General features: G+C 39.5%; 2 protein-coding genes across 12 annotated transcripts in view; one reads left to right on the top strand and one right to left on the bottom strand.

The window, feature by feature from the left end:
* Window positions 1-364, bottom strand: part of TECTB (tectorin beta) — a 10,543-nt gene extending 10,179 nt beyond the window's left edge. The window contains exon 1 of the mRNA XM_065672948.1: window positions 234-364. The gene's annotated coding sequence lies outside the window, so the exon portion shown is untranslated. The remainder of the gene's footprint in view (window positions 1-233) is intronic.
* Window positions 365-34,211: 33,847 nt separating this feature from the next.
* GPAM (glycerol-3-phosphate acyltransferase, mitochondrial) lies at window positions 34,212-66,865 on the top strand. 11 transcript variants are annotated; one of them, XM_065672254.1, is made up of 21 exons: window positions 34,212-34,311; window positions 36,208-36,314; window positions 38,308-38,430; window positions 41,338-41,411; window positions 44,316-44,429; window positions 45,976-46,125; window positions 47,019-47,115; window positions 48,054-48,190; window positions 49,553-49,652; window positions 50,357-50,569; window positions 50,967-51,080; window positions 53,056-53,141; window positions 53,805-53,920; window positions 54,590-54,660; window positions 55,746-56,010; window positions 56,435-56,577; window positions 58,199-58,276; window positions 60,349-60,489; window positions 61,212-61,401; window positions 61,507-61,565; window positions 63,528-66,865. In XM_065672254.1, exons 2-21 carry the CDS (start codon window positions 36,270-36,272, stop codon window positions 63,642-63,644), a joined length of 2,433 nt encoding a protein of 810 aa, XP_065528326.1. In that variant the 5' UTR covers window positions 34,212-34,311; window positions 36,208-36,269; the 3' UTR covers window positions 63,645-66,865. The 11 variants fall into 11 exon arrangements, with proteins under 11 accessions (XP_065528326.1, XP_065528323.1, XP_065528328.1 ...); XM_065672251.1 differs by having other exon boundaries at window positions 36,208-36,337; XM_065672256.1 differs by lacking the exon at window positions 34,212-34,311 and adding an exon at window positions 34,382-34,399.
* The last annotated feature ends 5,224 nt before the right edge of the window (window positions 66,866-72,089 follow it).

Here is a 72,089-nt window from a genome sequence, read left to right as displayed (position 1 = left end):
GTGTCTGTCCTTACATACACATCGCTAAGCAGACTGTCAGAAGTAACAAATGTCATTTAGGCAAAGAAAAAAACTCTTCCTGATTAAGTATTTCCAACAAAACAAAAATCAGTTTCAACATTTTCACTCAGCCTCTATTTAAAGAAATGTATTTAAGAAAAAGCTCATACAATACATTTGTATGATGAATGATAATCCTAGGCATTATATAAGAAATTAAATATTATACGTACGAGGCAAGAAGAGGCTAAGTATTTCAGATTTTCATCCCGGTCTTGTTCTAATAACTGCGCGCTCAGCTCTTCCCAAGATGTCCCCTTTCAAATGAACCCAGCTGGTGTTATCTTCTCTTTATATAAACAATCTTGTAAAAGGAGCCCATCTCTGGGTTAAATCTCAACCTGCCAGTATTGTCTGGTGTGGCAGGAAAAAAAAAAAAAGAGTTATAGAAAAGCAGTTCTTTTCCCCTAGATGGGACTGTCCTGCTCCTGCTTGATTTTTAGAAGTCTTTCTATGGTGACTTTTTTTAGGTCTTGAAAGCAGTTGAACAGAAACCTGCTGAAGGTTTATAACTTACACAACATCTTTGGTTTACAAGTTAATTAGGAAAATGTAGAATTTCTGTAGAGGTGAAGCCACAGCTGCCTTCTAGAATTCAGTGGAAAGGTATTCGTAGGAATTAGATGCTTGTCTTGAATGGCTTATTAACAATGTCAACCTCTTGTGCCATGCAAATGGACAACAGTAATTTCAACAGATTACATTTGGGGTTGTTTTGGGGTTTTTTACTTATTTTTTCTAAAAGTAAACAGGCATGTAATCTGAGTTCATGTAGGATATTCCATAAATCTGAGTATTATACTGTATAACTATAGTACCCAATACTAACTGCATACAAGACTATGTAACATACATTAAATATTGCAATACAGAATGTGTAAAATTCACCGTTGCACATAAAACTGAAACAAATTTGCTCTTCACATGACCATCAGTCATGTGGTTGCTGTATGACGGTCTTGGACAGCTGGTAAGATATTCTGGTGACCTACTACATCCTGCTTGTGTTAGCTTTTAGTGATAGGCCCAGAAAAAGGACTTGGTTACGCTGCTGCTATTTTACATGCCCACTTAAAAAACTTGAGTTGTAAACAGTCTTGACAGACAAACTGGCACAGGCTCAACTTTGGGCATGTGTGTATCCACCCAGATTCAGGTGGTGTTGAGCTACTTATGCTTTGATACCTGTTTGGAGTCACAAAACACAGAGGATCTCACTGACCTTGCCTGTGGGACCCCGTCCTGTGGGGCTCCTCAGAGATGGTTTTGGTGTCTCCTTCTGTGGAGAGACTCATTCTGCCTCGTCTGTGGCAGGGGTTTGGTGTGGGTCTGCCTTCTCTCAAGCATGTAGGGGTTATGCAGTGGTAAAGCAGTTCTCTGGAGTTTTTGAAGGAGGAATGCATGGGGTGGAAGAACACAGTGGCCTTGACCTTAACCTGAAATGCTAGACAGTGAGTTTTCAGCTCTCCTGTGGGTGAGATTTATGGATGTACTTTCAAGAAAGCATTCACTACAAAGAGTATCTCAAGCCAGGTGACATTAGCAAAGCATGGCTATGACTACACCATGCACTGGTAGTAGTAAGGGATGCTAGTGATCTCCCAGAGATGATGGTATGCAGATGAATCTACAATGAAAATGTTTATACGTAATTAGGGTGACTTCTGCTTCTTGCAAACTGATCAAAAGCCCTAAGGAAAGGTTGAAAAGCCTACAAATTTCTGTGTTTATTTTCAAATAATAAGCCTGATCCTAGACCTGAAGCTTCATAATTTGCAATACAGAGCACATAATAGGTTACTCTCACTACTCTTGTGAGCTAAGTCCTGCAAGCCATCACATTCTGATTTCAATGAGATTAGTTAAAGTTGTACCCACAGATAAAATCCTTTGGTCAGGGTTTGTTATTTTAATTAAATTAAAGAATAATCCACCAAACAGGAACCAAAGCTCATAACTGACTTGGTGTGACTGAATTAGGTATTAACCTCAATAGAAATCCTAAAATAAGGAAGATTTAACTCTAGATATCTCTGGTTTTAGCCTCAACCCTAAATCCTGAAAGCATGGAGGCCCGGATTTGATTTCCTAAAACCAACTCTGAATATATACTGTGTGTATTCACTGAATATACACTGTATGTATATTCACTTATTTTTGTCTTTTTGTGTGTGTGTATTTGGTCTGGAACTAGAACCCAGGGTCTTGTGAGACATTATAACCCTCCCTGTTATCAAGCGTATATATATGGCAGAAACAAGGAGGGGCTTGCAGGAGAAAGGTTGTGACTCTGGGCATGAGAAAGGCCTTATGACCCTGTACAAACTGATTTTTCAAGCTCAAGGGATCAGATTCAGCCCTGGGGTTGGACTTGGTCTCGCAGGTCTGCCCACACAGGGCTGATTTGGAGCATAAGATAGATGGCTAGTCTTGATCTGGCATAGTGTAGATGCCTTGCTAAAAATTATGTAAGTGCTCAAGCTCGCCGTAGCATTAACACAGCACTTGAAAGACAAATTAGTTTTGTTCTGATGATATTTAGCAAATACTGTAATTAAGTTATCATTGGTGTAATGCTACAGATTTCAGTGGAATTTACAACATGGAGCTAGTCCCATAATTTGTGAAAGAAAATAAATCTCTCACTATCTTCTCACAGGAAAGCAATCTCCATGTACATGATATCCCTTCTAAAAGGGGTGAAAGGTAGAAAACAAAATGAAATCCATGAAACAAATTTGGCAGAAGTACCAGCTGGTGTAAGTAGTTTCCATTTGCATAAGAAACAAGCACAAAATGTACCTAAGCCAACCAGTATTTGATACCTGCTCTGATTAAAGGTGTAGGCCTGGGGAAGGGTTAGGTTTCTTTCAGTAATTGCACACATAGAGAAAGGAAAGCCATTAAATTGCAAAGCAGACCATTGAGGATTGTTGTATTTTCCCAACTCTTTCCAAGCTCAGTGAATAATCTCAGCAATCTAAGTATCTGTAAAGATTTTGACAAAGAGCAAATGAAGGCCTTATTGTGAATTTCACCTACAAGGGCAGCCTGTCTCTCCAGCTTTGTTCCTCACATTGTGATGGAAAGCTGTGTGAGTATCTGCTGTCTGGTTCTTACATGACAAAACCGAGGTTCTGCTGTTTGAATCTGTAAGGGATATTGCGACATCTAATTTTCATTGTTTCAGATAAAACAATAAACCTGAAGAGCCCTTTAGCTATATGGAAGGCCTTTATGGGATAATGGGGATCAATGGAGCAGCTAGTTGATTCCAGGAGGAGTGAGATCTGGTGACACTCGCCTAGAGGCTGTAATGCACTGATGATCACATTTCCAACCACACACCGAAACCTGGCATGCTCAGTTTTGTCTGACATAAGGAGTGTCTTTATCCCTCAGGCATGGAGACATCCACGCCAGGTCTGGAAGTGTGGTGACTGCATTTGTATTGAGCCTTATCTGAGTTAATGGGTCTTGTTGGAAATGCAGAATTATGCTGGTACAGTTAAACTTGTCCTGGATCTGAAGTCTCCAGTGAGCTCTGCTGTGTAGACTAGTTGCCTCAAGTCATAAATACCTTACGGATTTCAGCATCATTTTGCCTCTTATAGAATAAATACCATTCCAATAGTTAGTTACACATGGCACGTGGTTGGTCACTCACTTCAGCACATGATTGAGTCACCAGCCCTGGAGGTATTGAAAAGGCACACGGATGTGGCACTTAAGGACATAGTTTACTGGTGAACATGTCAGTGTTAAGGTTTATGGTTTGACTCAATCTTGACGGTCTTTTCCAATCTAAATGACTTAGTGATTCTATTCTGTGATGTTTCAGCCTTGTGAGCAGGTGATAGAACTGTGCATGTGCATGAAAGAGCACCTGGGATCCACAGATACCCTGCACCATAAGTCCTCAGGTGGCTGACATTCTTAATAAGTGCACTAAACAAACCAAGAGCAGGAGAAATCAGAGAAAATTGCGTTTGTGGGAGAGGGAGTCACATAAAAATCAGAGGTGAGGGTTCAGGCCACCGGAAGAGATAATCTTCTGCTCTAAACTTGCTCATGCATCACCTGTCTGTCTGTGTAACTACATGGCACTGAATCATTTTTAGCAATCACCGGCAGCCATGTGCTTGGTGAGACAGTGCTGCTGTTGGTACATACTCTGCCTGGTGAAGAAGCACACTCTCAACTGAAGAAGCATTCTGCTTCTGATATTTCTGCTGTCCAACACATTCACACAGACATTTACAACAGCAAATCTTGCTGAGCACAGAATTGTGGCTGAAATAAACAACCATATTTCATGCTCATTTGACTGCCTGATCCTGTTGTTGTTTAGCTTTACCAGCGTACTCAGAGTAACATTTTTTGGAAGCTTTTCCAGCAAAGTTTTGTCTGGAGTTCAATACTACTTGAAGAAAACATCAACTTCCAGCTGAGTTTCCTTGAAGCTTTTGTGTGGGTAAGTGTTTTATTTGGCATTCTGTTTTATGGGCTGTATTGGAGCTAGCTAGTTATGCAGGATAAGGATTTGGGGCTTGATTTAATAAAGGCATGAAACATGTAAAACAGGTCATGCAAGACTGGAACTGATGACTCTACACAGGTCAGGTGAGACCGTAGTCTGCTGCCATTTGGAGATGCTTAAACTTGCCAGGCACTTGATTCACTTGCCTAGGCAAGGTATGTATTACATTAACAGGTGCTGTAAGGTGGCCAAGATATTTGCATCTGAGACACAGGACCTCTAGGAGACTCTAGGAGGCTTGGAGTGGGATCTGGCGGACAGATAGGATACTCAAGGACATCTTAAATGGCACTAGATGTCTGTGGGAGTCTGAATGAAGACCAGCCAGGCACACTGCTCTGGTTGGCTTGACATTTATTTTCTGTTTGCCTTGGAAGCCTAAGCACCCCTGAATGCTCTGCGGCACACATGCCAGAGCCTGCTCCAGTTGGCACAGCACCCTCAAATTATTCACTGAGTACCCAAGGCTAGCTTCTAGATAGAAGTTAGAGCACTTCTGGGGAAAGACAGCTTAGAACTCAACAGGCAAGGAGAATAAAATCTGGGTCTCCCAAAGCCCTGGGCAAGGGCTCTGACCACCAGGCCTGTCTCCTCCAGCTGTCCTTTGAAGAGAACATGGCTGCTGGGCTCAGCTGTAATCAACACTGCTGTCCCATGGGGTCTGTGCCATAGCAGAACTGCAGGTATTTTTTGTTGAGAATATGTGGATTAAGTGTTTTGTAGTGGAATTATGCTGCTGGAATCACCTGAATGTGGCCTAAATGGCTTCCAAGTCTGCTTAAGTGCTTTTTTGGATCTCAACCATGCTGCCCTGTATAACACCTTGTAAGCTTTTTAATTCTTATTATCTCAACAACAGGTCTTGACCTCTTGGCAGTGTAGGGTGGGAGGATGCAGTGGAGGATTTTAAGAGGAAGGTGAGAAAGAAGGTAGAATGGACTCTGTGTTATTCATTAGTTTAATCTTCTCAGGTTTGCAGCTGGCTCTGACCCAGTAACTATTGCTCTTCTTGCTTCAGCAATGCCCACTCTTCTGGATGCTATCCCACTAGTGCTGGGAAGGTTGAAGCAAACTGATGTTTCTCAGCGTAGGTTGCAGTATGTCACTACAACTTTGAAAGAGTGTGAAGTAGCTGCCTGATTCCTGGCCGTGATGTGCTGGCCATAAATAATGCTGCTCACCCAGCCTACATGCTTTGCTACAGAAAAGCTGATAAGGAAGAGGACTGCAGTGCAGTGATGCTTTAAAAATATATTAAAGGCAAATTTCACCTCAAGTGTCCCTCAGCAGCAGTTCCATTGAGCACTGAGGAACTGACCCTGAATGTATGTTGTGTATTTTAAAAATATGATTAAATAAGAAAAAAACAAAACAAAAAATAAAGAAAAATGCAGAGACAAAGTGATAAAGAAATTTCAGAAGCAGGAGGAATGTCAGAATTACAATAAAGAACTTGATTTCTGCCTATCTTGGAACCACCTCCACCTATTCACATTCCCAAGCCTAGAAACCTTTCCTCAGTTTTACAACCTGTATTGCACTGGGAGTCTGGAGTATTCCTGCTCCCTCTCTAACACCTCTGCCCTTAACTGAGCTGCAGAACCTGTCTCCAACTCCCTGGTTACCTGGTGGTCTGAGACAGCTGAATTATAAACATGCTTGGTGAATCTGGATAGGGTTGCATAAATGGAGGACTGGTAAAAATCAGGTTCTAGAAGTGCTCAGCATAATTTCCATCCTTTGAAGAGTTAAGATCCATTAATTTTCCCTATGAAATAATCTCTCAGTACCTGTAGTGCTGCCCTCTCAAATCAAACACAAACCTCTGCACTTCTGCTTTAATCAGCTGCTGATTAAAATCATGGTTCTGGTTTCCCAAGCTACATGATCCTGCTAGTTCATTCTTAGACCTACTTTTCCTAGCACACTGTATCCATTATACTAGTGTTGTCCCCGTTTTTAAAAGTTTGTGATTTTTCAGCAGTCTGATAGCATTCTGCTTGGAGACAGTGTCTCTTGCCATGAAAAGGATCTGTTTGTTATAAAGAATTACGTGGTTTTGAGAGCTACACGTATCAAACTTAACTGTATTAATTACCTTGTGCTGTGCTTGTAAAGTGATCATAATAATGCTTATCACAGTTTTAGTACTGCTATCTGTCGTGCAGATAGTGGAACTGAGACACAGAAAGGCAAAGCCCAGTGTAGGGTTCTTGAGCTGGCCATGCTGCTCTTATTTCCCCTGTGTCACTGTAACAATAAGTAGCTTGGAGGAAAAGCTGTTCAAGAAACTTTGGGTGGGTTTGTCCTCTGAGTAAGAAAAGCTTCTTGGGATGCTGCAGGACTATTGGCTGGACTGTCAGAGGCCTTCCATTTTATCACCCAAAATAGTAAGCTGCCCTGCTTGTCAGCTTGTCAGTTTACCACTCACACTGGCCTTATGGCTTGTTAACGATTTGATGACACACAATCCATCACCGGTTTTGTTTCTCAGTGGATTTTCCTTTTCTTATGCCATAAACAAAGTTTTTCTTCCCACTTTGTTAAGACATAGCCTTCAATTCATCCAACCTCCAAAAAGCTCACTAAGACTTACCATAGATAACAGGTGAAATTTCAGTTAAAGATCAGTTAAAGGATACAGTTTTCTTCAAACTGCACCAACACTCTAATGGTGATATACATTGAGATGATTCTTTCCATTCAGCATGTTTTATAGCAGCAGAGAGATGTTACAGGCTCCACGTAGTGGGACGAAGCAGAGCAATCAAGTCTAGAGGTCTCAGGCACTCAGGTATTCATTTACCGGTTTCTTTATGACTCAACCAACCACAAATAAAACCCAGATCTTCCTATTTTAATAGGCTGTTTGAAGACAGAATCAGTGAAACACCAAATGTAAGAGACAGCTGTGTTACTGCCCATATACAGCTCTTCAGAGATTTTTCACAGGCTTCCTCTGATAACCAAGTTTGAGAAAGTTGATGCTTTTTCTTCTGCTGGGCTGTAGCTGATGTTGCATTGATTTGCTCAAAATCAATCTGACCATCTTGTATGGTGATCATAAGTACTATTTGCTAGCTTTTAAAATGGCAGTTTCTGTCTCCTAGTGTGGCTCACTAATGTGATCAAGTATGCACTCTGCAGAAAGCGATCATTTCAAGTTAGCTGAACAGAACATTGTGGTCATCTGCAAAATGCGTGCAACTATAATATAGAGTGGCATTCACATAGTATGTCCTGTAAGCTATTCCAAAAGTATGACACTGCAGTTCTCTCCTATGAAAATCCCTCAGGAGTACCTGATTACCTTCCAAGGATTCATAGAGTTGCACTCCTCAGAAACCCACTATAGCTCCAAATACTCAATTCTCAAAGACAGATTGTGCTGAAGACTCTAGACTGATGATGTTGTTAATGATGCAGCAGGCTCTGCTTCTGTTTGTTTACCTAAAATTAGAAGTTGATCCTATGTTCCTGAATTAACTTACAGGCAAAAATACAAGTTACTGATTCTGATTATTTTTATGGAATTACAGTCTCTAAAGCCAAAGCTTAAAAAGGTATCTTCCTTGAACTGTGGGTCAGTTCTTCAGTCATTTTGAAATGAAAAGCAACTGGACCAATTGATATGTATGAACAATAACCCCTGAGCAATTTCCAAGGTAACTCCTTAACATGCTGTGTTGGACATCTACAGATAAGATTTTGAAAGCTTGTTTTAAATGCTTGAAAACAGCTGGGTAAATTCAATAAGTGCTAACTGGACAGACCTTGGTCTATTGACTGCTTGGCTGTACTAAAAGCGTATAAAGTTGAAGAGCTATTCTTTGCATCTCTAAATGGTCTTGATATCTAAAAAAATTAGTAAAAAGAACAGGGAGTACTGAATCTTTGACAGCAATAGCTGGTCTAGATACATTAGTGATATTTCAGAAGGTATGTAAGGTTTAAAGTGCTGAACTTGAAACACTGGGAAATGGTCTGTTTTCACAGGCTTTTCCTTAATATCAGTTTTGTTTTTTCTCAGTGGGCTTCAAAGCAAGATATACCAAAATCAATATCCAGTTCTGAAAATATAAACTGATATTAGAATATTCAGATACACCTTGCTGGAAACCTTATGGGAAAGAAAAGAAAATGTCATTGAAATGCACACACCCTACATCTAATTCTGGGGCAGGGAGGCGTGGTATTATTTTAGGTAAATAAGTGAATATGAACGTACATAAGATAGAGCAAAGATGATATTTTCTATGTTTGCAATACCTTTAATTCCAGTCTTTCAGATATCTTTAAAAGATTTTACTCCAGACACCAACTGGCCAGGAGATGGTGTCAGTGGTGTACTTATAAACAGACAACGCATGACAAAGAAAAGCAAAGTGACTCACACACTCATATGAACTCTGGTGAAGACATCTCACCGTCCTCTAAAAGCCGCTCCATCTCTTGGGCCTTTCATTGGCCTGTTCTGATTATTTGCATTATCAATAATAATTAGTATTTAGTGTTGCTGTTTCAATATTGCAAGCAAGCAATGACAGGAAGGCAAGCATAATTTTCTTGACTCATTTGGGATACATTAATTACCTAATTCATTACCTAATAATTTATTATCAGGTAATTCAAAATAGAATAGACCAAAGCTTACATCCCTCAGGAATCGCAGATGTGAGTGAAATAAGTTCAGTCATCCAGACATTTTTGACTTCTCTTCTAAGCTTTAATCTGTGGCTAGTAATAGGTAGTTTGCAATGATGTTCCTCTCCAGGACAACAAATGCCACATGTCGTTCTGGGCAACCAGATCTAGTTGAAGATGGCCCTGATCATTGCAAGGGGGTTGGACTAGATGACCTTTGAAGGTCCCTTCCAACCCAAAATATTCTATGATTCAAAGTTCCCTTTCTCCTTCAGTTTCTGTCAGAAGCCAACTTAGCTGAGATCCCCAGTTGCAGAGTGACCTCAAACCTTTCAGTCTCCTTTTCTATCACCTTTGTTGATCCCTCATTTCTCCACTTTCTAGTCTTCATTTTCCTGCTGTAGTTGCAGTCATTACAGTCTGTCCACTATGCCACTAAAACCACGTCTGCGGTTACTATGTAATGCCACCTTCTGGTGTGGTGGCCTGGCTTCTCTCACACCTCCTTTATGGTTTCCTCTCTCATCAGCCTTCTGTTCAGTTACCCCTTTCATTGAGCTCACTGATGAGCTCAATTGAGTAAACTCAATTGAAATTGAAAAAAATTCAATTGAGTAAACACTGATGCTCCTAGGGTCTCCTTCACTTCATGACTATGCTACTTAAATAAGCTTGTGAGATTATCATTGTAAATCTTTCTTTCCAACACTCCCTCACTTTGTGCAGGGTTGCAGCATTGCTTTTCTGATCGCTTTTCCACCTCTGCTCCTCTCACTGGGAGTATGCCATCAGCCAGGAAAGGCTCTGCGAGCAAGGGAACAGTAGTTGGTGTTGGGCAGTCAATGGTGGTCAGCTAACACAGCTCCTTGGCACTAGGCTGTTGCTATGACCCCAGGTTATTCATGCACTGTTTTGCACTTTATCAGCTACTTTAATTATTACCAAAGAGAAGGAAAGAAAGGTTCTTGTACTTCCTGTGTTACTGTGCAGTCATAGCCAGTGTGGACCCTTTAGTCTCAGCCTATGCTCTCTTGAAGTGAAGAGGCCAGGTACCACCTGAGTTTGCTGCTTAGAGGCCCCAGAAACAGAAAAGGAGAAACAGGGAAAACAGTACCTTGATATTTCACTGCTCTGGCTTCTTCAGGGAGGTTTCCACAGCTTCATGTGCAAGGAAACCTGCCCCAGCCTTCCCCAGTGCATGGACTGTTGCCTCTCATTTTGCACAGATCACACAAAAAGAGGCAGCTCCTCTTGTCCTCTTATTTCTTGTCTGTCCATGCTAAAGCTGGGGGCATCCTGATATAGTTCTTGTGCAGGGATATGCCCTGATATTTGTATCTAAATGGCTGTGTTATCTACAGTGGTTATTATCTTTCAGATTTAACATACTGGACAAAGTGTCCTAGTTGGCCTGGGAAAAGAGCCATCAGGAGTAAAGGCCACTGAAATCAATCGTGCCGGTGATTTATTTATGTGGTTGACTATTGTGATGGTAATAGCTTTTTCTGGTTGGCCAGTAGGCTCTAAATTTGAACATATTTTTTTTTAATTACATAGCTATTCTAATCAAAACTTCCTGTTTGTTGTCAAATATCTTAACTCTAGGGGCATTCGGCATCTAAATACCTCTAAAAATGGATCCAAGTGATTTAGATGGCTAATTTATATTTTCAAAATGAGTTCTTTAGGCATCTAAATCTAGTAATTTTTCAGGACTGCTAAACTAATGGTCCTCTTTCCACTGTTATTCAGCATTGGAAGCTTCTGCATCTATGTTTGCCAAATAAATCTATTGCTCTTTGAATTTCTCATAGAACAGCTCTTTTAAAAATAAATCCTATCTATCACAAAGTACCTTTTCTTATGAAGCTGCTTTGCCTGCAGTAAGACTATTTTAGAACGAGGCTGTTGAGCCCACCACATGTTCTTCAAATTGGTCTTTGTCCTGCAAATACAGAGAGCCTCCATCATTTCTGAAGGCTACTTGGATTCATTGCCCTGAGAATACTGCAGAGAGGATCATTCGGAAAAGCAGTGTAGACCCTGAAGATGATGTGTTGCCCTTAAGTTACTTAAAAATGAGAACTGGTAAGGAGATAATACTCAATTCTGTCAGGAGAATATATTTATAGAATATATCAATATTTCTCTAGAGTTCACCATTTCAACTTTTCATCTAACTTCTGCAGAGAATGAATGTGAAAATACTGCAGTGCTCTTCAGGAAGGCAATTCTGAAATTTGATCAGTTGTGCTTACCAAGCTGGAAGTGCTTCTTGTTTGGGAAAGTTTTCTGTCCCCCACGACTACTTGAAGAAGAAGTCTTTTCTCCCAGGAAATACATATACTGGAATTTTTACTCAGGAAGAGTGGAGGGAAACATCTGCTTATTCAGTATGTTTCCTTTTAAAGACTGTTCTTTAAGAAATTGAAAAGGCCTGAGTGTGCAAGTGAAACTGTGTTTGAATGCAAACGATAGTTAATACAGAATTGGAAATTTTTGTATGAGAATGTGAGAAAGCAGAAAGTAGGCGTGTGTGATTTGGGTACACGCGTATATGGAATATGGAATATTCCAGGGAATATTCCTCAGGGAAAAATCCTCAGGGAAACAGCAACAGAATTCAGGAAACACTTAATCTGTAGTTTGACCATAAATGCAGCTCAAGGTTGGTAAATAAGTGACTACTCAAGGTAAGGGTGCCAGAACAAGAGTATTTTTAACAGACTACTGCCTGTTAGTTTAAATGGGCCTTTTAGCCTCATGCCTCTTAGATATAAAGTTAAAGAAACTCCTTGGGTGTCAATGCTTCATGTTTTGTTAAAATACTTCATTATTTTCTTCAGGCTATCTTTGAGCTGAGAGATCTGTTGATTAAAAGGTCATTTAATTGCTACAGGTAGGATACCCTTCAGGAGCTGACTGTCCTCGCTCCTGCTGTGATTGCTGTTGTTGTAGTGATGATGTTTTTCAAACGCTGTTTTGGAAAAAAAATCTAGGGTCATGATTAATATATAATTATGATAATGAATTATGATGGCTGCAGTATGCCTTCCTGTAGTGCCAATGGGAGATCTGCACACATACCCACAATAAGATAAGAGTCTTTAGGTGGTATTTACAGTAATTAGATTAATTAGAGAGGTGTTACAGTAGTATTACTACTGTGCAGCCCTTGGACTGACTATTCAGCTAGCCCGTGTGCAAGGACAATACTTCCCCTTATTCTGGTGAATAAGGACTATCACAGTTACCTGGGAAGAGATTGGCTTTAGCTGGACTATGAGTGCACCTGTGGCTGTGCAGCAGTGGAAACAGGTCCAGCCATCTAAACTCACCAGTTTCAGGGCATGGCAACCTTTAGTTTCCTGTACAGACATGTGAAAGTTTATTTCTGAGAAATTCAGGAAATAAAGAAAACATTTTTCATAAGCTGTCCATTTGCATTCAGCTGTGTGTCTGAGTAAGACTGTGCTTACACTTTGCACTCATAGCTTTTCTCATTTTGCTTTCTACAGCTTGTTTCTCTTTCAGCTCACACGGTTATTGAACTTAGTATCATTAACTGCATCCATTTAGACAGATATTCGGGTGAGAAGTCCTTTCTATTATGCTGATAAGTTCTTTTTGTCACTATTGTGGAGCATATGGGTACATACCTACATACAGAATACATTATAATTTTGGAAGATGGAATGAGCTAATTTTTTGTTCATTTCCCTCTCAATGACAATGTTAAAAAGTCTGCAGGATTGACATTAACAGTATAGTTGGCTGAATGGCCCTGGTGACACTTCAATCACAATTAAAACAGATTCTGTTGTACAAAAGGCAAAGGAAAGGAAATACAGAGCCTGGCTTAAGAAGGATTTAAGAGTGATATGCAGGAAGAATTAGGGTGTCAAAGCAAACTGGAGAATTCTGGAGTGGTCTGGTAAGCTCTGAGGCAGAATTCAACAGCTTTTTGCAGATCCTGATAGCTCAATAAATTCTGGTTTTAGAACTAGGAAAAAGGGGTATGGTTTCCTTTAACGACTGTGGAAGGCTCTGAGAGGCAGAGGTGAAGGAGAAACGGGCAGGCTGATCAGTCCAGGCACTAATTAGGGTCAAGGTCTCTTAAGGAAGTTAATGAGTTTCTAAATAGCCAACTAGCAGCTGATAGTGGGTGGCATGATAGTCAGCCTCTGCATCCTGCTTTTAGTTCTGCCCTAAAGTGAGAGATACCTTACAGAGATCCAGACAATGTTTTATGGTCAAAAATCTTCCACTAGGAAATAGCTGCTTCTGATGTAAAATCTTTTTCTTACACAGTGCAAGAGAAATTGGAACATATTTTTAGTGTTTTGAGGTTGGTGATGACTTACATGAGTACCTCTTGAATCTTACTACAGTACTCAGGATAGGATTCTGACTGTTCTGTTCTTTCTGACCCTGCCTTTGGCTATACTTCTGAAAGTGTCTGGCATGACTGCTCTTGTTTGTACTTCTCCCCCATCTTTGTATGTCAGACAGCTTTTGCCATCTTTCTGGCCTTGCTGGGTAAACATTGCACTATAACAGCTTTTGCATAGCACTTCTTTGGTTGTGAAAAACATTGAAAGGCAAAAGAAATGCAAGCAGGTAAATGAATGAGAAAAAAAGATATAACATGGGAGGCCAAATTGGGATGGGAGCACAAAACAGTGGCAGAATATGCTCTTAGCACAGATGGGAAAATTACCCTGCAGAAGCATGGGTTCTTCTTCAGTGTGCAGATATGTTATCCTGAATCAGGACAGAAGTGTATGCCTGCTGGCGTGCGTGTTCCACTGTGGGTGTAAGTACACCCATTAGCTAAGCACCCACCTGTGGATATGTGATTCAACCGTGCAGTGACAGTGAGGATTTGCTCTCTCAGGTTCTCAGCTCCAGAAGGCTCTGGTTTTTCTGAACTGCTTGCATGGTGGACCTGACTTCAGCAGTTTTGTTCCCCACAAGACTCTTTGCTACTCATGTCTAACATGTATTTAAAAACATGTGTGGCCTAAGTAAAATATTTCATCTGCTATAAGGTTCCCTTTCATTTTCACAGCCTTACCAGCTGGTGGATCTGCATCAGGAAAGACCAGCACATTTCTTTCCACTTTGAAATACTTGTCATGCCTGTGGTGGCTCATTTATGAGTCACGTCTTTTCTAATCACTATAAAAGTAACACTAATTTAGCAACAAGCAATTAAGAAACCCCAGAATATTTGGCCCACACTATCAATTGAGCGTGATCCCACAGCTGTAATTAACTACGCAGTGTTTGGTAGCATGTTGCGTCCACTGCCTGCCTCCCCTGTGCTGAATTTCTACTCCCTGTGTTGTTCTTACAAACCCAATCAAGAGTGAAAAGCAATGCTCAGAACTGAGACATTTCTTGACTGAATGTCAAGGAGGCCAGGAATTCTCCTGTGATGCAGTGGTATGTCTTCTGCTGTTCTTGTTGAAATAACCCATGGTGATAGCTAAGGTTTTATGATCTTAATATTGAAGGCATTGTTTCCAAACCAAATTACCTGCACTTTCTTTTTGGGAACAAAACCCACCTAATTCTCTCCCATGTGTAAAATAGGTAGCTGTTAATTCACTTGTAGATTATGCTCTGATTTTATGTGATAGCCGTTGTTGGCCTAAAGATACTGCTTTACTCATGTCATGTTCATCATTCTCTTATAACTGCTTTTGGTTAATAATCTTTGACTCAGGACCCTGATTAGTGGACAATATACCTCACAGCCACACCTATATAAACTGGTTACCTGAACAGGATATGGCTGACTGTAGGGGCACAATTTAATGAACTTCAATATTGTTCCCTTTAAGCTAGCATATGAAAGGGAATTGCCAATGAGTCATGTGTTATTTCCAGATTATTACTATCCAGAACTTGGTGCCAAGGAAACTAATTTATTCTCTGTTATTACTGTATTATTCATTACATTGTGCAATAGATCAATTCCAAATATAAATACATTTAGTAGACCATGGCTAGGAACAAATCTTGTTATGTTCAAGTACGTACATGCTACATGCTAGCCCTGGCACAGGGAATCAGAAGTCTCATGTAGTTTCTTCAGATTTTTCATACTCTGTTACTAGTACTTTGATGCATGTTTCATTGCTTGGGTTTTGTTTTGTTTTGTCCTTTGGCTGTTTCATTTCTGATGGTAGCTTCAAAGAAATGGCTTGAACAGGACATTTTGGACTTTGCTCTGAAACCCATCATGCTCACTGGTGTCTCCTGTCTATTTTTGAACTCTCGGTGTCTGTGATGGTTGCATAAGGTTTTGGGAGGACACAATTTCCCCTCGACTTTCCAACCAGGATTCTGCAGTTAAGGTATGTTTATTTCTGTATTGGTTAACTTTTGTTAGGTGAAGAAGACAGAATCACTCTGTATTATTGTGTAGAACATATTCCTGTTTCTTGCAGCTGCTTGTGCTAAAGAATGGAGGCATTTGGGGAACTTTGGCATAGGAGAAAGCTCCTTTCCAGGCCTGTGTGCACAGTCCAGTTGGGATTTCTTCAGTGCCTTGGACCTCTCCTAAGGCTCACGTTGTGATTTGCACAGCGGTTTCTGTAAAACAACTTTCTGATCCAATCTGAGACTACTCATAATCAAATCCCACTACTGGTGTCATCAGACCTCAGACAGTGCTGGTAGAGTCAGTCATTTAGAAGCAGATTCTGCTGTCTGTTTTACAGAAAAGTAGCCAGTAACTCATGCAGTCTTGCACTTACTGAGATCTTTGGCTTCATGTTAACTTAAGGAGAGCGTGAAAGACATCATTCCATGCAACATTTTTTTCTACAATCTTTAGAGGCTTTTCTCATCTCCACTGTCAGTCTCTGGGCTGTATTTAACCAGTGTTGAGGGACAGAGAACAGTCCTTGGACACAGACCAGCCATTTGATCACTGATAAAGAGTATCACCCCATGCATTTGGCTGCCCTTCAGCCTTTGCCTTGTATTTTTAGCTTCCAGTCTCCTTAGTGGAAAAATTGTCTCTTCTGTCTATATTTGTAGCTCAGTGAGTGATTGGTAGTTCTGCCCATGCCTCCTCTGGTCTGTCTTAAAAAGTAAATATTAAACACTGATTCCTTAACTGTGATTAAAGAAGACTTGTATCTCCCAATACATACATGTCAAGGCATCCTTATTTAAGGGAATTTATTTTAACTGACATCCCAGCTTGGGTTGTCTTTGTCACACAACAGGTGTTTCAGATCACTAATCTCTTGCAGTCCAAGCTGGTATTTATTCCAGTTCAATGTCGGCATAGCAGAGCATACCAAGCAACCCACAAACTGTGCTGGGGAGCATATTTAATCATGCATCAGCAGATAACCTATAATTAGCTCTATCGCAGCTAGATCCTTGGAGATCTTCAGTGGGAGGATAATGTCTACTCCAAGGACTGAAGGAACTCTGCAGGGAAGATGGGAGCCGAACTGCAAAGTACTGCTGGAGTAGATATGAGCCTTTAATGATGAGTCTGAAGTTGTTTATAGTTTCATATTTCAAAGCCCTGACTATGGTTTCCATGAGCTGTTCCAGTGGGTATCTCTGGGCTTCATGTCAGTCCTATGCATCTAAATTAACTCTGCATTTATTTGCTTTGTGCCATACTGTCGAGGCTTGTCCGCTGGGCTGGAGTTTACCCTGCTTATCACTAAAGTCAGTGGTTTGTATCTGGAATAGCGACCTTAAACTAATGTTGTATTCAGTGCAGGAACAGGGTCCTTGAGAGTCTGTTAAGAGAAATGCGTCTGAGTGTTTGAGGCATCTACTTTGGGATCAAATGAACTGTGTCATAGAAAAGATTTTTTCTTTCCAGAGTGAGATAGAGGTACAGATATCTAAGCTTAGCTGGATGAAACTCACCCCATACCTTTGCCCTTCAGTCCAGTTCAGCTTTTCCTCTCGGTAATCTCTCCATACTAGCAGGACTAAGTAGGATATAAGATGCTTTTTCTAGATTGTAGAAGGCACAGAGAAACCAGACAGAGAAGCAGAGTGCAGCAAATCATTTGTATGACTTGTTTGGATGTGTAAATCCACTCCACTTTTGATATTAATGCTTTTTCAACAAACCTTCAAATTATCATCCCTTCTGAGTGTACTAGAGCAACACCTGGTACCACACAGACCTTGTGGGTTTAGCACATGGCTGGAGAGACAGAATCACAGCAATTCTTGGGCCAGAGCTGGGGTTACAATACTGTGGTCATGATACATACAATATTGTTCCAGATATTTAACTCTTCTAGATTAAAAAGCCACAATGGTTTCCTGTTTTGTCATTTCAGACTTTCCCTTTCCCACCTGATGAGCACCAAATCTGTTTTCTCTCATCTTAGTATCTACTAGTCATGTTATATCTTATCATATCAGCAACTGGATTTGCCTAGATGTTTGTATCTAATAATCTAATTTCTTGTAAGGATATATTTAAGAAGACTAAAACCTGAATCTTCTGGTATGGAGTAAGCTGTGTCTATGTCCCTCCCTCTCCCAGCTGACAAAGCTGCATCAGGATCACTTTTGAGACTTGTAAATCTAAATGAAATGTGTATAAAAAATAGAAACAAGGAGACATATCTGAGGATGAGAATAAAAGTGAAGAATATAGAAATAAAATCAGGAAGGCTGAACTGATACATAGAGAGTATAAAAAGGCAAGAAGAAAAGATTCTATAATGAAAATACAAAGGAAAGATAAAGGAAAGTTAGAAGTTTACTACATAATATGAAACGAGATGAAATAGCAAATGATAAAAAAGTTAAATTATTTAAGGCTTTCAATCTGAAAGTTAGTTGTGTCCTGAAGTTTAGCAAAATTAATTCTAATTACGTGGTAGGAGCTTAAGTCAGAAAATAGAAAGAACATGCTAGAGAATATTTTAAAGTATGCACATAGAAAGAATCAGAATATAAAAACCCCCTTCTCTAGGATACTTGAGGAATTAGATAAAGTAGTCACTGAATTGTTAGTTGTCTGCGGTCGTGGAAAACGAAAAGACACATCACATTTCAGCTCTCTTAGCATCATTCATCAGTAGGTTTCCATCGCCACTGAATAGTAAACCTACTTTTTCCTTCCTCTTATTCATACACAGATTTGTTTCTTATTGCCTTTTATGGTCCTTGCATCTTGACTCTTGTTCTTTCCAGTATGCATACCCAGGGGCTGAAATGGAAATTCTGAAGGCCTGTTATGAACATTTAGATGTTCTGATGTAAAATTGTGAGAACTCCTCATAGCCTTCATTCTGCCCTATTTCCTCTTCATGGAAAACTCTTGTTTGAAGTATGGCACAGCAGCAGTTACCAGCTAATCCTGGGTGCTGTGGAGAGGTGTGTACTGCACATATTGCTGTGACACTTATGTTGAATGCTTGTAGATTTTCTTACTCCCACTGCTGCACACTTAAAGTGAATTTATCTGGGTAAGCCTGCCATTAGAACTGAAACCATACATGCATAATGAGTTGGAAGTGACTTTCCAGTCTTGCATCATGGCTCCTGTGAGTAATACATATGTCACAGGCCTCTTCAGCATCACTGAGATTCTTGTCCTGAGAGGACACTGCACAGCTGAATGAATGTTCAAGGGTCAGGACTTGAATTTATATCTGTAATATTTATTTATGTTTTTCTGCTGCAAACTGCCCTGGATGGCTAAACTTATTGGAAATATTGTCACATTTATGTGCAATGCTGTCTCTGTAAAGAGAAAAGAGGGAAGTTAGTCTGAGTTCACCTATCTGTCTGAAGATTTCTGAGATGGAAAACTGAAATGCTTGTCTATTCAGAAATATTGCTGCAGAGACATGGAGCGATGGATTTCAGTGCATGAACTGCTATCTCAGACAAGATCTCACAAAATGCATTATGCCAGGGCCACATGTAACCTAGCCAAAGATCCTGGCACAGAGAGGAGAATGAAGGCAGGAAGCATATGAACTACATCCGTCCTAAAATGTAATGATGTTATTGATAAGACACTATTAAACTGTGAGCTCATCCTTCATATCCATAAAGCAGTACTGCAGCATTCCTGAGCTAACATCTTCATTTTTCAACAAGTTATTGGGCCAAAATTACTCATGCCTCTGGATGAAATGAGAGCTGAACAACAACAAAAATTCCTATAAAGGCTAACTTTATATAATACTTGCCACCAATTCTTTCACACAAAAGGTATCCTACCAGCTCTAGTGCAAGATATTATTAAAATCCGTTCAGGACATTTGAGAATTGGTTGGCTTTTACATCTGACTGCACCACATTAAGGTTAATGTATTACATTAATCTTAAAGCTTACACTGATTACAGCTGAAATAGCCAAGATATTAATGGTGGAGTCTGTAAGTTCCCAAAGTCACCTACTGGGTGCTTCCTGTGAAACTGTCTAGCATTGTTGGTATCAATTCCAGTCCAACCCCTCTGATTTTTATTAAGCTCAAATTGCCACCACAAGTTGAAATTTATTAAATAGATGCTGAAAATGTCTTCAATTACATTGCTGCAATGACATTACTGCAGAAATTGTCTATGGCATACAGAACTTCATGACATATTCTACTTGTATGCTTTTTCTTCAGTACATTTATTGGTCACAGGTTTTCTGTTATAAGGATTTAAATAGGAGTTGGTTTACAAAATAAAATGGCTAAAAAAACATTTTCATAATGAAATCTGAAGTAATTACTGCTGACTAAACTTATTAAGCATGAACATGTACTGACATCAGTAAAATCATAGAATCATAGAACAGTTTGGTTTGAAGGGACCTTCAAACATCATGTAGTCCAACTTCCAAATGATGGGAGATACAATAATTCATTGTGTTAGAAGTATGGTACTAGATGAAAGATATTTAGATTAAACTGGAATGCTAGGTGCTTTAAGGGAAAAGATGCCAACATAGTGAACACACTACTTTTCATTGCCAAGTGTTGTCTAAGCCTATTATTAATTTTGATCAATCTAGGCTTTGCTGGATTCCCTTTGGCTACCAAGGCCCATGAGGCTGTAAAGGTTGCACAGGTTGTCAAGGATGACATGAGTGTGTGTTGAACAAGTGTTGGTGGATCATGTATTTCTTTCTCTTGCAGGACTTAGCATTCAGCAGTCTTAAGAGCTTCTCCAAATAACTGTTCAGTGTATTTGCCAACATCCTAGCAGAGTGGTAAGTATTTTGCCATTTTATAGACAATTATAAACATATTAATACTTTCTGATTGTATGGTATAATATGGGAATCATAAAGGACTGTATAAAAAGCATTATTCCTCCCACTATGGCAAAGCAGGTGTATACAGCTCATGGAGTAAGGGGCATAGAGTATGGAGTAATGGGTTATTCAGCTAGCCAACAATGGGTTACTCGGCTGGCCAGCAGTGTGTACCTCTAAAGGAGAAGGTACCAGATGACATCCAACCATCAGCCTGAACTTACATCACTCATAGCAGATGCTAACATGACTCTGTCCCACCCAGAAATCTCACTGCTGGCTTCAGTAAATTAACAAGATTATATTAATATATTTATATTTTGAGTATAACTTCTTGATGCATGTAAACAGGTAAGTTTTTCTTCCAAATCAATTTCAGGTATAATGCTGCTTTAAAGCATCTTTGGATAGTCTAACTTCGAAAACCTGAATTCATGAGTAGGTTAATGATATCTTTTTCTAACAGAAATTAATTTTATGATGATATGGGCAATCAGGGAAATATATTCTTATTGGGCACTCTATGATTAAAATTATTGACTAAAATAGAAATATTGAAGCCTTATTATGAAATATATTTATCTTGAAGCCATAGCTGTCAAGATAGCACCAAAAGAAACTACTAGAAGTCAAACACCACTTCATGTCAACCATTCATTCATGTCCAATAAAACCTTCAAGATGACATTTTATCATAAATGCTTGAGAAACACTTGGATACTTTGGGAATGGAGTTAGTTGTTGGTTTATACAGAAATGTATAAACACCTTCTAAACACCTTCTACTGAAAAAGAGCTTGTGTAGCTTCTGCGATGATCTGTTCTGCTTCAAACTTCTGACCTAGAATAACCCATGTAATCTGTCTACCCTATCTGAGTGTGGTAAGAATAGCCGTATGTTCATATATATTCTGGCATTGCAGTAATGGGAGATGTGTAAATGCCTTAGCCAGACAGATAAAATAGCAGGGGACAGAGATCATCCCTGGCAAGTCTCCTGGGTACCTCTCCTCTAAATATCAGTCGGGCTTCACCCAGGCAGATTTTATGTCCTTGTTCATGACCACACATCAGCTGGATGTGGTAAGACACTGGCTATTTTGTCATTATTTTTTTGTTTTTGCATAAAAGAAAAGAAAATACAGTTAAAGGTGCTCATACAGTGCTCAGGATGCTCTCAGGTAGAGGGAAGGGTGGGAAATAGATGGTTTTCATGCTCTCACATCCATTGTCTTGCACTGGGCAAAGCGAACTGGATTATTTGGGAGAGAGCAGCATAATTTCTTTCAGAATCACTGCCTGTTTTGCAATTATCTTTTTTATATGTTGCTTTATTGTTATTTTTTAAGCGAGGGAGAGAAATCTATGATTAAAAATAAGTCTGTGGAATGATATTTTGTACTTACCTGCGTTAAAGCAATACAATTAGGATGTCATAGATGACAGACAATTCTGGAATAACCAGTACAAAGAACTATTAAAAAAAATTAAGATGAAAGTAGAAGTAATTCAGAATATAGTAAATAAATGCTTCATCACATTTTCCAGATTCTTCTGTACTCTTAGATCCTTAGTTAATATGCAGAATTTATAATCATGTATATAGATAAAATGGCAGTTTGCCAATAGCAGGCAATGAAAGGAAGTAGCCTATATGACAGTAAACTGGTTTCCAAACCATAGATAGTAGAAACTGCTTTGGAAACCTGTTTTGTTAAGAAAAAGATTATGTTCCTTACCAGCATAATTATAGTGTTTTCAAGCATGCCTGAATTGGATTTAACTTGTAGCAAAACATCACATCGAGGAAAACACCTTGTTCAAGAAAATCTTACTTTGGTGATTATTCACATTGACACCACTGTGCTCTAAAGGGCTTTGACAAATGGAATTTAGCTTAATTAGGGAATGAATACAATTATATTCTGATAAATGGAAGTGTAGGCATACAAGCAAAACTGATTACTTTTTGTTTTTAACTGGGAATTCAAATGCGGGAAAAGGCCTGTTGTAAGTTATCTGCCCTTTTTTCACCCCCAGAAAACAGAACTAAGCCTTAACCTGGATAATCATGTAAAGAATGTATTTTTTAAAGCTGTGATTTGACCCCATTCTGTATGAAGTCTGTTTTCCTACTCGGGCTCTCCCTCCCCCATGTTTGTATTCTTGTTCAACAACAGGAAACAAAACTATTCCTCACAAGCAAAAGGATATGACTCTGAGCACAGCTCCACATACATGTCTTCTAATGGCTCTGCCACTTTGTGCTGCTCCCTCAGTTATTCCTCCCACCCTTCTGCTGCCTCTATGGCTGGACCAGCATGATGGTTTTGATGATGACTTATTTTTCGTATTGACTGTTTCCCCATCTAGCTCACTGCACACCTCCCAGCTGAGGGGTATATTTTGTCACTAGCGAATTTTAGTCAGAAAAAGCCCAAAGGAATGGTGTATTTTCTTTCTGTTGAGAGAGGAGGGAAAAACATTAGGAAAGGTAAATTAGGATGGGTCAAGTTTACAGGTGATTCTTAAACCTGGTCTTTGGCCTTTGTTGGGTAGGCTTTTCAGTGACTGAATGTCTGTATTTAAGTATTTCCAGGTGATTATGTTTGGAGAGTTGGAAACCAAAAAACAGGAGTCTCAACAGGGAAATAAAATGCCTCCTCAGACTGGTGGGTTAGAAGTAAAGTTGGATGTGTGAATTTTTATCAGGCTGTGAAAAAGGTAAAAAACTAACTTTTCTTTCAGCATTCCTGTCCCCCTGAACACAGCCCTATTCTGTGCGTCCCAGTCATACAGAACTACTGTTTGAATGTATTTGATTCAAACACTTTACCTCTTAAACCACTGAAAATGCCTCAGTCAAGGAAGCAGGCAATGCCACAGATTAAAAGATAAGCTCTGTGTCTTCTTCCAGCCCTGATGGTGTTTAAAATACCTGAGTGATTTCTAAAGATTTAATGTGTAGTTAAATGGTGATAAACTATGCATCTTTCAAAAAGTATTTCTGACCACACAGTTATGTCTTGCCATGCATGTCAGCCTTTTACAATGGCAGAGGGGAAAAAAAAGTCTGGTTTGTTATACCAGTAGATATTTGTAGTCATCCCAATTTCTATTGATGTAAAAGTGACCTTAAGCCGTCACATAAAATAGCTTGTATAGCACTTCAGCTTCTGCACTATAAGGTATCTAAAAAGGGTCTTGGAATGCTCCTTTCTCACGAAATAGAATTTATTTATTGAGAAATTCCATCAACTTTAAAAAATATCCTGAAGGTAGAGCAATGATAATTGGATATCACTTCTTGAATTTAGAATATATGGGCATGGCTGTTTGAATTTAGACATACCCTGTGACCTAAGTTAACACCTGAGAACGCCTGAATTAACAGTTACAAGTAAGCGACACTAATAAACTTTGTGCATAGAGAGAAATGGAGCATATTCTTCAAATTCTAATAGATCTGAGAAAGCTGCAAGGCCCTGGCAGTTGTGCTCAGACATCACACACTAAGCATGTGAAAAGTGAGTGAAAAACGGGATCACAGGAGGAGAGAGGCCCAAGTAACCACAGTGCACAAAAGTATCTGTTTGCTAAGGACCTGTTTGTTTTAGACCAAAAGTTTATTATTGCAGTCAGTAAAGATATGAGTTGAAGTGCACACACAGTTTGTGGCAGTCTTGGTCAAAGTTTGTATTAACAGGTTTTGAAGGATAAACAGTTTACAACAAAAAGCTGCTTTGTAGCAGACTCTGTATTATGGCTACCAGCAACTGAAATGCAGAGCATCCCCTGAAATGCATTTAACATGAAAAAAACAAACCCAAATATTTTCTGTAGGTAGAATTTACTTTCTGGCACTGCTCTGATGATTACTCAAGATCCTGCCTGTGCCATGGATTTCCACCTGTTGGTGGTGTTTGCATTAAGTTGTGTAACTGCTTCTTAATGCCTGTTACATAAGGATACATAGATTGCAGCTCCATGAGGCATCCTGCACACAACACAACTGATAAAGTGATAATGTAAGCATGGTTGAATCTTATATTAATTAAAATCCTCCCTATATAATCAAATGCTTAATACAGAAGTTCAAATAGGGCTCAGAAAGTAGGTAGCTGTGGTTGTCCTGTTGTCATACAGTATATCAGTTTGTGATATTCATTGAACATATCAGTGCAATGGTCAGAGTGGGAGTTTTGCCATTGGCTTTTGCCATGCTATGATTTTACCCCAAGGATGTCAGGCTATATCAGCTAAAACAGAATTAACATGCAGATAGAGAAGGCATCAGAAGACCTAGTCAACATTCACTAGGTCACTAGGCTTGGTTTTATTGTGTTTTGTTGTTGTTTCTTGAGGTTCTTTTTAAATTTTATACTACTTTTATTGATTTTGCCATTTTTCTTCTATTTAACCTAATTTTAGTTAGGCTAAGTATGGATGCATACTGAGGAAACAGAATCTAAGGTTGTCTCAGATGGTATACTAAATGCAGAGTTGAGCCTGGAATAGAAGAAATTCAAAAGAATGGACATGGGGAAAGGAATTTTAGTTCAGCAAAAATGTATTTAAATCTGAATTTAAATCTAAATCAGAAGGATTGTGGACAGAGTTGTAATTTGAAATGTTGTTAGCTTTAAAAACACTTTCTTTTCTTCTCTAACATTAATATAACACCTTTCTAAATTATTAATTTCAATTCCCATAACAAACCTCAAAAGGTAGATTTAAGGCATATTTCTACTGGAGTGCTCCATCAGCACGCATTTTCTGGTACGGTCCTCTAAAATGCATACCTTGCTTCATATGGAGCCTTTTCAATTCTGAGTATCACCTGACTACAAGAACATGAGACATGGCACATCCTACACAGATTTTGCAGAGGAATAGATAGAACAGGGAGCAGAGAGAGTGGCTCATGCTACTGATCACGAAGTTGCAAAATGGCATTTGGACTCTTTGATCATGCACTGTTCTGCTTCCAAGTTTTGCAAGTACAGAGATATGGACAACTTTTTCTCCAGATCTGCCTGACCCAGGTTTTAGGAGACTTAACACCACCTAATAAGAAAATAAATTATGTTTCAAAATGTATTCGCTCTCACCTTGAGGGCTGGTCAGAAAAAGATAACATATCTATGCTAGTGCTGGAATATTAGTTAAAATATAGTAACTGAGACATTTTTAGCAACAAGTGCTCCTAGTGTAAACAAACTGAAATTTTCCTCCATGTTTCATCATACTAGGATTACTGATGGTACCTCTTGGCTTATATGTACTAATAGTCTACCAGAGATGCTGAAACTGAATAATGAATGGCCAAAAAAGTAAGGATGATCCTGTGATGTAGTTGGATTTCAGGCTGATATTTACCCCATAATAACATAACATAATTCATTAACTTAATTAGCACATCCTAAACTTGCTTCGTAAGAAATACTAAATATCCACAAAAAAAAAAAAAAAAAAAATCTGAGAAATGTCACAGGTGAAAACACACAGAAAGTTCTTTTATGAAAAAAGCTGGTGGGGAAACACCTCTTTGAGTGGTGAAGCTCAGTTTGATCTTGGAGGCACTGGAGTAGCACAGATAGAAAATGAAAAGAAAACCTTTTGCAAGGAAGACCCCAAGGCAGATGCATGCCCAGTACATTCTGACCACTAAAGGAGATTTCTGAATGCACATTCAAAGTGCACTGGCCTAATCAATACCTTTCATATTTCATATAATCAGAATGGTGTAGTTAAATCCATAATATTAACATTTAAAAAGTCAATCATAAGATACAGAACTGGTATCTACAGTTTACTGGCTTTTCTTTTTCCAGTTCCTCAGAAGAAATAAAACACTGTTACTTGAACAGGCTCCTCATCTTGCCTTTCAATCTGAATTCTATGACACATTGTACGAATTTTATTTTACCTGAACTCCTATGGCACTGTCAGTAAATCATGCTGATTGATAGGTGCTCAAATGTGCCAGGTTTTTTATGCTGGATGAAATGGGCTTTTTTTGTAACTTTGTGTCTCTCTGACACTGGCATCTTAAAGGCAAAAGCTGATAGAAGCTTCTCTTCTACCTCAAGTTAAGCTGATTAGGTCCTAATGAAAGGCATCAATCATTTCTCTCCCCCAAAGGACCTTGCTTGAAACACCTCTGTCCTACAGCCAAGGGTATTTTGCTGCAAGAGAATGTGTAGCCTAATCTCTTGCTTCAGTTCAAACAAGAACCCTACAGAAATCACTGTTGCTTTACCCCTCCTACAGAGAGAAGGAAAGGTGAAAGTGCAGCAAGAATAAACAAGGCATATATGGTCCCATGTTATCCTAAATCTGAAAAAGCTGTGGAGTGATTCAGTCCTAACCCACAAACACCTTTATGAAACCAGCCTGTCATGCTATGACCCATGTAATTTTCCTGAAGCAATGGTCTGTCATATGTGAAATACCAAGCTAGCAATATGCACTGTTCTTTTATAGATGGCAAAGGCCAGGGTTGCAAAAACATCATCTTTTGGCAACAGATTATATCCTTTTCAAGACCCCTGCCATTCCAGGTGACTATCTTGGAATAATAAGCGATTTAATAATTTTGGATATACACATAAAAAGATTTCTGCTCTCATGAAGATATAAGGTGCTTGGGAAAGTATTAGGTTATGCTTCAACCAGTAAAAAAACCCAGCCCTAAGGAGGGTTTTATCATGTTGTGAGATGAAGATCTGTTATTTAGTAACTGAAAAAGTATGCTTTTGCGGGTCAATTTGTATCATTTTGGTCAAATGATCATTGATAGATGGTGAAATCTAGCACTGCAATACATTAGTTGGCTGGGTCTTAGATCCTAAACAAGGAGATATTTTTCTGCAGTTTCCAGATCCAGGAGACACATGAGTAGGAAAAAAATGCTTTTGTTTGGGAAACATCATGGGAAAATTACTCAACATGACTTGAATGTCCGAACTGAAATGTAACAACTGGTGTAGCCAGATCAGTGCGAAGAGAAGGCCAAAGACAAAAAAACCTGCTTTTATCAGGGTTCTCAGTTAATTTTGTAGTGCTGAAATAAAATTTACAGTTTTCTTTCTGTTGACTGTGCTCAGAGATAAAATTTCAGTTACCTAAAATTAATTATATATATCTCTGATAAACTAAAGCCTGGAGCCCTGGTATGTTTTAGGGAGACTGACTTATCAAAACAGAAAAAGGTATTTAGGCATCTATGGGAAATTTTAGTTCCTGCTTGCTCTTTGCAAAGCACAACTCAATGAATCCATTTCGTTTGCTTGGGTAAATTAGGGGGCAGGGTGTGTTGCCCTTTGTACATGGCTCTCTGATCATCTGCAGAAGAGAGAATCAACTAGGAGACTGGAAAATCTCCTAGTTGTAAAGCCTTCATTGTAATATATGGAAACCTGCATCAGGATCATTGTATCAGGTCAGAACAGTTAAGACACTCTCTTAACACACCCAAGGTGTCTGCAAATATGTCTCCAAGGATCTGAGAAAATTTCCCAACCAGGAAGTCCTAGATTAGTCTGGAGAAGAGAAGCCTCAAGGGGGACCTTATTGCTCCCTACAGTTGCCTGACAGAAGGATGGAGCCAGGAGGAGGCTGATCTCTGCTCTCAAGGAACAAGGGATGGGACAAGAGGAAATGGCCTCAAACTGCACCACGAGAGGTTTAGGTGGAGATGAGGAACAATTCCTTCCCCAAAGGGTGCTCAGGCATTGGAACAGGCTGCCCAGGGCAGTGCTGGAGTCACCGTCCCTGAAGTGTTCACACACCGTGTAGCTGAGGCCCTCAGTGACACAGGTTAGTGGTGGCCTTGGCAGTGCTGGAGTAGGGACTGGACTGGATGATCTTAAAGGTCTTTTCCAATCTGGTTGATTCTATGTTCCATGTCAGAGGCATTAAGACTCTTCCAGTGGTTCATACAGCAGCACCTTGATTAAGGTCCCAAATACCTGAAAATGAGAGAAGTGGGATATCATGCGATCCAACACTTGGGATATATAATCTGTTGCAAAGACTCTTGTGCACTGGTGGTTGAAAGAGCTGCCTGTGATCCCAACTTCCATTATCTACTGTGCTTTAAATTATAAGATATGACAAGTCCTTCTAAAGCCAACAACTGCACAATAGAACAAATCCAAGCAGTGAAAACCACCTCCTTTTGAGATCCTGATGAAAGACTTGCCTAGCATCTTATAATAATTAGGGGTGTGTTATTCTAGAACAATTTGCAGTCTCTCAAGGATGAGTCACAGATTTTTTAAGGAGATGCTGATTTTTTTCAAAATGGTCTATACATAAAAAGGACATGGAACTGTTGGAACAAGTCCAGAGGAGGGCCACGAAGATGATCAGGGGACTGGAGCACCTCCCGTATGAAGACAGGCTGAGGAAGTTGGGGCTGTTCAGCCTGGAGAAGAGAAGGCTGCGTGGAAACCTCATAGCAGCCTTCCAGTATCTGAAGGGGGGCTATAGGGATGCTGGGGATGGACTGCTCATTAGGGACTGTAGTGACAAGACAAAGGGTAACGAGTTAAAACTTAAATAGGGGAAGTTTAGATTGGATATAAGGAAGAAATTCTTTCCTCTTAGGGTGGTGAGGTACTGGAATGGTGTCGACAAATGGGTTGCCCAGGGAGGTTGTGAGTGCTCCATCCCTGGCAGTGTTCAAGGCTAGGTTGGACGAAGCCTTGTGTGGCATGGTTTAGTGTGAGGTGTCCGTGCCTATGGCAGGGGGGTTGGAACTGGATGATCTTGAGGTCTTTTCCAACCCTAACTATTCTATGATTCTATATTGCCCTCAGCTTTCGGGTTTCTTTATTCCTTTAGTCTGTTATTCCTTGGCTGTTTGCTTGGAGGCATAGCAAACAGCTCTGCATCCCTGGATAGGGCACCAGATGAGAAGAAACTCCTCTGTCTCTCTTCTGCAGGGAAGTTGGCAACAAGTAGTGGTCCATTGGGCTTGACATAAAGTCATTAGTGAAACATGAAATACCCGCAAATAGAAACCTAGATTTATCCTTTGTATAACCAGAGTCCCACACACATATCTTTGGGGTATTCATGAGTATTTAGGGCCTATATACAGTAAATTAGTTGTTTCATTTGTGCTATTTTTTAGACAAAATCAACTCTCAGCTAAAATGTCAGCTTCGCAAATACCCTCAGCAAACAAAAGGAGAGAACAGAAATAACCGCCCTTACAAAATGTACCTCCTATTCACAGCAGGCATGGGGAAGTTTGCATTGTTATGGCAGATAATTACTCAAGGTCTGAGTATGGGAGAATCTTGTTCCAAATTCTGCCATTCATTATCCCTAAATTAAAAATGTTGGCAAATTCCTTTGGATAGCGAAGATTTCCTGATTTGTATATAATACAGGTATGTGTGTAACTGCTTGATAGACAAATGGGGCTAAGAGTGCAACTGTAAAAGTTAATTTTACTCGTTTTGTCCCAATTTTGTTCTGTTAGAACAAAAGCCTTTTTTGTACTAATGGAACAAGTTCAAGAGAAAAGCTAGGAGCAGCTTGGGCTAAAATGCCCTTATCTCTCCAAAGTTACAGTAATAAATATGATATTTGAATGAGAAGAAATTACAGAAACACGATGTGCTACATTACATACGAGGGAGTCATAGAATCAACTCTTACTGAGTTCCGCATTTGTTCTCAAGATAAAGCAGATGAAATAGGAGGAATCATTTGTCTTGAAAGGAGATATAAACTATACCCAGACCATTTCTATGTACAATCTTATCAGTCCATTTCATGGCCACTTGCCATTCTGAGATGCTCTTGATATATTGTATACCAAAGGCAATGCTGCTGACATGGAGTTCTGCAATGGCCAAATTGCATATTCATTATTGTTCATAGTCATGTGAGGTCAAGTTCGGTCATGGCACACAAAGAACCTCTGTCTGGATCTTTACTCCCTCCTCACGCTGTTTTCGGTTTCTAACTTTTGTAGCACTCCCAGGACTGAAAGTTTCTTTTTCAAGAGGATGCTGTGTACTCTTTTGTAAACATGTCTCCGTTACTAAAAGTGACATCATGGGAATCGCTGGGAATGAGCTGAGAAGCACAGACCCAGGGTAGAAGCAATATAAAAAGAAGTCCCCCTGGTCCTTTCTCCCTCCTTCTCCCCACAGCATTGTCTAGCAAACAGGTACTTTGTTGAACTCCGCTGGAAGCTTCATGAGGAATTTAAACATAGGAAGGACTAAGCATTATTTAAAAGAAGAGTCCTGCCAGCTTTTTCTCATCTGTAGGCTGCTATGCAAAATGTGGTCAGCAGCTTATTCACACAAAGCCAGGGTTCTGCTGATTTGCCATCATATGCAAATTACCTCTCTGGACTCATTGGCATGGTAAACACCTCAGTTTAAGAAGTTTAAAAAGATGGATTGCAAAACTTAGGCATGCTCCCACTCCTACTGGGGTCAGTGGAAAGCCTCCCATGCACTTCAATGGCAGCAGGACAGAGTCTCTCTTTACTAGAAGCGAGACCCAGCCGTATTAGAGCTTTTTGGAGCACATGCAGCTCTGAAAGGCTGTTCCCCTATGGCATTCCAAACTTTCTCCCATTTGCTTGATTCCATGGCAACACAACATCACCACCAAGCTCTCAGTACTGAAACGAGATTTTACTCCTAAACCTGAGGATTTGCATCATTGTGTCCTGTAAAAAGATTTGAGCTTGCCATTGGAGTAACTCTGCGTCCTTTTCAAGTGAGTGCCAAAATTATCTGTGGATTTATTTTACAATAAGCCAAGAATTTCCTAAGGTTAGAAAAAACCTGCTCTACAATCATACCAGAAACAACATTTTATTACTCAGAATCACTAGGTTTGTGTAAAACACTGTATCTATTTACTCTTCTTTTCCAAACAGTTTAGAGAATAGCCTAAGCAGTTTTCTCATAAAATCTACTAAAATCAGACTCTGGAGACTGCATAAAATGATGATAAAACCACTGAGAATTTTCTTCTGTTTTCTGTATTACTTATATCACAGAAATAACTGGTTTGCAACCTGAAAAATAGAACAGTATAAAAGCATGTGAGGCAAAAAACATGCACAAAGATCCATATTAGATTCTGAATATTCTACAGTTCATCTCTCATAGAGGGAAGCAAAGCAGGCAAGCTTGCTTTACACTTGGTGGCTGTTTGCTCTGAGTTACATTATAGCATTCTGAAACTGAGTGCACTACTACCTGGTTCCCTACTTTTATGTGTGAAAGGGGAAAAAGATCAAAGTGATTCCATACCTAGAGAAGGTAAAGTTGTGTGTAAGCAACATCAATTGTCCTTTATAATGTAAAGTAGCTACTAAGAAGTTCCCAGTTAACAATACAAATACAGTGAAGCAAATAACATTATTACACAACACTAACAAGAATTTTAACTGCCTTGTGTTTCATGCATTTTCTTAGACAACAGATGGAACCATTCATTACCATCTCTGTTATACTCAGTTTTCATGTAATCCAGTTGTTGAATCTTCTCCTTCAATGTGATTTCTGAGGTAATTCTGCCACTTCAGTCAACAGCTCTGGCTTCCCTACTGCACACAGTCTTATACAGGCAGACCCATCCTGTAAGTAATCATAGAATCATAGAATGGTTTGGGTTGGAAAAGACCTTAAGGCCATAGGCAGGGACACCTTCCACTAGACCAGGTTGCTCGGAGCCCTGCTCAACCTGGCCTTGAGCACTGCCAGAGATGTGGCAGCCACAGCTTCTCTGGGCAACCTGTGCCAGCGCCTCAGCACCCTCACATGGAAAAATGTATTCCTAATATCTTGTCTAAATCCACCCTCTTTCAGCTTTAAAGCCATTACCCCTTAACTTATCCTCACATGTCCTTATAAAAAGTCCCTCTCTGGGTTTTCTGTAGGACCCTAAAGGCACTAGAAGCTGCTCCAAGGTCTCCCTGGAACCTTCTCTTCTCCAGGCTGAACAAGCCCAACTCTCTCAACCTGTCTCCATAGGAGAGGTGCTCCAGCCCTTTGATCATCTTTGTAGCCCTCCTCTGGACATGCTCTAACAGGTCTACATCCTTCATATGTTTGGGGCGTCAGAGCAATGACCAGAATGTGGGCTGCAGCATTACACTGGGACTTTGACTACTGTGATCTGCTCTTTATGCAAAGGGTTGTTGAAAATATGTGCTGTAACACTGGATTTCACTTTTCTGCATGGAGCTCAGGGTTTCCCCTTCTGATGCTTCCAATGTGTTTAGGACAAAATCCATGTAATCCTGAGTGTGGGACGTGGCCCTGCTGACCGGCTGGACCACAGGACTGGAGATCAGACGTCTCTGGCCTCAACAACTCCACCAAGCCAACAAGATGCTCATTATGCTAGTGGAGCAGAGATAAGGATGCAACAACTTAGATCACACAAATCTGACAGTAGGACTGTGCCTCTCTGATGGTATTTTTTTCCCATATGGATGGCCGACTGGGCTGGGCTCTGGTTAGTGAAGTTACAGATCCACTTACCTGCAGTAGACCCAGATGAAAGCAGAATCTGCTCCCTCTTTCCCAGCTGACCTTCAGGAAATCAATTCCACAAAAATTTGATATAAAGTCAAAAGCTTTGTTATAAAGCCAGACAGTTATGGGCTTGTACTTCAGAAGAGGCCAGAGATTCTGCCTATGTTGCTTTTCAAGACCACAACTTGAAAGTGGGTGTTTGGCACTATTTAAACCAACTCTCCTTCACTAGAACTGACACATAGAACTGCTCATCAGATTTGAAATTCTTGGACCAGATTGTAAGAAAACTAGGGGAAAACCTATAGTATGTGCTGTAGTAAGAAATACAGTTAGAGATTGTCCTTTATACAGAATGTGATGCCATAAAAAATGGTGCTTTGCTATGCACAAATGCTGTACTGTGTATTATGCAGAAATACAAATGTTTTGAGTCGTACGTCTCACTACTGTATTTTATCTCAAAAGTCTTATATTCCATAGTCCACCCTGCAACACAGTAGAGTATCTTGTTTTGATAAAGGACAAAAATTCATATTCAAAATCTCTTCAGACCCATGAACTGCAGAATGTTGCTTGTGAAGTATCAGGTCTAGTATCTATCTGTGTGATATTCCCTGGGAGGTACTCCCTTGTGGGAAGCAGGGCAACTCACACATGCATGCAACAGGCTGGGGTTTGTCCATCACATATAACACACTTTCTGCGTGAAAAGTGTTCGCAATTCTTACAGAACAATTCTTTGTAATAAATTAAAAAATAACATCTAGAAGTGAGGCCTCTAAGAGAATACCTCCTTGGGTTGCTTAAATTTATGACTAGAATATCTGCATCACCATAAAATGGTGTATTTTGTCACTTTATTCCCGTGTTGCACTGTTTCGAATAACCATGAAGACTCGGACATTCAAACAAACGCAGGTGCTCGCCCTCCATAGCTCTGTAAGTCAAGCCACGGAAAAGCTATCTTTAAATAGCCCAAGTCTGCCAAAGCCAAACCCCCCTCTCGGCCCGTGTTTGTTTATATGCAGCAATCTCAATCAACATTTACTCTTGCACTCAGTAAAAGGCAAACTGGCAGCGCTGCAAGGCCAGGGGGGCAGATCGATGCCTGTTCCCAACCTTCTGCAACTGTTCTCATTTCAACAGCAGTTGCAGCCCAGAGCCGCTACGAGCCCGCAGAAACACGATTTTACATCCATTTCCCAGCGTTTTTTCCCCTGTTGGCAGCCCTGATTTGAGGACAGAGCAGTGTCTGTCGCCAGGAGGAGCGGGTGAGGAGGCGCTCTGGCAGCGGGACGGCGGCCGAACGCTGCTCATGCACCCCTGCGGGCCGCGGCCGGTCACTCCCGTCACCGAGGGGTACGGCGGCTCGCAGCGGGGGCCGCACGATGGCGACGGGCGCTCAGGAAGTCGCGTCAGGCCCGGCGCCGCCGCGCGGCTCGGCGGACACGCCGGGGGCAAGCGGCCCTTGCGCCGGCGGCGGCCGCCGCCGCTGGAGCGGGAGCCGGAACCGGGTGCGGAGGTGCCGCCCCCGGCAGCGGGGCGGGGCGGAGGGCAGCCGCGGGGCGGGCCGGGGCGGGCTGCGGCGAGCAGCCGCCGGCGGAGCGTGGAGCCGAGGTTGGGGGGAGGCCGGGCGGCTGGTGAGTGTGCGGGGAGCCGCGGTCGGGAGCTTACGGGGCCGGTCCTTTGGCAGCTCCGCACCCGCCGTATTCTTCTGTATATCAGCTCTCGTGAGCGTGTGCGGCCGCGGAGCGCGGTTGCCGGCCCGCAGGATGGCGTGCCGCGGCGAGGCGGCTGTGTGAGCGGGGGCTTGGGAGGGAGGATTTTGCTTGAGGTGGGTATGGGGCTGCTCTTGGTTAAGCAGGCTTTTAATGGCGTGGGTTTCGAAGTTCATCCCTTGTGTATTGCCCGTGCAGCCAAGGTCACCTTGAGCACAAGAAGGACACATTTCGTTTTCATTGTGAGCTTTCTTTTATGTATTTATTGGGTGGTGTAGATCTTGGTTTGCTCGAGCAGTAATAAAGTATTGGGCAAATTGAGTGTAAGAGCCAGCAAAGAAAAAAAGATGATTTACGTACTTGGGCTGTGCAAAGATAACTATGCGTACGAATGCGATAGATCCAGTTTGTATGGGGAGCTCCGAACCGGGGGGGGGGGGTGAATCGCAGGAGGGGTTTGTGCCTGCTCGGGGAGGGTGGTGAGAAAGGCAAAGTGTTGCACTGAAGTTTTAGGCCTTGCTCTTGAGAATATTCATGTGCAGGGTGGGAGCAGTCTCGCTCCTGGTGGCTCATAGCTTGGCTGTGCTGTAAGTTTCTTTGCGGTGGCAGATGGAAGAAGGCTGTATTGCCATTTCGCAGTTTCTCTAGATGGAAATGCTGGGATTCCTGCTTGAAGCAGTTTGATTTGCAGTCTTCTGCAGATCAACCATACAACAAGTTGTTTTGGTGTGTTTGGCCTACTTTTTATTTTCTAAAAGGGAGAATTATTTTGCTGTGCTTATTACGTGAACTATAAAACTTCCTCTTTAGTTGTGCAAGTTTAGACTTTGCTACTGCTTTTTAATCCCACAAGCCTGTCATGACACCTGTGTCCGCGGCACGTTTGGATTGAGGGCTGTGCTTTTGTACACAGCACTCCTTTTTCCCAGCGGTTTGCAAACTGGTTTGACTACAGCTGGATCAGGTACATAAAATATACTGTGCGATAGGACTGGGAGAGAGCCTTAATGAAATTTCTTGTGTAGATAATGGGTGTCCTTGAGAAGCAGATGATGAAAGAGGGAGGTCATGGTGCAAGAGAATAGTAAACTTTGGAAAGTGTCTGAAATGTGTAGCGTTGTGGCAGAATGGTTTAAAACAGGCGGTGAGGAACAGTGGAAAAGTGCAGAGGGACAGCACTAAGCTGTAATGAATAGGAAGAAGAGCAGGGAGAGAAGAACTTGTAATAGTTGTTTGGTGTGCAGTGTTTATGGAAATTGAAGGTGCTGAGTTTTTTTAATCATATTAAAATCACGCTGATTTCTGCCTGCAGTGAAACTTCTTCAGAACCTAACTTCTACTGAAGGGTGCAAAAACTTCAGGTTGCTAATCTGTTGCTAGATACCCATCACTGAAATTGTACATGTGTATGTTTGTGTATACATATGTATGTATGTTATTATTTTGCAGCTCTGATCTTCAGTTCAGCTCCTGTGTCATGGATGAAACTGCTTTGTCCCTTGGAACAATAGATGTTTCCTATTTATCCACCTCAGCAGAATGCAGTATCAGTAAATGTAAGCATTCCAGTGAAGAATGGGTAAGTGAAAATTACGAATATTACTGGCAGTGTTTATCTTATTTTTTCTTAGAGTCAGAGGTGGACTTTTTTATTGTCATGAAGAATGAAGTTGAGGCATCACCTCTCTCATGCATGAGACACTTTGGTTTTAATTTAACTTGAAATGTAAGGAGGAGCCCAAGTTGAGTGCAGTGCTACAGAACAATGTTGCTAGAAAAGAAAAACCTCATCAAACTCTTTTAATAGTCTTACAGTCTTATGGTGTGATATTACTAATCATTTTATATAGCAGTAAATGTGCAGAATCCCATTGTGGAGTAGACTGAGATAAAACAGAAAGCTTGTTGCTGTTCTGAAGCATGTAGTTTGAAATGCACACGTAAAGAAGAGTGTGAAACTAAAGATGCATGGTTGTGTAGCCATTGTAGCTGGAGCTTTTTGTGCAGTACGAGAGGCAAAGAAAATTTGGTAGCTATAAATAAGGAGCCAATTAAAAGTTTGTCCTCTGTGGAATGAGTCTTGGGATTTGAAGGGAGGCAAAGGGGTCAGTGAGCGGAGATGGCTGGGTGGAGCAGAAAGAGCCCATGGGGACTGTGCTGGTCCTGGTTGGTTAAGAAGCAGAGGTCTGGAAGCATTAGAGATGTTCTGGAGAGGGGGAGTTTGAACTTGATACAGAAGAGTTGGACACATGGTCAGAGTTGAGGGAAAGGACAGAAGTCCTGGCAGCTGGATTTTCTGTCTAGCTAGATGCAAGTTACATTGGACAGCAAGTTGCGCTAACCAAGGGATCCATGAGAGAGTGCGATAAAGGCAGGCGAGACACAAGAGGTAGAAAGGAGGTTTTGTAAGACACTTGTGATGAGTTCAGTCAGGGCTTGGGGGCAAGTAGAAGGAAGACAATATTGGAAAGTTGATTAACTTTGGAGTTAGCATTACAAGAGGTAATAGAGAAGGAATTGGGTTAGGCTTAGCATCTTTATGCTTCTTTATTTCAGATGGAAAACTTAGCCTTGTAATATTAGCCAGTTCATACTGGCCAAATATGATACATGCACATTTTGGTTTTTAGGCATCCTCAGTGTTGCTTTTGACTTTTTGGTTGTTTCTGACTGGGCTGGCTTTCTAACTGAGTATGTGATGATCTGTATTTGTGCTTTCCAGCCCTTATGCTGGCTTAAGGTATTGGTTCTACCCTGCTTTTCTTCCACTTAAGTGTGCTATTTTAAATAACATTTTGATTTGGTTTTTTTCGGTAATTTTCCTTATATTAAAAACTTAAGAATAGATGGTTTAGAAAATGACAATCCAATGCCCGTTCTCAGGCAAGCAATAATTCAGTAGCCTTCTATGGGAACAGTTAATGTCTTTGTAAAAATTGTAGTCAAGTCTATTTTCTTTATGTCTCCGTATAGAGAATGTGTTCTGTGAATGCAGTTACTTTGGATTTTTTTGTTCTGTAATCTTTAGAAAGACAGTGTAACATTGGAAAAGGCACAGTAGTTCCTCTTTCATATCACTTTGCATGGAACTGCTTGAAAAATAGCCTGCAGAGTCAGTGGAGTTAATGTTTTGCATACATCCAACCTTCCTGCAGTTCCACAGGGTGATATCCAGTAAAGTTTAACATATATTGCTCATATTATAATCAGCGTTATGTTATCGAAAGTGTTGCTTACTGCCAACTTTTTCCACTTTTCTCAGCTGCCAATTTCCTTGCAGTTTCTTATTAGGGTTGTTATTTATTTTAAACTTTTGTGTGTCAGCAAATACTGCAGTGCTTAAGTACAAAAGTGCAATACTGATTTTGCTTTTATTTTGTAAAATTACATCATCTGGAGATAGTATAATTTATTTTAGAAAAATCTTGGAAGAGTTTGTCTTAGTTTTATGTAATTGGGGAGTAATTTATTGTTTCTCACTCCAAGCTTACACATACTCAGTAAAACATGTATTTCTGGCTATTTACACAGCACTCTTTTGTTCTGCAGGGAGAGTGTAACTCTAGGCCCACTCTCTTCCGATCTGCTACTTTAAAATGGAAAGAGACTCTATTGGGCAGAAAAAGGCCTTTTGTGGGACGATGTTGCTACGTATGTACTCCCCAGAGCCGGGTAAGAAGATTATGGAATGATATTATGTTTGACAATGTGTAACTGCAGCATGATGAAGTTTCCATAGTTTTCTTAATTTCAGAATGAAGGTCACAATGTTTTTGCTTCATAAAGGACTATAGGTTTTCACCTTTGTGGTTATATTTCTTTGTCACAGAATTAATGGGTGATGCAGACTCGTGATGCTTTGTCTCCTGCTTTTCAGTGCAGACTTACTCCTTGCACAAAACTCTCCAGCTCTCCAGATTCAGCACTAGGAAATTGTATAGGAAAAAATTATCTGCTCTGCTAGATTTAACAATGGAAATTTGGTGCATATGAAGGTATTAAGATTTACTTTCAGGACACTTAATTCACTATTATCAGAATAAATACAGTTTTGAAAGTAAGCAACGTGCTTCCCTTCAAATTTGAAGACATCAGTTCTGTACTTGAGAAGACGGGTTGGTTTTCTACACCTAGCTGATTCCCGGCTTCTCTGCCCAGCCTGTAAACAAGGAGCACCAGTTACAACAGTGGGGATGTTTGTCTGCTGGGAACAGTGTCAAGATGGTGGCTCCAGAGAGGTTGCACAACCTGATTTAAAATGTGAACTTTATTGAACTGCAGTGGTCAGCTTTCCATAAGCTGAAGATGCAGAATGCTGATAAGTGACATAATGCAGTTTGCAATCAGTTCATCATGTAACTTGACTTACGGGTACTCCCCGGGCTTTAAATTGCACTCAGTTGTACCTGCACTGAGCTCCATGATTGTTTGGGCTGGAATAGAGTGAAAATTTCCTTTGTTTCTTTGACCAAGGAAAACTTGTTACTTCGCTCTATTCCTATGCCAGAACAGAAAATTACAGCAATGAGATACAAATGTGGGTTGGAAATCCAGATGTGCTGTGAAGGCTAGGTTTGATAAAGGCAACAAGGCAAGCAGTTAGATAAACTGAGGCTACTTCTAACAGACACTTGAGTATTTTGACTTGCAAAAAGATGTGTAAGAATCCTCAACTTAAGGCTTTATACATTTAGTAATCAATCTATTAGTAATTAGGCCATTTCTCTCAATTTGGGAATCGTGCTTTAAAAATCTTGTTCTGCATTTTGTGCATTTAGTAAGAAACTAATTAGCTACCCTGAGATCCCACTTAAGAAAGGGGCGTGACCTGGTTAAGCCCTTTATTGCGTTATGCCACAATGCAGCAGACAGTAACAAACCAGATCCTTTCATTAGCCTCCAGATATTTCACTACTTTTTCTTTTGAGCTGCCTGTTTAGTTAATTTTCTTAAGGAAAAGGGGTGGGTGAGTGAGACAAATTTACCTAAGCATGTTGGCCAAACTAACAGCTCACTGATGCTGGGAGTGGGAAGTCTAGCTTCTCCTCCTTGTTTTCTTTCCTGCTGTCCTGGGGGCTGATCAAGTTCACTATCCAAGCAGAAAACTGCCTGCTTTATTTATTCATTTAGTCTGGCTGTCTTAGTTTTCTACCTTGCCTGAATGAAGCTGGCTCGTTAAGGGGTGTGATGAATGCTAGAGGTGGTATAATGTAAGAGGTGAGGGAAAGTGTTGGGATGCTGGGATGTTGGGAGCTGGGCTTCTTCCTCACAGCAGCATGGAGATGCTTTGTCAGCTCACTTGGTCTCCCAGAACCACATTCTCTGCTTGACACAGGTCAGGAAGGAGTTAAATAATGAAAAGCTGAAGTGTGAAGTTACAGCTAGAGGATTAGAGTTACTAGCAAGATTGTAGCCTAATAGAGCACTGGTCTGGACTTGGGCATTGGGTGGTAATTAACTTTGTTGCTGACTTCATGTGAGACCAAGAAAAAGTAATTTCACTTCTTTTTGACAGAATATCTCATAAGCTTCAAAATCCACAAAATATTACCAGTGAATAATAAAGGAAATGAGTATTACCTTGAAGTTATGGCAAATGGCATGTCCTAAAAAAAAAAAAATACAAATAAATGAGACTCTTCCCTGACTCCCATTGCAGAATTGGTCATGAGGCTGTTCTGCAGCTCTGCTGTAGCTGGTGACTATGTCCTTCACTGCCCTGTTTTTGTCTTCCTTGACATACACAGTCCAGTGATTTTAGCTGTAATTCACTGTTGGCATGGTACCAGTTTTATAATTAAATATTATTTGAGCAGAAAGAAGTTAGCCACTCGGTCAAGGTACTTGGAATATGGAAGATTAAAATTTAGGTCTTCCTGCCAGGAAATACTTGTTTATCCAGAGTGGAACTGCTCCTAAACTCATCCCAGAACAGTTGATAGCCTGGCATGTAGTGTCTGTACCAGGGATGTAGAAGCCTGGGTTGAGTTTGTTCTTCAGGCAGAGCAGGAGTGTGGAGATTTGCCACTTAACCATGGATGGATATCCTGACCCTTGGTTGCTGTTGTGTGATGCCTGATCTGCTGGCAAACTGGATGTCACAGACATAGCATCAAAAGGGTTGTGATTATACTAATGCTGAATGTGGCTTAATGAAGTTCTTTCTCAAAGATGGGTTCTGTATTATGACGAGTCCTGGTTTATATTACATCAGAACATGATAAAATATTCTGGCTTGAAGAATGCAATCAAAACAACCATTTCTGTATTCAGTAAAGCCTAGAGAATGCTTTGAAAATATTGTGAATAATATATTGAAAATATTTGAAATATTTTGAATGAATTTTGAATGCAATTTTGAATAGTCGTTGAAAATAGCAACTTTCTGAATTTAATTTTCATTTCAGAACAGCTTGTGTGTACTTAATATGCAAGTTCAGCACTTCTCTGCTTTGGCATTTGTTTATATTAGAGTTGAAAAACTTAGCATTATCCGAAATGTTATGATGAATATAAAGACACAACTATTCTTACGTAATGAAATAGTCCACTAACCTTTTTTTCTCCCTGGTTTTACAGGATAACTTCTTCAATGCTAGTATTCCTTCTTTGGGTCTGCGTAACGTCATATATATCAATGAAACACATACAAGGTAATGTAGCAAGTCTGTCTTTTGCTTTCAAAATTCAGTGTGTTCTGATCTTAGGACAGGGAAATCTCTAGGATAGTATGGACTCAGTGAGTGTATATTGCTGTCCTAAAATGCAGGAATTGATGCTGACTTCAGGAAAGTAATGTACTTGTTGAATCTGGCTGTGTGTATTTGGGAGCTGGGCAAAGTCCTTTGGGGTTATAGGCAAGGAATGTAAGGGTCAAACCTGTTTCACAGAAAACCAGAGCATGTTTAAATCCTTTCTGCTTAGTGCAAACGCAGCATCCATAGCATAATGCTGAGACAAGCTGTTTTATTCCCATGCTTCAAAATTACTTCAGGCTGCATTTTCATTTCCTGAGCAGATCTGGCTCACAATTTAGGCATTGACTGATATCACTAATGACAATTAAATCTGAACATGTCTTGTGAGACTGTCTCTCCTTTGCCTCCGTGGCAGAGTGCAGCTGCTGAAGGATGGTGTAGATGACCTAAAAATGAAGATGTATCTTTGTGCTATTGGAAATATGTCTTGTGTTCTTGGATGAAGATACTGAAAGTACATAAAAATCTATTCTGTTCTGTGGAAAGTTAATAATGCTTGCTAAGGTTTTTACAGTAATCATTAGCATAAGCAGATCCTGCAGTGTTTGTTGTAGAGTCAGAGCAAACAAAGAGAGGCCAGCAGCCCAAAAGAAATGAGCCAAAGTGTCTGAGTGGAAGAAAAGCAGCATTGTGCTGTGCTTGAGAGGGAGGAAGCTAATGTTAGAGGCTGTTCTTTCTTCAATTTGAATTAATGATGTCTTTTTAAGAGTGGAACTTGTGGTTTAGAATACAGAAAATTAAGAGAAATAGTGTATAATATTAACCTTTTTTAATTAGTTTCAAAGGTCTAACGCTTGAATGGTTTTGAATGGTCAGTTATTTAAATGAGGAATATAAAGGCAACAAAATATGGGTTAATGAATTACTCTGAAATAAAATGCCTTTAGCTCAGGATGTCATTATAGTATGAAAATTGGCAGTTTTAATGAAGTTCTGAGGTCCGATGGGGTTACTTAGTCACAGTTTCTTGTCCTTGGAAAGCAAGAGGGATTCTCTTTAACTCCTAGTGTACCGTATCTGCATTGAGACATTAACACAGCCTTTTTCTGAGGTGTGAATATGTCAGTTTTATAATACATCTTGACTGGGTCTATTCTGCATGGTTTTTGTCTTCTATCATTGCTAAATTATTAGAAAACAGATTTTTCTAATTGTACTACGTAGTAGCTAAGCTGTAAAATGAATGTAGAAGCCTTTATACCTTGACAGATCCCTGCAGTAGCTGTATGCTATTGTGATATGTTTGTAGTTACCAAAATTCTTATCAGAAAAAACATCCTTAACTTTGGTTTTTAGAAAAATCAATAAGGCTCTCAAACTCTGATGAGAAGGGGAAAATGGAAAAGCAATTAAAGCAGAGTCACCAGTCTACTTCCCTGGCAACATGAATAGCAAAGTTCTTTGTCCTTTGAGATGGTCTGAGTATTTGTATAACAGTTACATGTCAGACTGCTGATGATTTGTGCGTGTGCACTCATGTTAATTATAGCGCGAGTGGCCTGTTCACTCAGGTGGTTTGCCCTTTTGCAGTGTAAACATTCATTCTCATCTTTCCTAGCTGGTTTTAACCCATGCATAAATTTACTGAAATGTCGTAGGGAGGTTTAACAGCCAAGATCAGCAACTTGGGTGACAACAAGGAGTGAGATCTTGGCAGCACTCCAGCATGGAAACCAGCTTGAGCACTGCTATCCATGGTTTGGTTTGAGGCACTCGCTGGAGCATCAGCATTGCAACAGCAGCCGTCAGGACAGGGTTTTGCATAATAGAGAATGGCCAGAATTGAATTTCTTCTTCCAACTGTTAGTTATTCCCTACCGCATCAGCTCTGCTGTTTGGGGGTCCTAGCTCTGTTTGGTCTGGGGAGTGACCAGCATGAGTTGGGGCTTGTCTGGTCCTGCCCTAGTGAGTAAGGGTAGTAAGGAGAGAAAATAGTAATGAATATTCACTGCTGGGGACTGGATTTTAGCCCTTCCTGTATCATATGCATTGTCTGTGATGTTAGTAAAACTGTTCAAAATAACATTTTCTCAGGTGATTACTGTTGATATGATCCAGAGAGTAGAGAACAGGGTTAAAAGAAAGAGACTGGCAGCATAAACTAAGTAGCCTTAGTTAAACACTTGAATGTGTAGAGAGATTTTTTGGTTTAGTGGTTCTACTACTTTTATAACTTTGCGAGGAGAAAGCACGTAGGAGGCACGTATGACCGGGAGTTTAAAACCACTGCAAAAAGAAGAAAAGGTTACAAAAATAGTGTTTCTAGTGTTGGTGGCTAACGCAAACATACTTTCAGAAGTGTCTGTGAGAGTTTACACTGTGTGTACGTGAGCAACTTTCCCAGGAGAGCTCAGTATTTTGTGAAGAAGTTGACAAACCTCTTAGCTGGGCATTTTCAGTCCCTGTTGGAAGGTCACCGAAAGGGGAATCGGCACTACCCCTTCTTTTGTCCTTGCTGAGCTAGGGAGTCTGTTCCAGCGGATAGACAAAATGTATATGCTGGTTTGTAGCTAATTTCCTGTGATACTATGGATGTTTTAGTGCCAGTATCACCCTCAGCTGAAGTAATGCAGACCCCAGCTGTGTCAGATATTTTGTGCTATGCATCAGTTATATCATCTGTAAAATTAACATAATATTTACCAGAAGATACAGAAGCTTTTAGGCAGCCCTTCATAAATCTTTACTTACTTTTGCTTCTTAATTGTGTTTTAGGTGTTTGTATTTTCTTTCTTTTTTTCTTTTTTTGTGGTGAAATGGTTTGAGGGTCAGATTCAAATATCCTTCATATTTTTGTAGGTACAGAGGGTGGCTTGCGAGACGCTTTTGTTACGTCCTTTTTGTGCAAGAAAGGGATGTTCATAAGGGTATGTTTGCCAAGAATCTGACAGAAAATGTGCTAAATAACAGCAGGTAAGATAATGCAAAATAAACATTTCTCTTTTTTTGAATGACTGGTACTTTGTAATATGATTTAAGAATTTGGAAATGGCAGGTTTTGAAAATCAAACTGTGAAAATATGAGAGGGTACAGTATCTTCAGCACAGCTTTTCAGGTCTGTAGCTTGCAGTTTCCATTTGAATAGTAAAAGTGGAGATTAAGAGCTAAAATGCTCCAAATGAATGACGCACAGTGGGTGGACAGCAGACAGTACATGGAAAAATAAATTGCTACGTGCAAACTCTTGAAATGTTTGTTTATGTAATGTATGTTTATGTAATTCATGTAAATTATTACCACTAAAGTCATACTGCAGTCATAAGAAGTTGTCAGTGTTTCAGAAGTAATAGGAAAACAGCATTTTAGAGTACCCTGAGTGTACAGCAAGAGCATGAGGCAAAACTGGAAAAAAGCTGTAAAATGAAATAACCCACCCTCTACTTTGTGCAGCTTGTTTTCTGTTTCATATACTGCATTTTAAATGGCATGTTGAGCCTTTGATAAGCTATTAAGGTATCAGTTTTTCTTGGACACAAAGAAATTTAGCTGCCCACTCCTTGAGTCTACTGTTGTCAGAGGGCACACACTGCCTACATTAACATTCCTAACTCTCCTGAATTTTTTATGCTCAAGTCCCATCTGAAGATCATAGTGTTGCTTTTGTAAAGCAAAGCAGACTGCATTGTGCTATAGTTATGGTGTGTTAAACCACTTAATCTCTGTTAGATATGTTCTGAATGGGGAAAAGAGTCCTTATAAAATTCAGTTATGCTTTTCAAAAGTGGGAATTCAAGGAATTATGCGGTGGAAAACAGCAGCTGCATAAATCTGTCTAATAATTTACTGTAGTGACAGGACAAGGGGTAACGGGTTAAAACTTAAGCAGGGGAAGTTTAGATTGGATATAAGGAGGAAATTCTTTCCTGTTAGGGTGGTGAGACACTGGAATGGGTTGCCCAGGGAGGTTGTGAGTGCTCCATCCCTGGTGGTGTTCAAGGCTAGGTTGGATGAAGCCTTGTGTGGGATGGTTTAGTGTGAGGTGTCCCTGTCCATGGCAGGGGGGTTGGAACTAGATGATCTTGAGGTCCTTTCCAACCCTAACTATTCTATGATTCTATGATAATAAGGTAAGTGCCACTGCTGTGACAGAAAAAAAATATTAACAGATATTTTAGCTATTCTTTCTGTATTTTAACTTGATTAACAGTTTCTGAAAATTAGCGATCATTTAGTATCAGTACCTGTGAACAGTGTACATACCATACATGGTCAACTATGAGTGCATTCACCAATTGTCCACCTATTTAGTCAGAGTTTAGAAAACTTCTGAATTAGATTTGATGCATTTGGAGTGCATGATATTTCAGTGTGCAGATTCTTTTATGCCTGCAAGGTGCTCTTGTAGTGAGTGATATGTAGCTCATAACATATCACTCTCCCATAGCAACCCAGCTGTTGTGTGTGTCTTGAACGCTTCTGTTGCGTGATTGTCTCATATGTTTTACTTTTAAATGTTAGAGTCCAGAAGGCCATTGTAGATGAAGCTTCTGAACCAAGTACTCCAGGTAGTTTTGTTCAAACAGATCCTAAAGCTATTAACAAAGTCAAGAAGAAAGCCAGGAAAATTCTCCAAGAAATGGTAGCAAATGTGTCGCCTGCTTTAATCAGGTAAGAAAAATGGCTCATCAGTATTGTCAGTGAGTAGAAAGATGGCCCAGCTCGCTCTGTGTTATACCAGCAGAGCTTATAACGTATTCAGAAATAATAAGTGTTCTAAAAAATAATACATTATTCATAAAAATCCCTGTTCTAATGGTTAACTAATGAAATAGTAGTTAGTCTTCATTTTCTGATGCAGCAGAAATGATCTGGCTTTTCAAGGGATAAGTCTTGTGATAAGGTTAAATAAAAGCGTGTTTTTTTTCTCCTGAAAGCTGGATTTGGTGCTAGTGCTTAGACCGGTAGTAGTGTCCTTTGTTTCAGGCTCATATGGGTGAAAGCAGCTAGCCACAGCATCTTAAACTCTGAAAGATCTTTTTTTTCCATTTAGCCCACTCGCTATCATAACCCAGAAAGCACCTTAGACAAAATCTTCTACTGTAGTGTCTACCCATTACTACCAGGGATGAATTTGTCTCTGTAATGTTCTTAGTCCTTTACCAAGTTCTACGATGCAAATCCTGTATTTTTCTAACTATATTAAGTTCTCCCACAAGACCAGATAGATACCGTCACCTAACATAACTAGCTTAGTTATTATAATTGATTATACAACCACCATTAATTTGCCTTGTATGGTAAGTGGTCTTTGCCCTTTAAACAGCCTTCACTGAGGTTGACACTAACAAGATTTGTGTCATAACTGCAGGAGGCTGAAATGTGGTTACTAACCATGGCTTAGCTGATAGGCAAAATCTTGTTAAGCAATTGGATTTTGTAGTAATTCTGTTTGAATATAAAGTAATGAGGTCTTACGGCTTTGCCTTTTGGCATATAGATGCAATATGAGAGGGAGGCAGAAATGAATGGGGCTTTTTGAATTGTGTTTTTTCTTCCTTCAGGTTGACTGGCTGGGTGTTACTGAAGTTGTTTAACAGCTTTTTCTGGAATATTCAGATCCACAGAGGTCAAATAGAAATGGTCAAAGCAGCAACAGAGGTAAGGGAGGATGAGAAAAATCTAATAACATAGTTTCTAATAATGCTTACAGCACTTTAGAGTTCTGCTAAGTCTATGGTACCAGATTTGTAGAACTGTCTCATATGTGTGAAATAGAGTTTCTAATTAAATGTAATGCTCTTTGAGATGTGTAAACTAAAATACTATGTGAACTCTGGTTTTACCTTTGATTCAGGATCAAATTTGAACCATCAGGCTGAATGATTATTGCAGATAACCTTCATCCAGCAATATTTTGGGTTTTGTGCTGAGGCAGCCAGTAATAAATTAGTAGTAGTCTATTTAGGATTTTTCACTCTTGCCTTAATTTGGAATAAAAATCTTTAAGAAATAAACTTCTATTTCTTGCTAGAAATTTGTTCCCAGTCATTCAATATTTATTTAAATTGATCAAAATAACTCCTGAATGCTACCATTTCTTTACACTCAAATTAATTGATTCTTTTTGCAGGGTTTTCCTTAGAAAGATGGATTGGATAAATGAAACAAAAAAAAAAGGTTCCTAATATTTTCTCTTATCTTCTGGTTGCAGTGTTTGGGAACCCCACTATTCATAAATCCTTGCTGATATCTAATAGAAAGAAATAGAAGTACTTTGACGCTGATTTAGCCACATCCGTTTAATTGTTTGATTGTGGTCTGAATACTGTGAGTCTGAAGAAACTGGGAATATTAATCATTTTAATGCATACAACTAAAAACTGCCGCCCATGAAAATAGCAAGTACAGCTGACTAAAATGTCTTTGTGTCACAGGTGACTAAAAATCAGAAGGAAACAAACTGATGCTAACCAGAAAATACCATCAGTTCTGATAACATGATGCTAGCAATCTCAGTGATTGATCAGAAAAGTAGTAATATTCTACATTTCTCACCAACTGTTGTCTCTCTTTTTTTCCTTCTCTCCCCACCATAGATGAATTTGCCTCTTATCTTCTTGCCTGTTCACAAGTCCCACATTGACTACCTGCTCCTTACGTTCATTCTTTTCTGCCATAACATCAAAGCACCCTACATTGCTGCAGGGAACAATCTCAACATCCCCATCTTCAGGTAATAACCTCTCCTTGTTTGTTCCTTTCAGCCCTAATGATTCTGTGATTCTAAGAAAAGACTGAGTGGGGGAACTTCAGGAGACCAATTACTCCATATATCTGATGTCCAAGTGTAAGATAATTTGAGTATTATTAGGCTATCATTTAGAACTTCTTTGGTTCCTACTACATGCTTAGAGAGAGAGCATAACAAAATCTTACCTAAGTAGGGTAAGGAAGAATATTCCTTTCTTCTAGGAGTCTCAAAATGGGTAAGGGACTAGGAAAGATGAGTATGTGAAAAAGTGTTGTGAATGGACAGCTCTTCTTCCTGAAGTTCAGTGACCTGTCTAATGGGTAACAACAGTACTGAATGTGCAATACTTTGTGGAAAGTACTCCAGTTTGGTCTCTCTTTAAGTTATACTTCTGGTTGCTGAAGAACATACGGTCTTTTAGATAGTATTTTGCCAGTGAGTCAGAATTTGGTGAGAACTAATTTCTGAAAAAGCCGCTGGATTTTACAGTAAATGGTGAGGAAAGAAGGGGGATACCTTGACTTAGAGGGTATTTTGCACCAGTAGGTGCTGGTCTATGAGGATCCCAGTAAGAAAGGCATTCAGAGTCTATGAAATATCAATTAAAATTTTATCTGTTAAGGCTAGCAGTATAAAAAAAGAGAGACTAACATAGGTAATCTAAGAGGCCTTCAAACACTGGAACCCCAAGTTGTGCAGCATCCGGTGGGCCTCCGATCCACGTTCACCACATCGTGTGGACCCTGTCTGCAGGAGGGGTTGCCCATTTTGGTTGTTTGAGTTAGTACAGGATTTTCTTACAAGAAAACGACTATTCATAATTTCTTCTGTCAAGTGGAAAGGATGTTCTTATGAGAACTTGCTGCACTATTGGACAAAGGCAAGGACACACTGGTGATGTAACTACTAGTGCCAGCTGGATGCTGCCTGCAGGCTCCTCTGTTAAAATTAGTTGGCTGAGCTGATCCTGCAGCAAGGGCCATATGCAGTACAACATGAACACAAGGGCCACGGTTTATGTGCAGCACATCACAGACTTGGCCAGCTCAGTTTAACTCTTATGTGAGTCACCAACATCTCAGTGTGAAATGATCTCCCAGTCAGGGTCAATGCAGAGGGCAAGGGATCTGGCAAGTGAGGCAAGACAGCATAGAGAAGCCTGTTTCTTAAGTTAAATAGAATAATGTTTGTATGGTCCCATCATTTGCAAATAATATAATATGTTTTGGTGTCTGAGAATTTCAGTAATTTCAGTTCCTGGTGTGTGCTAGGAATTTTGTACTGGACATGTAGTAGTTTCTTAAAAACTAAATTCAAAAAGTATAATTCTTCTTTATCATATAGCACATTGATCCGCAAGCTAGGAGGATTTTTCATTCGTCGAAAGTTAGATCAGAGTCCTGATGGTCGTAAGGATTTCCTCTACAGAGCTTTGCTCTATGTGGTATGTATTTCTTGTCTTTGTTTCTCTAGGTAGCATTTCAGTCAGGTGGCAAGTGGGAAAGTGAGTTCTGTCAGTCTGGGGATGTTTTTTACAGCTTTGAATTTGTCTTAGGTTTCATGCTGCAAAAAAAGGATATATTTTTGTATGAAGTCTTGGCTGTATAGAATAAAATTGAATGCCCAGCAGCTTCAAAGATGAACAGATTTTCACCATGCGTAATCCTTATTAAAGAAAGTGAAATTAATGCCCTCTGAATTAATGTTAAACTTAAGCCTTTTTTCTCTGATTCCTTTTGTACTGGGGCAGATCTACGCAGATTCTGTAACTTAATGGAAGTCTCTGTTTATGCCGGGTTGTTGTAATCCTTCGTGCCATTCAGTATAACAGCTGTATTTGCATCTTAGATAATAGGATGTACTGAGGAACCAGAAGGATTGATGTATGCAAATTGACTAGATCAGCTGTTGCTAGAGATGCTGTCCTGAGCAAATGGCATTACACTGCTTGTCTATTCATGCAAATTCAATTGCAGTTTGGTCTGGGTTTATGTCAAGGATTAATCATTAGTTTTAGTTTTTTCACAGGTATTCATGCCAACTCATGATCTTCCAGTGTTTGCAAAAGGAAATGGTTGCTGACAAGATATTTCAAAAATGAATTTACCAATATAATTTTTTCTTCTTTTCCAATCTTTTTGTATTCAGCACATAGAAGAGTTGCTGAGACAGCAGCAGTTTTTAGAAATATTCTTGGAAGGCACACGGTCTCGAAGTGGAAAGACATCTGGTGCTAGAGCAGGTCTTTTATCTGTAGTGGTGGATGCTCTCTTCTCAAATGCTACTCCTGATGTCCTAATTATACCTGTGGGAATCTCTTATGATCGCATAATTGAAGGTCACTATAACAGTGAACAGCTGGTAAGAGCAATTGAACAACTTGTTTTGCCTAGGGGATTTTCTGTTTATGTGCATGTGTTACATGTATAAATGATGTGCTAGTAGTCCTCTGTCTCATGTCCTTGGTGTTAGTGTTGTAGAGTGTACAGCCATGAATCACAAAACCTCCCTAATAGGGAGTGCTGGGGTATAGGTGACATATTTCTAAATGCAAATTCGTGACATATCCACTTGAACGTGTTAGTTGTTATCTATGGAAAAAAATAGTTCTGTAGATTTAATTGAAGTTGTAAGGTGTGTGAAAAGGTTCGGCCTTGTTTTGTCTGCTGTCACATGCATTTTAATTTTAGTCATAGCCTTTTAATTGCAAATTGGAAAAAAAAAACCAACAACAAAACAACCACCTCTGTTTTTCCAGGGCAAGCCTAAGAAGAATGAAAGTATTTGGAGTATTGCTAGAGGAGTCTTCAGAATGCTGCGGAAGAACTATGGGTGTGTCAGAGTAGATTTTGCACAACCGTTTTCCTTAAAAGTAAGTTTCATATTTTGAAGATCCCTCTTAAGGCTTGGCATTTTCAATGTTTCAGTAGTGGGGCACACTTATTTTCCATTTTCTCTTTGTGGGTTGTCATCACAAGCATTATCTGCTGAAGTTCATTCAGTGGAACAAAAGTATCCCTGGATTGCTGATTGTGTGAGTGTTCGGACACATTTGTGTTAATCTGAAATAGTGTCAGAGCTGTTATAAAGCGTGGTTTAGTTTTGAAGTAGTGTAAGTATTCTCACTGGGGTGAGAATCTTTAAAATGATCCTTGCATCATGTAGTAATTCTTTGTAGGGACATTTGGAGTTGAAGGAAACTGAATACTGTTCTCCAGTTTAAGCAATTAATTGGCTTACACTGTTGTTGAGAAAGGTCATTTATCTGACTGTACTTCTAAAATTGCTAAGTAACTCACTAGCTATTAAAGTATCATGGATAATATGTCATAAAAATCTGCATGTTCTTTACAAGTCATAGTTCGTTATTAGTTTACATCTATTACCTACACTAGCTCACCAGATACTGTTGTGTAGTTTCTCAGGGAATGGGGTGATGCAGAAGTATCTGCCTTCACTTCTTAAATTTTCTCTGATCTCTTTGCAGAATCTGCTGGTACTATACTTACCTGCATTTCACTAATCTTGTGTTCTGCTGCAGTATACCTTATTTTTAGTGTGACTTTAATAAGATTAGCTGCTGTAACAACAGCCTACTAGAACATTATTCAAATTAATTAGGTGTTCTTGTTTCTGCCCTACTTCTCTCAGCAAAGCAGTAGGTTGGAGAGCTTTGGAGGGTTCAATTACCACAGCATGAAATTACTGTGACCGTCTGCACTGCATTATAATTGGCGTAGTTTACTTCCAAAGGAGAAGGCTTGGGCTATTCTTGGTGGGGAGTTAACAATTGTTGTTGGATCAGTATAAGGAAAAGAAGGTTATCTGCCCTCTTAATCTAGTGAAATGCTAATCACTGTTTATCTTCCTAGCAACCCCCTTCAGGTCTCATTTGTCTCTGTATTCATTTTTGTACTCCAGAAAGGTAGTAAATTACATACATTTTTTGAAGTATTCCTTAACCAAGATTTGCAGAAGTGTAACTGTATTTTTAAATTGAAGTTATGTCACTGGAGGTTTTTGTAAAGGAGATGAGCTTTGGGGGTTAATTTTGGGCATCCGCAGTTCTGCGGGCACAGGCTTAGAAACAGGAGAGTGTGAGCTTTCTGTGAAAGTCTTTTTAAGCGGCTTTCCTGGGAAGGAACTGTTTTCCTGACCAGCAGGTTAAGCGGCTCTTTAGTTTTCCAGTCTTTATAGGAACTGCAAGAACACAGTGTCCTGAAAACAGAGTAATGTAAATGTTAACCTGTAAGGAGAGGTGTTTGGCTTTTGACAAATTAGGGATTCATTCTAAGCGTGTGGTACCCTCCTTGCTTCCTGGGTTCTTTGTTTGTGACGCTGTAAGGGGTCTTACAGCTAGAGTATCTATGCTAGTGTTTACCTATGGAGAAGTTCCCCACCCTGGTATTTGAGGAAAGCGGCAGCAAGCAATAATTACAGTCTCCATGTCGCTTCTGAATGGATATTACTTTGCTCTCTCTCATGTTAATGAAGGCAGTTCTCATTAATTTAATCATGGAGAAGCTAGTCTCGAAGGAGTTGTTCCCAGAGCGGCACTGACAGGGTTTATGTATTCTTTTTGTTGCAGTATTTTTTATGAAGTACAGATTTCTTGCTGTGGAAAGTCTGCCTTTTCATAGAATAAAATCAAAAGTGAATAAACTTGAGAACTTTTTATTTCTGTGACCTAATTACTGCTTTTTTAATGTAAGCTATTTTGAATTGCAGGGTTGGTTTGTTTGTTTGTTTTTAGTAATTGCCTTTTTCGTATAATAATATTATCAGTTTAATACAAGAATAAGGTGGGAAAAGTACTGAAAAAAATATAACGAGTCTTCTCTTTACAGGAATATGTAAACAGCCAAAGCCAAAAACCTGTGCCTGCTCCTCTTTCTTTGGAACAAGCTTTGTTACCAGCTATACTTCCATCAAGGTACAGATTTTCTGGGGGTTGGGAAGAGAGAAGGCAGGTTGGAGTGTGCTCGTTGTTTTAGTTTTCTACATTACATTCCAAGCGATGCTTGAACTCCCCATGGTGTGTAGAAGCGCTGAAAACTTGGATAATTCTAACCGCAGTTTGAGTTGCATTTTTTCTGCATAACTCTGTTTCAATAAGCTCAAGGAGGCTTTTTTCTTTTTTTAATTTTAATGAGCTCTGTAGGTTTACTTTTAATTTTTTTTTAATAACTTAGGGAAAGATGACACCCTAAATGAAAAACTAAGGATTTGTTTTGAAACCTCAAAAACATTTCAGGTGGGTTTTGATGTATTTTCGAAGCAAATAGAACTTGGGACTGAGTATCCCTTGCTCAAGGAGGTGACTGTCACCTCCAGAGCTGCAAAACTGTGCAGAGGGGCTAGATCTGCATTTGTTAAATGGATAAACATTTTGATTCAGGTGTTTGCTGGACTTGCACAAACTGGTGTGCTCCTGGTAGAGACAAAATCAGTCATTTGTCTTTATGAAGTTGTAGGTCCATAAAAAAGACCATTTCTAGTTTGTAGGGAGGCTAGGCTGGAAATTGCCATTTGGGCAGGTTCGCTTCATGTCCTGTTGTCTAAATGTCATAATGTGATTTTTTTATTACATATTCAGACCTAATGATACTGTGGATGAAGGTGCAGAGGCCTCACTGCCCAACTCCAGGGATATCACCAGTGAACCCTTCAGAAGAGAGCTAATATCCAACTTGGCTGAGCATATTTTGTTCAGTAAGTGTTATAGCATCACTATCAGCTACCTGTTTTGTTTTGCTGATTACACGAACTAACTGGCTGTTTAGTGATGTACTTCCCAATTCCCTCCATTCAGTTGACCATTTCATGACTTCACATGCTCTATTGACAATCCTCTATCCTTTGTCTGCCTCCTTCCCTCTTCACAGTTTAAATCTCTGATTAAGTACAAGCTTTTTATTCTGGACTAGTATACTGAACGTGCTGTACTCTGAAGTGTTTCAATGTTATATTGATACACTGATATCTTACCACTTCTTTTAAGAAGTTATTGTAGTGTCTTAATGGCATTATTTAAGATCATACTCACATGAACTCATCTAGCTGCATGGACCAATGACACCAGGTTTTATAGTTTATGTGGTGTGTTTTGCAGTCAGATCTGTGATTTGTGGTAAAAGAGATGCATACAAATCAGAAGTTAGTAAACTTTTGAGCTTTACTCAGCCTTCTTAGTTCAATTTAATTTGTTAAATACTGTTAACACGTAGACAAAATACACCTTGTATTTAGTTCGGAATGTACAGTTCTGTGCCAATATTGCTATTATTTGTATTAATTTTTTTTTAAAATGAGTGCTCTTTCACTTGTTACAATATTCTAAACTTCACAGGTGCTTAACAAGTTTATCTTGTTTGCCTCTAGCTGCTAACAAGTCATGTGCTGTGATGTCTACCCACATTGTTGCCTGTTTGCTGCTGTACAGACACAGGCAGGTAAGGGCTCCATGCTGCTTAAATAGCCAGACATTACTTTGGCCTTGTTAATAAAAAAAAATAGCATGTATTTTACTATTGCATGATACTAAGAAGAAAAATGCATTTAAATTAAAGTGGATTTCAGGTAGTCTGAGTGCTAGTGTTTTAGTTGTTAGTGTATGCTTGAAGATAAGCTATTATTGATGGGGTGGTAACACTCATGTGGAAATAGATTTTGTAGTTTGAAATGTAGTTATGCTTTCCTTTTGAAGAGAACATGGGTTTGGTTCATTATATTAAGATTGTATTTTACATCTGAAACACGTTCACCACTGAATATGCTAGAACCTCTTCTGTTAATTTTCAGATTAGTTTGGCTGTTCTTCAGTACTAGAATATTATATCACAATGTCAAAAGGATACTAATGTTTAACTGAAGCCTTGTACATGGGTCTTGGATAAAATAGTTTTTTCTCCTACAAGTATGTTTTGCATTTTTCTTCTGAAATTCCTTCTCTTTCTAATCTGAAGCTTTCATTGCACATACATTGAGAACGAACTGAAAAATACTGCTCAGATATGTAGTCTTGCTTGTCGAGGGCAGTGTCAACATTCCTGTCAGTCTAGTCTTTCCAATTTCCTGAAATAATGGGACCAAAGAAGCATTTTACTGTGTGATCTGAAGACATCTTGACTGAAAGCTTTTCCTTGTGTCCCCAGCCAGTTGAACAATTCCTTTATTTACAACATTCCCAGATAATTGATCATTAATTTTTTAGCATAGGTAATGGAAATAAGGTATCTGTAACAAGTTCTTGAAGAACAACTCCGGTCTCTGGAGGTTGTGAAATAAACCAAGATACAAACAAAAAACCATTGCATTCCCAAATAGCTGCATGGCTTTAAAATAAACTTGCATGTCATTCAAAACCTCTGGGCTGTGTGCAAAATCTCCATGAAAATTTTTGCTCGTATGACTGTTGTGATTTGGTTTATTGACAGTTAGTGTATTGTTTGTGTTTCCTGTATATGTGGTTCTGTGGTTTACAGATAAAGAATTTTTCTGCACAAATGTTTAACTGTGTGACTGTTTTTCTTCCTAGGGAACTGATCTTTCCAGGTTGGTAGAAGATTTCTTCTCTATGAAGGAGGAGGTCTTAGCCCGAGACTTTGACTTGGGATTTTCAGGGAACTCAGACGATGTTGTCATGCATGCCATCCACTTGTTGGGGAACTGTGTAAATATCACAAACACAAGCCGGAACAATGAGTTCTTCATCACTCCCAGCACAACGATACCTGCTGTCTTTGAACTCAATTTCTACAGCAATGGAGTACTTCATGTATTCATTAAAGAGGCCATTATTGGTATGTTTGGGGCTTTACCAAGGAAAGGCTTTCTTGTAACCCATGAAGTCAAAGTATCTGCAGAAAAAACCTCATCAGTTTTTCATGTAATGTACTTTTATATATTTCTTCCCTCTCCCCTTCAACGCTTGTGTTTTGTTTGTGGAATGTTTCCACTCATTTTTGCGATCATCCTTGATCTTCCTTGAAAGTATTTGTGTATTGGTCACAGCCATAGGCAAGGCACTATCAGAGTTTGAGTGAACATAGCAAAACCTGTGCTTTTACGCAAACAAAATAGTGGTGACTTCTGTCTTCATTCTTTAGTTGCATGTGTAATGTTTGACTGCTTTTAGGCCAGAAATAGACAAACCAAAAGTTTTGTTGCCTTTGCTATAAAGCTCTTTGGAAAAATAAACTTTGCATATGTTTCTTTCTGCTGTAGCCTGCAGTCTTCATGCAGTTCAGAGCAGGAGGTACAGAAATGGTACCAATGGTGCTTCTCCCAGTTTGATTAGTCAAGAACACCTGATCCGAAAAGCTGCCAGCTTGTGTTACTTGCTTTCTAATGAATTTACTGTATCTTTGGTAAGTAATTGCATTAATTGCCCACGTTTTAAATTTTTGTTCTGCTTGTAACTTCATATGTTATTTTAAAATGAATTGATGCCTTTTTCAAGTGTCTCAGTTCTGATACATTCGCTTTAAGGACAGTCTGATGGTAGTGGGTAGCAAGAGGCTGAATATAATTTGACAAAGCTAGCATTATTCCATTTGCTTCAAGGAAACCTCTGAATATTTGAATGAATGCGGTTCATCAGGAGAGTTCGTCCAAAAGATGTCTGGCCTGAGATAACATGTGAATTAACTTGCCAGACTCCTGTCACTGCCTAGTTTCCTTGGAAAGGTGTGACAGCATTGTTTGATCCTGTTTCAGGGATACGTGCTGAGTGCATGCCCACTGCTCATGCAAGTCCTGAAGTGAGTGATGCTGGGGTTAGCCTGCAGCATTTCTGCTGTGCTGGCTTTAGGCTTTTCCTAAGAGAGAAAAGCTGCTCACTCTATCTCTGTCAGCTTCCTACAATTAGAGGCTGGGCTTCTTAATGCCTCCTACCAGGTTTTGTGTTGTTTATGTCATTAGACCATGACAACTATATCTGCATTCTGCTTAAACTGTTTAAATTTTTTTACTTAAACACTTACAGATTTCTAAGAGTACTCAGCTTATATGGGTTTGCACAGATGATTGAAATAATGCTGGGAACTAAGGCTCCAGATTCTGAAGATACTCTTATTTTGCATAGGAGTGCAAGTCACAATGTGCCACGCCTAGCACTTAGTGGCAACTTTAAACATGGCCTTACTTTGGTTTTTGGTTTGTTACGAAACACTGAAGAAAGCTGATTCTATCTCAGGTTCTCAGACACTCTGTATCCTTATGCTCTGGAGACTTGCAATTTTAAGTGCTAGACTTATTTATTTATTTATTTATTTATGTGTAGAATTACTTAGAATTCTGGGGATTCTTGTATTTGTGCTTGAACTTGTACACATATTTCTGACTTTTGCCTTTATAAATGCAGCATAAGCCAAATTTAGTATTTTTGCCTCTGCAATAACGTAACTCGGATGGTGGGGCTCTTCAGTGATCTTATCCTTTTGCTTTCAGAGGTGGTAATTTTAACTTAGAAATATTTTGTACATCATTATGAACAATGTAAAAGAGGTTGTGTTTGGGGCGGGGTGTTTTGTTTTGGTGTTGGTTTGGGGTTTTTTGTTACTTTTTTATTTTATTTTTATTCAGAGTCTCAAAATACATAGGGAATCTTTTCCTTTTCTAAGTAAATCACTGGTGTAAGCATCAATGATTTTAGTTTTACAATGATTTTATTCCAGAATTGTTTAACTAAAATTTGGTTAGAGGTGATTAAGATGGGAGAATATTTGTGTTTTTTTACCAGCATAATAATGCACTTCTTAAGAAAACATTGGACAAGATTCAAATATCCTGTTTCACTAGAATTTTTTTAATGTCTGCTAGGATAAACATAAGAGTGGTGCACTGGGATTATGATGAATCTTCAGTAATTGGTTTGAAAGGAATAATAAGTGCTGTATCTAAAACATTCATACAGACTAGGGACCTGATCTTGCTGTAATGGTTATAATGGATATGATTTTTTCAGCGCATTTCTTTTATGTTGTGCAGCCTTGCCAATTGATCTATCAAGTTTGCCATGAATCCGTGGAAAGGCTGATTCAGTACGGCATTCTTCTGGTGGCCGAGGTAAAGAGATATTAAATGAGCTTTGTTTTATGTACTTGACTTCAGCCATAGTAGTTTGTTTCTTAATTGTGAGTCTTGTTCTAAATACATGCTGCTACTGAAAGCTTGTATTAATGGGTTCAGGACTGATACTATTAATTCCTACACTGTAAGCATCAGACATTTGGGTATAGTCATCATGTGATGCTATTAATGACTCTAATTTCATTGTGCCGTTAAACCTACCAAGGAAGACACGTGTTTTATACCGTCTTGTAAAATGGAGATTTGTTATTGGAGCCCTTTCAGACTCTAGCATAGTTATGTGGGCATTTACTTTCTACTCTACAGGAGTCAGTAGTCCAGATTTTTTGTCTTCTTTTGCATTGATCTCAGAGTTATTGTACACCTCTTCTACTAGCACAATTTGCAGTTTCAGGGATGTACTGGAGTTACTGTATGGTACAATCTACCATAGGTGTACAGTGTAAAGAAAATATGGGGAAGAGGGAGCACTTGACTTGCCATATCTTTGCTTCCCCAGCTTTTTTTGTGCACAGTAAACAAATGTTGATGCCCAGGAGAAAGTAGCAAAACACAGAGAGCACGTGGAAAAGAAGTTATGGTTTTGGCTGCTTTCTTCTTGCAGCTCTCCAGTTTTAGAGACTAGAGATGCTTCTGGAGTATGTGTCAGTGGCCACTGCTTCACTCTAGTCTTACTGCATACCTCTTGATACGTGCTTCTAGTTTTAATATATGTAACCATAGGCACTATTTGCTTAATACAACTGGATATTAAACATTCTCCTCTGGAGTTAATAGTGTTTGCTTTTTATCTGAACTAATGACATGTTGCGAGGCACTAGGTTGTAATCGTTATAAGATAAATCAAAAACTAAATGCTAATCAGAGGACTAGAAAGAAACCTGTATGTTCCATACCTGGGGCCAGATGAGGAAAATAGGTGTGGACTGTAGTAGATATGCACCTCTGTCTACTCAAGCATGAAACCTGTCTTGAGGGTTCTTCTATAAGTTTTGGTTGCGAGTCTGGTACTTTACAACTGGAATATAGATAAATGTCAGGCAATATATAAGTTTGTGTGTGCTGTCTGATATGTGTCACCATTGCAACGTTTTAACACATAAGAAGGACATATATTCCGTCAGTGAGTTTCTTATACTTAGAAAACCTCTGAATCCTCTTACTCTTTTTAAAATGTTAAGAATTTGCATAGTCAGTGCAAACACTGTAAGCAGTGGTTGTTTTATGAGTTCGGACAAGCTGGAAATGTTTGTGGGGGTTTTACAACCTGTTCTCTAAGAAAGGTCGCTAGCTTCTGCCCCTTCCAGTGATTTCAGTTTGCTGCTGACATTAACACATTGATAAATTTCCCATTATATTGAGCTTTATTGAGCCCTGCTGGGTTTTTTTTTAGCACTTTTCCTGTGATTCTAGGGTCTACTTCAAAAATCAAGAGATATTCCTAACACCTATTGATTTCTGGTCTTTTTCTAAACTTATTTTATTACTTCTGCTTTATTCAAAATGTAAGATTGGAAGGATGTTATTCTTCATTAGCTGCAGAGGCCTTTTTCATTGACATTAATGTGACAGTAATCATATCTGTGAGGTATCTGTTATCTATTTGGTTTTAATCTTTCCTGATTCACGTTTCTAAATGGAATAACTGTGATGGGTCTTTCTTCAGTGACGTAGTACTGGTGACCTCTGAAAAAAAATCTTTGTGTTCTACTACTTTGAGCAGAACAAGTAATGGTGAATGATTGATATTACTCTTTCTAATGCAACTGAAAACACTTTTTTGACAAGTGCTACTATATGGCCTCTGGTTGGAAGATTCAGCAACACTTTTGCATTTTTACATGATGGGAAAACTATAAAGAAAAACAGCCTTTTTCACCAAATATCTCATTTCTTTCTGCTTGTCTCAACCCTGTCTATAATTGGGTCTCACCTGCTTTCATTAAATTCTGGTTAGCAAATGGACTAATTCGTGTGAGATTATAAAAGAAATCTATTGTTTGCCTGTGTTTGGGTTCTTATTTATCAGTTTGCCTTTCAAATTTAAGCAGGATGATCAGGAGGACGTTAGCCCCAGTCTTACAGAGCACCAATGGAATAAAAAACTCCCTGAGCCATTATCTTGGAGAAGTGACGAGGAAGATGAAGACAGTGATTTTGGAGAAGAGCAGAGAGATTGCTACTTGAAGGTAATATGGTCGTAGGGCTACTAACATTGAAGGCTGTTGTGGGAAATATAAACTACTTCACTAGTTCAGGAGGGGTAATGATAATTTTTTATTATTGGCTCACAGTGTTTGTTGCATTTTGCTGCAGTCAGTAAAATGCCTTTCACTCCTCCCCATGAGGAAACATCCGAACAATAATCTCGTAGCGGGTGGAAGGACAATGGTTACTGTCATGAGAACTGAAAAAGGCTTAAGTATCTTAGGACCTGAATGTTCTATTCTTTATTGACTGCATACACTCTAAAAGGGGCACATCTGGCTGGTATTTATTTTCACTTCATAGATTGATCGTGTTGATGTTAGGCATAATACAAGTTTTCTCACAGGGCTGACACAAACACTGTGAGGATATCTTGTTAACACTTAGAAATCCATGTCCATCTCTGAATGTATGGCAACCTTCTTCTGGCTGCAGAACAGTCCAATGTCTTTAATTTTATCTTAGGAAAATAGTTATTAATATCCTGATGGAGAAAAAAAGTGGCATTGATCTGTGATGTGCAGTGCCTATTTTGTCCCTCATGGTAAACTGGTTTTCTGCTGGGCTTTCTTTCTGGTCTGTGTTGTGCCTCTTTTTTTGTATTAAGAATTATTCTGGCTGCTGCTGTACCATGTACTGTGTTGCATGGTGTTTCTTGTTTCCACTGGTCTCTGTCAATTAAGCTCTTATTGCCCTCTCTTAGGTGAGCCAGTCTCAGGAACACCAGCAGTACATCACTTTCCTGCAGAGGTTGTTGGGACCTTTACTGGAGGCGTATAGCTCTGTTGTCATCTTCGTGCACAATTTTAATGGTCCTGTTTTAGAGTCTGAATACCTTCAAAAGTTACACAGGCACTTAATAAGCAGGACGGAGAAGAATGTTGCTGCATATGGTATGTTAAACTGTTTTTGGAACTGGATTTGATTCATTCTGTTCCTTCTATTATAAGCCCAAATCCAACTGCAGTTTGCTTACATCTGGGTTTTCTTTCTTGCAGCTGAGAGTGCTACCTACAGTCATGTGAAAAACGCATTGAAAGTCTTTAAGGAAATCGGGGTAAGTGTTCAGTGATCAGAGCTGGAGACTGTTAAGTTTCATTTTAATAGTGAGAAGAATTTTGACAATTCATGGAACCTGTTCAATGTCAGTTCAAAATCTGTGAACGTATCTGCAAATGTATTGTGGGTTTTGAGCACTTTGCTTTCCTTAAAGCTTAGGGCTGTAGGAGAACAACACATACTATGGAACAGGGCACTTCTTGCCCCTGAGAAAACCAGTCTAGATGGAGGCTGGGTAACTAGATATTTTTATTCACAGCAAATGAAGTTCCTGTGCTCTACTCCATGTCCTTTCTGGACATCAGTGACTATGTTGGAAGGCTGAGAGCATGCTCTGTGTTTATTAACACCTACATTTCATTTCGGACGACTACTTAAATCTTCAAAAAGTATTAGCTAAGTTTTGACTTAGCAGTGATCAGTACTCCAGGGGAACTATCCCAATAGACCCACAGTGTCCACCATGAGGATACAGGTGTTCTTTAAGACAAAGGATCAGTTTTGCACTTTACTACTAGCATTTTGAATATTAAATCCCCTAACTAGACACCCCTTCAGCCCTGCGGAGAAGGACTTGGGGGTGTTTGTCAATGAGAAACTTAACATGAGCCAGCTTTAGTGTGCGCTTGCAGCCCAGAAAGCCAACCCGTATCCTGGGCTGCATCAAAAGGAGCATGACCAGCAGGTCGAAGGAGGTGATTCTGCCTCTCTACTCTGCTCTTGTGAGACCTCACTTGGAGCATTGTTTGCAGTTCTGGTGTCCTCAACATAAAAAGGACATGGAACTGTTGGAACAAGTCCAGAGGAGGGCCACGAGGATGATCAGGGGACTGGAGCACATCCTGTATGAAGACAGGCTGAGGAAGTTGGGGCTGTTCAGCCTGGAGAAGAGAAGGCTGCGTGGAGACCTCATAGCAGCCTTCCATTACCTGAAGGGGGCCTATAGGGATAATGGGGATGGACTCTTCATTAGGGATTGTAGTGATAGAACAAGGGGTAGCAGGTTCAAACTTAAACAGGGGAAGTTTAGATTGGATATAAGGAAGTTCTTTACCTTGAGGGTGGTGAGGCGCTGGAATGGGTTTCCCAGGGAAGTTGTGAATGCTCCATCCCTGGTGCTGTTCAAGGCTAGGTTGAACAGCCTTGAGTGACATGGTTTAGTGTGAGGTGTCCCTGCCCATGGCAGGGGGGTTGGAACTTGATGATCTTGAGGTCCTTTCCAACCCTAACTATTCAATGATTCTATGACTTTGCAAATGAAGGGGTTTTCTTTCAACTAAATAATATGGCTTCCTGAATGCCAGATGGAATTCAGCATTTCAATTTTGGAAAAATCAGCATTTAGATAGAGTATTGCTAGATAGGGGTTTTGAAATCTTCATCTTTAATTCTAATGTAGTAAGTAATCTAACAATAGTTAGACTATAGTAAAGCCTATAGTAAAGGTATCTTCCTGTAAGAGCTGTAAAGAAAGCACATATCAAATAGATCATTTTTAATTCATTCTGCCGTTGGAAAAGGGGAACTAGATAGCTTCTGCTAAGAAACTATTCACGGCATAGCATCTGAATTCTTGTTATCAAAGTGCTTTCACTTTGAATTCAGATGCCTTTTAAATGCTTATCCGTTGCTATTAAGAGCTGGCTGTTTATCATACTTTTTCTCAGATTCTGTTCTTCCGTGCCACTTGAAGTATTTCAACATTGAGTGAATTCTAATAATATAATACCCCCCCATGACTCAGAGGTTGGAACTGGATGATCTTAAGGTCCTTTCCAACCCAAACCATTATATGAGTCCATGAATATCTAACAGCATTACCATGTAAGCTTTCAAGAAAGGGAAAAAAAAAGTCCTGTAAACGAGGGCAAATTTATTAAAGACTGTAAAATTTTCATCACGAAAGAAAGGAGATCACTTTAACATTGTGATACTTACATATATTCATGCTGTGCTTTAGGTTTTCAGTCAGACAACACAAAGAAGAGACACCATTTTGGAACTAAGCACTACGTTCCTACCTCAGCGCAACAGGCAGAGACTACTGGAATTCATCATGAGCTTCATGGTATTATAGACCACCTATAGCACCTTATTGCAGGGAAATGAAGACAGGTTTTGAGACTGTGTCAAAGCCTGGGGACATTTGCTAATCCTTCAAAGTGTGAGGTGCCACTCTCTGGGTAAGGCCTTCTCTGACTTGAACTACTGGAAGACAAGTGCCTTCTTACGTATACGTTTATGGGTTTCTTATAGTCCCCAATGCTGTTGTAATTACAATGATACTCACATGACACTTTGGATACAAGTAATTAAACACGTTGCAAAAAATAAGGTAAATTATTAGAATTAGACTTAAAATTAAGAATAAAGTTTTATCAGTGTTATGTTTTAACTATACTTTTGAAGACTGTAACAGATGCACAAATGCACATATTGGTGATCTGTAGCTAATCCTGAGTTCTTGAGTTTAGTGGCAACACAGATTATGGCATAAACAAATTAATTCCAATTCAGTTTTACTGTTTTAAATAAATGGTTAAAAAAATTGCTTAGGCAGAATAAATGTTTCATGGATAAAGCCATAGTTTTTCATAAATATTAACATAAATGCCAAAATTCTAATGAGAATAACAGTTACAGACATCTGAGAATAATGATCATGTAGCAGATGATTGTGAGAAACGTTGGCAGCAGGCACACCTTGCACTCTTAGAGCAGTGGTAAACTGCACTAATCACTGCTGCCATGAAGAATGTGAGAGCAGCATTCTTGTTTTTATTATGGCGTCTGTCATTCAGCCAGATAAAAGTCGGGAGACAGTTGCCTGAATGTGAATATCTTGTAAAATCTTAGATTATTTAATTGAAAAAAGCTATTAAGTTTGGTTTTGTGTTGTTTTTAATTAATAGGATGTCAGATTTGTTTTTTAAAAGTGAAGTAAAGACTTGATTTGGTGAGATAATTGTGGCCCTAAGAATTTCAGCAATAACTTCCACAGTTCTTTGAAAACAAGTGTTCATATTGTATTCTGTTGTTGAGCAGGTCTAAATTGGCATGAAGTAGTAACCTCTTGAAACACAGAAATACCAGAAACAATGTACTTTTGACTCTGATCTACAGAGTCCAAACTGACTTACAAATAAAATCGTAGACCAATTTGTGATGAATAAATTCTGTCCTCTGATACAGGACTCTGGTCTTGCGATTTGATCCTTTCTCATGGAGGACTTGCACTGTAGATTTCATCTTCTCTTCATGTGAGTGGAGATCAGATTGCAACCTGTAGTCCTGTATTTTAGTATAGCTGATCTAGCTGAAGCAATAACTTGATGGTATGTGAAGCTGGTTTGTTTTGCTTGTGAAATGCAGTTTTCCTCATTTAGACTGCCTTCTATTTGGGGGAAATCGAACATTTTGGTTACTGAAGTGTTTCACTTCATTCTCACATCCTGGCCTTGTGAACAGAAAATCCCCAAACTTCATCACGTGGTCTCTGTTACTTAACATAAACACAGAAAAACGTACTTGAATCCCAGCACTTGCACTGTTACGCCGGCACAAAACTAACGCAGACAGTTTGAGTTTCTGGCCAAGGATCTTGCATTTATACTGCACATATGTCAAAAGGAATGTTTCTGTAAATTTTTTTATTAAATGCTATTAATATTTTAAACGGGCAGTTTATAGTTTATGAGCATTCTACTGTTAGCACTGTGAGACGCATGTATTCTGTCACTAAACCAGGTGCTCTACAACACTTAAAGAATTTCTGAACCAAAGCTACATATAATACGGATGGAAACTGATCCTAGAGTCGCTTTTGTTGTTACATCCTTCTGCAGGATAGTGACTACATCGCACATAATTTGTTTTGTGATGTCTTTCTAGCTATTTAGAAAACAGTTTCATCTCATGCTGGCTGACGTTAACCTGATGAGTGCTCCGTACAACAGTTGTTGCTGATGGCTTCCATTTAATGTCAAAAAAAAAAAAAGACTAGGTGCTTCTGAATAAAGAGCTTTCATAGTTTGCTGCATTTCAGTAAATCTCAAGTGTACTAACAGCAAAGATTGTACGTCAAACAGATTTTTAAAAGTAAAGCAATATGAAATAAACAAAACTCGAGTCATTTTATGGAGAATGTTCCGCCAACTGATGTATTAGTTACCGTAAAACCCAGGAGTACTGTGGTCACCAGAGTGTTCTGGCTAGGTGTTAAATGATAGCTTACATTTAAAAATAAGTAAATAAATCTGGTTAATACAAATCAGTGAGTGGGTAGGGCAGTAATGCATGTGAATACACATTAATGCATACATTGAGTATGCAGAGGGAGGGGGCGCCTCTAAAAGTAGTTTGGTTTTGTATGAAAATAACACTGCATGTGAGAAGTCAGTACTACAAGTCGTATGCCACTGGAAGCCTTTGCATTCTGCAGCAAGTGTGTATGTACACATATATATGCAAGTGTGTATATTATGACACACAAGAACTATGCTTTTCCCTGAAAATAAAGCACAGAATATAAAACTATCAGGCTGTAACAGTTAAAAACTGAAACCAACACTTTTGCACTGTATTTACACCTTCAGTGTCTTCTGATTCTTATTAATATCTCATGTTTCTTTTGTTGATAGAATTCCATGTTGAGTTAATTTCAGTGTAGGTGAAGTTAACCAGTAAAGAAGAAGGGTCTGGCCCTGAATTACCACTGATGTATTTTAAGACTCTCCTCATACAAAGACTTACACAAGTCTTGTCATTCTTGAGCATATTACTCAGGTGTGCAAGTCTTTTGGGGCCAGGATCTTTCAAGATATGAGAAACTTAATCTTTGCACATGCATCCTGTAGGTATCACATTTTTAGAGTGATGAAAATGTAGAATTCCCCTTCCCATGTTGCCACAGCTACCCAGGCCCCCAGGGATCATAAGCTTGTTAATACATTTACTTCCTACTCACACTGACGTTGGAGGCATACCTGCCTTCTTTTGGACAGTGTAGGGCTTTATTCACCTAGCTTTGATTAGGAAGCGTATCCACACACTTGCATTCAGCTGACTGCTTGCTCCACAGAGAAATATCAGAACCACCTCACAGAAGAAAGTTGGGCTGGGAGGTGACGTAAGATACTGTTGCTCTTGTGTTTCTGTACTAATGAGCCTGATACTGCTTCCTGAGAACGTTACCATGTTTTACCTGTTATGTGTAATGCTGTGTCTGTTGTAGAAGCACAGAGGTGTACTGGAGTCATTTTAATACATTAAACTGTTTGCTAATATGACATTTAACAAGTTTTTCTAGTGTTTTTTGGGGTTGGTTTTGTTTTTTGTTTCTGTGTGTGTGGTTGGTTTGGGTTTTGTTTTTTTTTTTTTTGAGGTTGTTTTTTAAATAACCTGCTAAGATAATTCATTCAGTAACTATGGCCCATTCCAGATCATTTCTGAAATTAAACAATTAAAAGCTTTCACTGTAAATGTATCTCTAGGAGTGCATGTACTGGAGCAGAACCATTTGACAAGCAGATTGAGGTGACAGACTGACTCTCACTAGTCATTGTTTTGTTGTGGAGCAGAGATGTCATTTTGCTTCTCTCTTTCCCCATCCCTTCAAGGCTCTCTTGTATGTGGATTTCTCTTGCCTCTCGCCTTATGGGGGGTGTGGGGGTGTCATTCAGGAGTCTGGGATGACTCTGATGCTACAGACTGTCCCTTCCCATGGTGATTTCAAGCTGACCTGGAGGGCAGTAAGCACCTGTCAGCAATTCTGACAGCATCTGGCAAATGTGAATCGATTGGAGTGGGGCTTTAATGCAATAAAACCTGCATAGATGATCATTACTTAAATTGAGAAGGAGGGATGCTGTTTCACTCTTCAGGAAAAAAACCCACCAAGACGTTGTAATCAACTGATTCTTTAAGAGGCCTCTAGCAATGTTCACATGCAAGCAAGGCTCGATTAATTGACAACTCTAGGCTGAGGCAGGAAGCTGAAATTCAATTATTGTCAATAGCTTGAATAAAACCCAATTCTTATTGGTGATGACCTTACATGTTATTCTTTCTGTAAATGTCTTCCTGTTTCTCAGCCTTTTAAAATCCCAAATGTTGGATAAAGCACTTATCCCAGTTTTTGCTTAATTCAGTTATCTTGTAATAAAAGCTTGTCAGGCTTGTTTAGAAGAGTCACTTGATTTAAGCTTTCTGCTTTGTTCTCACTTATGGTACACTAAGTTTTCAGCAGCCCTGTATTTTCAAGCTAAGTTCCACATCGATCTGAACTGCTGCTTCAAAACACATTCTTTTTAGTCTTTTATAGATGTTCATTGCACTTTGCATTTGCTGTGTGAGATGTATCATCCTTATTAATTCTTCTGCAAGTTGATTCATCTGTTAATGTAATTGTCCAAGTATCATAGTTGATTCTGTCACTAGGATAAGAAACTTTCTGGCTTTGGGGAAGAAACATTAAGGAAGTGTTCACTGCTGTGTGTTATACTGGAGTTCAGACCTGGGAGACCATAAATCCCACAGAAACTTCTAGATTTCATCTGTCATAAAACATTGACAGTTACAGAAACAAAAGCTAATTATTGTATAGCTATTAGTTATACAAATACATGTGTATGTAGTTATGCAGTGCAAAATTTCAACAAAGGATGCATGGCATAATTGCTATGAGTAATCTGCATTGAAAAGGTGTTCTATAGCATAGTAACACTTGGTTCTTAAACTGATAGTATTTGCAATCTCTTGATCTCAAATGTTTTAGAGTGACAGTCTCTGACAGATGAGGAGGCTGAGACATGGAAATCAGATAATGTGTCTAATGCCATGCATATATTCAGTGACACCTATGAGCCTATTCTTTTGCTCTTAATTGACATGTCACTTCTGATGCTGTCCTGTATTTTCATTAGCAAGTGATGGTAGTTTGAGGAAAGCTGCATGTGTACAAGCATTAAGTGGGTTTTTTTTCCTCTCCTTAAAGCACCATTCACAGTCAGAATGGAAGAATTATGGAGTGGAATAATCACTATTAGTAGTGAATACAATTCCAGTAGCATCTGTTCTGAGTCTTGTCTGTTCAGTATCTTCCTTAGTGACCTGGGCAATAGAAGAGAGTTTGCTCTTTCCATTTGTAGATAGCAAGATCTGGAAGAGCCAGGTTGTCGTGATCCCAGTGGTAATGATGCATTTTGGAGAGAAGGCAAAAAGAAGAATAACCACTGAAGCACAAGGTACCACAACTGAGAGAATTAAAACTAAATGCACAGGCACAGAAGAGGAAATAAACTGGCTGTGTAGCAATTCTTTGGAGAGAACTCCAATTTACTGGCAGATTACAAGCAGGGCATGAGTCAAAAGTGACATTCTGTTACGAAAAGGACAGACGTCATGCAAAGTGACGCCTTGTGCTTGCACATAATGACAAGTACGGCAAAACTTAACATCCGTTCAGATTGATAAGGTCTCAGCTGGCATAAAATGTTCTTTTTGAGGAACTCTGGAGTATGCTAAGGGCAAGATGCAAGGGGGAAAAAGAAGCTTTTTCTTTCAGCTTGTGGAGAAGAATCTGGATTATTCCCTGGATGTGGGACTTCCCAGGTTGGATAGCAGCAGTGAATTTAGTTGCAGTGAAAACAGTCAGATTAGATACTGTAAAATCTTTTTCTGAAAGTAAAGAGAAGCTCTGAGGTAGATGGCGTGGGGCAGGGCTGTTGATATTTCCCTTGTTCTAGGTATTGGGTCCCTGTTCCTGCTGGTTGTGCCATGTTGAACAGAATGGACGTGGGGTGAAGCTTTGCTTTGCAGGTCTAGTCATCTTTTTAAGGCCAGGTTGGATGGGGCTTTGAGCAAACTGGGCTAGTGGAAGGTGTCTGCTTATGGCAGAGGGTTGGAGCTGGATGAGCTTTAAGGTCCCTTCCAAACCAAGCTGTTCTATGATTCTGTGAAAATAGAAATGGGTTTGTGCAGAGACAGCTTGGTCAGGCTGCTTTCACTGGTGGTCTGGCTGGCTCTTTATCCCTCAGTCCCAAGATCAGGAGCAGCTCTCATATAGATTATACCTCTTATTCCTATTATTGTTCAGGAATAAAATATATGAGGGCTTTTTTAAGGTTGTTCTGTAGAAACGTTTGCTTAGTATCTCTGATAGTCAAAAAGCACATGGAGTGCCAGCAGTGACCAGGAAAGGAATAGAGAAGAAACCAGGTAACATCATCATGGCTCTGCACTGAGTCTGGAGTGGGGTGTGATCATTTTCACAGAGAGATGTGTAGGAGCATCCTACCTCTGCCAGTAGTAAAACCCCTGCTGACTGGAAAATGGGTGAGGAATCCTACCCCTGGCATTATCACCTTCCAGACTGTTCCTGGCAGTTTACAATAACAAATCACAAATTAACCCTGTAATTTGTTAGCAGATTGCAGTTTAACTCTGGCCCTGGGTTGGAAATGCTGAAAGCCAAGGGGTATTTCCTGAGTTCTGGGTTTACCTCTGCCTTGACTAATGCCTTATCTCAGGAGTTCAGGCTCCAGCAATTGTATCTACCTGAAGAAAACAACATTTATAAATGGCACAGAATTTCTTTGGAAATTCTTTGGAATTTCCAGGATTCCCCCCAGAATGCTTAGCTAGCCTCTTTAAGTGAACTCTGTACTGTGTGATGGCTGCTGTGTAATTGGTACTCAAGATGGCTTGTTAAGAGCTAGTAGGAGCGTGTCTATAAAACCAGTATCTCACCTTTCATTTCTTGTCCTCCTTCAGAGGCTAAGGAAGGGCTGATGCATCAGGTTTGTTCCCCAGTTAAACATTTTGCATGTCTGTGGAAAGTTTTACAGGCTCACCTTGTGGCTATGTTAATATAGATGTTTTCTAAATCGAGGTGAAGCCTAATTTGAGCAGTGGTGCTAGACATCTGGTTGAATCAGCCTTCCTCTTGTCTCTGCAGGATGGAGAAGGCCAATTAAACTGCTAATTATCGGAAAGCTGTAAAAGCCCCTTTTCAGTGTTGATATTTCCCCTCCATTAAACTTAATTATGATAAATCAGCGCCTTCAAATCTCTCCCGTTGTCTCTCTGGCTCGCTGGCCATTTATAGCCTCCAGTCTCCCCAGTTTCTTCATTTTGTGTGCTACAGGTTTAGAGCTTCATCATCTTTGTGACCGTTCCTGTTCCCAGGTGCTTCTGATTGTCCTTCTTAACAGCAGCTCTTTTGTTGGGTGACTCAGCTTTCTCATTCAGAGCCCCCAGAATATCCAAATAAGCTCCTTTAAAATCCAGACATGGTAATTAGAATTAATTATTTTTGTTTTCTTTTGGAAAATTCTGTTTCCTTATAATCAATGTGTTAAAAAGCAGGTTTGTTTCTTCCTGTACTTCCTTCTTTTGGCAAGGCGTTTGTGAAAGAATTAAATCTGAAGAAGGACTTTGCATCTTTGGTCAGTTTCAGGGGTTTGAAAGTGAAGGCAGAACAAACTTTTTCTCAAGAGTTTTCCATGAAAACATTCACCAAAACAATTGGATTTGCAATGTTTGTGAGGTTTCGTTCAGCTGTCATTGAAATGTTTCCTTGCGTTCTTGGAGAGTAGCTCGATTAATGCAGTAATACTTGTTTTCCTGAATAAACGCTATTTGTCATTTTTATAATGGTCAGCCTGACTCAGTGAGATTGATGCTATACTGCAGAACAACATGTTCTATTGCAAAGAAATGATGTTTCGAGGAAACCATACCACAGGGCACATTCCTTGAAAGATATTTTTTTATGTCTCCAAAAGATATCATGAGATGGAATAAAGTCGATGTTCACTGGTTTTAGGAGATGAGGAAGTTTAGGCATGTCTTGGGTTTACATTTTCACAGTACTTAGACAAAATGTGCATTGATTCTGGTGCTACGTTTTAGTGTTCTGTTCTCCCTTCAAAACTTCAGGTTCTGTCCTTTTTACTCCAAAATGTTTCTTTAAGTCCAAGAGTCTTGGAGAACTGTTTTAGAGAGGAGAATTCTATCCCTTTACCAGCTGTAACCATCAATCCAAGTTGTAGTTTGAGGAAGACTGAAATAAAGAAGTGTAGAAATATTAGAAGCTGATACCTCTGGATATACTCCAGAGAGTTAGGAGAGCAAACCAGGGCAGGAGGTTGTGTGTGTGTTTTTGTCTTTTAATTGGCTTATATGAAGTTATCCCTTTGCTAATGCAGAAGGCAGTAAAAATGAAAAGTGTCGGAACCAGTGACACATGTAGTTAATTTTCTAAACTAAGTAAATTGAATACAAATTGGCTATTAGTAATTCAAAGCAAACTGCTAGATAAGAATTTGAAGCAGCTTGTCTGTCATTTTCCACCATTAAAAGATTAGTCTAAGCAAGGCAGTCTGAGGCTCCCTGATCTCTTATTAAAGCCTCACTTTTTCATTTAATAAAGAAGCAGATCTAAATGATGCAGCAGGCTTGAGACATTGCTGTTGTAACAGCCCATGTGTAGGGCTGTTAGGTATGTCGGATAGCATGGTTA

This window comes from Lathamus discolor, chromosome 3 (genome assembly GCF_037157495.1).
Source record: "Lathamus discolor isolate bLatDis1 chromosome 3, bLatDis1.hap1, whole genome shotgun sequence".
NCBI classification, from domain to species: domain Eukaryota; kingdom Metazoa; phylum Chordata; class Aves; order Psittaciformes; family Psittacidae; genus Lathamus; species Lathamus discolor.
Note: the sequence above shows the minus strand (reverse complement) of the source record. Positions and strands in the feature narration are given on the sequence as shown.

What these genes read in the sequence shown, in the direction of transcription:
- GPAM (XM_065672248.1), top strand. Translation starts at nt 34,813, where the DNA reads ATGGCGTGCCGCGGCGAGGCGGCTGT. An exon ending in TGCCGCGGCGAGGCGGCTGT is followed by an intron (nt 34,839 to 36,207) that starts GTGAGCGGGGGC and finishes ATTATTTTGCAG; the next exon opens with CTCTGATCTTCAGTTCAGCT. An exon ending in GAAGAATGTTGCTGCATATG is followed by an intron (nt 61,402 to 61,506) that starts GTATGTTAAACT and finishes TCTTTCTTGCAG; the next exon opens with CTGAGAGTGCTACCTACAGT.